General features: G+C 42.3%; 6 protein-coding genes across 9 annotated transcripts; 4 read left to right on the top strand and 2 right to left on the bottom strand.

Moving 5' to 3' along the window:
- The first annotated feature begins 16,154 nt into the window (after positions 1 to 16,154).
- On the top strand, positions 16,155 to 20,491 carry LOC107385606 (translocon-associated protein subunit alpha). The gene is made up of 9 exons (XM_015959598.3): positions 16,155 to 16,308; positions 17,105 to 17,223; positions 17,310 to 17,397; positions 17,502 to 17,629; positions 17,825 to 17,959; positions 19,292 to 19,368; positions 19,701 to 19,779; positions 19,868 to 19,961; positions 20,048 to 20,491. The coding sequence occupies exons 1-9, from the start codon at positions 16,239 to 16,241 to the stop codon at positions 20,110 to 20,112; spliced, it is 855 nt and encodes a 284-aa protein (XP_015815084.3). The 5' UTR covers positions 16,155 to 16,238; the 3' UTR covers positions 20,113 to 20,491.
- A 479-nt stretch (positions 20,492 to 20,970) lies between these two features.
- On the top strand, positions 20,971 to 25,431 carry LOC107385607 (neuritin). Its single transcript, XM_015959599.3, has 3 exons — positions 20,971 to 21,236; positions 24,340 to 24,493; positions 25,105 to 25,431. The coding sequence occupies exons 1-3, from the start codon at positions 21,185 to 21,187 to the stop codon at positions 25,322 to 25,324; spliced, it is 426 nt and encodes a 141-aa protein (XP_015815085.1). The 5' UTR covers positions 20,971 to 21,184; the 3' UTR covers positions 25,325 to 25,431.
- Positions 25,432 to 32,037: 6,606 nt separating this feature from the next.
- On the bottom strand, positions 32,038 to 37,889 carry sys1 (SYS1 golgi trafficking protein). Its single transcript, XM_015959600.3, has 4 exons — positions 37,721 to 37,889; positions 32,884 to 33,137; positions 32,743 to 32,810; positions 32,038 to 32,483 (listed from the first exon to the last, which is right to left on the bottom strand). The coding sequence occupies exons 2-4, from the start codon at positions 33,043 to 33,045 to the stop codon at positions 32,243 to 32,245; spliced, it is 471 nt and encodes a 156-aa protein (XP_015815086.3). The 5' UTR covers positions 33,046 to 33,137; positions 37,721 to 37,889; the 3' UTR covers positions 32,038 to 32,242.
- A 739-nt stretch (positions 37,890 to 38,628) lies between these two features.
- Positions 38,629 to 54,611, top strand: LOC107385610 (bile acid-CoA:amino acid N-acyltransferase). Of its 3 annotated transcripts, none has more exons than XM_015959601.3 (12): positions 38,629 to 38,907; positions 39,765 to 39,892; positions 40,058 to 40,261; positions 46,237 to 46,336; positions 46,888 to 47,078; positions 50,428 to 50,603; positions 51,613 to 51,729; positions 51,887 to 51,972; positions 52,524 to 52,617; positions 53,332 to 53,412; positions 53,526 to 53,661; positions 53,745 to 54,611. In XM_015959601.3, the coding sequence occupies exons 2-12, from the start codon at positions 39,784 to 39,786 to the stop codon at positions 53,843 to 53,845; spliced, it is 1,395 nt and encodes a 464-aa protein (XP_015815087.1). In that variant the 5' UTR covers positions 38,629 to 38,907; positions 39,765 to 39,783; the 3' UTR covers positions 53,846 to 54,611. The 3 variants fall into 3 exon arrangements, with proteins under 3 accessions (XP_015815087.1, XP_015815088.1, XP_070405980.1); XM_015959602.3 differs by having other exon boundaries at positions 38,629 to 38,929; XM_070549879.1 differs by having other exon boundaries at positions 38,734 to 38,770.
- A 705-nt stretch (positions 54,612 to 55,316) lies between these two features.
- LOC107385952 (protein S100-B) lies at positions 55,317 to 56,239 on the bottom strand. Its single transcript, XM_015960097.3, has 3 exons — positions 56,105 to 56,239; positions 55,848 to 55,991; positions 55,317 to 55,699 (listed from the first exon to the last, which is right to left on the bottom strand). The coding sequence occupies exons 1-3, from the start codon at positions 56,237 to 56,239 to the stop codon at positions 55,547 to 55,549; spliced, it is 432 nt and encodes a 143-aa protein (XP_015815583.1). The 3' UTR covers positions 55,317 to 55,546.
- An 8,029-nt stretch (positions 56,240 to 64,268) lies between these two features.
- inpp1 (inositol polyphosphate-1-phosphatase) lies at positions 64,269 to 67,522 on the top strand. Of its 2 annotated transcripts, none has more exons than XM_015959603.3 (6): positions 64,269 to 64,458; positions 64,927 to 65,171; positions 65,820 to 65,880; positions 66,027 to 66,227; positions 66,308 to 66,482; positions 66,801 to 67,522. In XM_015959603.3, exons 2-6 carry the CDS (start codon positions 64,968 to 64,970, stop codon positions 67,309 to 67,311), a joined length of 1,152 nt encoding a protein of 383 aa, XP_015815089.1. In that variant the 5' UTR covers positions 64,269 to 64,458; positions 64,927 to 64,967; the 3' UTR covers positions 67,312 to 67,522. The 2 variants fall into 2 exon arrangements, with proteins under 2 accessions (XP_015815089.1, XP_015815091.1); XM_015959605.3 differs by having other exon boundaries at positions 64,324 to 64,458; positions 64,966 to 65,171.
- The last annotated feature ends 2,125 nt before the right edge of the window (positions 67,523 to 69,647 follow it).

The following is a 69,647-nucleotide window of genomic DNA, read 5'->3' as shown; positions in this document are numbered from 1 at the left end:
GACCGAAACATCAAGCTTATAGAAGCGTGCAAATGCAAGTGGAGAAGCCCAACTTGCTGCAGCACAAATCTCCTGGATTGACAGCCCCCGAAAAAGGGCCCAAGAGGCAGACAGGCCCCTAGTAGAATGGGCCCTGAGCCCAACAGGTGCCTGAATGCCCTGACAGGAGTAAGCCATAGAAATAGCCTCCACAATCCAGTGGGAAAGCCGCTGCTTTGTGACGGGTTTCCCCTTACGAGGCCCACCCCATGACACAAAAAGCTGGTCCCCCCTGCGAAGGTTCTCCGTCCGATTCACATACTCCTTGAGCGCGCAAATCGGACACAGCTTGTGCCACCGCTCCTCCTCAGGAGAGGAGAAGGGTGGCGGGTAGAAAGCTGTGAGGATAATAGGAGAAAAGGAGCCCACCACCTTAGGCACAAAGACAGGGTTGGGCTTCAGGGACACCTTCATGTCACCTGGTGCAAACTGGGTGCAGGATGGGTGCACAGAGAGAGCCTGTAAGTCACTAACTCGCTTTGCAGATACCAAAGCCAGGAGTAGCACCGCCTTAAGAGACAGGATCTTAAGGTCCAGGCCGTCCATAGGTTCAAATGGAGGCCCGGAGAGGGCCGACAGCACCAAGGACAGATCCCATGAGGGCACCAGGGGTCGAGACACAGGGAGAAGCCTGCGCGCGCCCCTCATGAAGCTACACACCAGGGGGTGTTGACCTGCCAATTTCTTCCCAAAACCCAAGTGTCGGGCGGAAATGGCTGCTAGGTACACTTTAATGGTGGAGAAAGCCTTCTTCCCATCCAACAAGTCTTGCAGGAAAGACAGAATGATGTTCACCGGGCATTGGAAGGGTGAGACCTCCCTACCCTGACACCAGGCTTCAAACACCCTCCATTTACAGTCATATAGGGACCTAGTGGAGGGGGCCCTAGCATTCTGAATGGTTCGAATGACTGCCTGGGACAGCTCTGCTGACACTAGCCCGCACCCCTCAGGGGCCAGGCCCACAGGGCCAGCCGTTCTGGATGAGGGTGGAAGATCGAGCCTCCCGCTTGGGACACCAGGTCCCTGCGAAGCGGCAGTTTCCAAGGTTGGCCCTCCAGGAGTTGGAAAATGTCCGCCACCCAATGCATGGCTGGCCAGTATGGGGCCACCAGAATGAGAGTGTGGCGCTGGGTTCGTACCCTCAGCAAGGTGGGTGGTATCAGGGCCACTGGGGGGAAAAGCGTAAAGCAGTCTCCGTGGCCAGTCGTGCGCCAGCGCGTCCACGCCGAGTGGAGCGTCTCGGTCGCGCAGGGAGAAAAACAGTGGACACTGAGCATTCTCCTTGGAGGCAAAAAGATCCACTACGGCTGTGCCGAACCGGATCCAAATCTGTTCCAACACTGCTGGATGCAGGCTCCAATCCCCGTACAGGGGTGTCCCTCTGGACAACAGATCCGCCCCCCGATTCAGAACACCTGGGACATGGGTGGCTCTGATTGAGAGGAGATGCCTGCTGCACCATAGGATCAGTCTGCGTGCCAGCGTGTGTAACCGCATGGAGCGCAGCCCCCCCTGGCGGTTTATATAAGCCACAGTCGTGGTGTTGTCTGTTCTCACTAGGACATGATGGCCGGAGAGAAAAGGCAGGAAGCGCCTCAGGGCCAGAAAGACCGCGAGGAGTTCCAGATAATTTATGTGTGTCCCCCAGAGCTCTCTGCTCCACACACCCCTGACAGAGCGACCATCCAGGAGCCCCCCCCCCCCCCCCCCCCAACCTGACAGGCTCGCATCTGTCGTGACCACTTTCCTCACGAGAACCAACCCCAAAGGCACCCCCTGTGCCAAGAGGGAGGGGTGACGCCAACAGCGGAGCGCCGCGACGCACGCTGCAGAGACCGTCACCCTGCGCGCTCTGTGGCGCACTGGAGAGAGACCCAGAGAAGCCACCCAGCGTTGAAAATCTCTCATGTGTAGACGGCCGAGTGGTACCACTGAAATAGCCGACGCCATGAGACCCACAAGCCTGAGGCATAATGCAAACCGCACCAAACTGTGTAGGCGGAAGCGCGCCAGGCAGAGCGAGAGCGCGTTCACGCGCGGTGTCGAGAGACGGGCCGTGAACGCCCCTGAGTCCAGATTCAGACCTAGAAAGGTTATTTTCTGGGAGGGGAGTAAAGCGCTTTTCTGCCAGTTTATTCTGAAACCCAGACCACACAAGTGATGGATCACAACGAGCGTGTTTGACGCTGCCTCCTCTCTGGATCGTGCCAGCAGGAGCCAGTCGTCTAAATACGTGGCCAGCCGAATGCCCCTCCCTCTCAGAGGGGCGATCGCTGCCTCCGTACACCTGACAAACACCCTCGGGCTCAGCGAGAGGCCGAATGGGAGCACGGTGTATTCATAACACACTCCCTGAAAGGCAAACCTCAGAAATTTCCTGTGTGGAGGGTACACGGGAATATGAAAGTATGCGTCCCTCAGGTCGATTGAGGTGAACCAGTCGTTCTGGTGAATCAGACGCAAAAGGGATGAGAGCGTGAGCATTTTGAATCTGTACTTTCTGAGGCATCGGTTCAGGGCCCTCAGATCCAGGATCGGGCGAATCCCGGTCCCTCCCCGTTTCGGGACCAGGAAGTACCTGGAGTAGAAACCGCTCTGAGACCGATCGGGAGGCACAATGCATATCGCTCCCTTCTCCAGCAGGGAGATTTCTCCCTGAAGGATGTGAGCTGACGTCCCCTGGGCGTGGGAGAACACTACGCCGGAGAATCGAGGAGGAACTGAGGCGAATTGGAGCCTGTAACCCCTCGAAATAGTTCTCAGCACCCAACGTGAAGCAGAAACCGCTGTCCATTCCTCCATGTGAGTGGAGAGCGGTGACACAGCCGTGACACACGGAGCAGCAGCTTTCTCCAGAGGTTGTGGGGCAGCGGTGCTCGTGGCAACCACTGCGCATGCGCGGGGGCTTTGTGCTTTGACGGCCCAGGCGTACGGGGACGACCCGTGGCTGGCGGGTAAGTCCGCCAGGGGCCGCCCCCGCCTGGTTCCGCTCATGGGTAACATTTTTAATGATTTTTGCTGCGCCCTTGACATTTCGTCTGGATGCGTCAGCGAACGTTTTAATGCTCCTTGAGCGTGACATGTTTGTGAAAAACAATGTGAGTGCTTGTGACGTGTTTTGAGCCGGCACAGCCGGCTGCACGTCCTGACCCCACCCTGAACCGCTCGGGGACTCTGCCGGAGGGGTTCCGTGAGGGGGGGAGAAGGCACCATGGCAACATCGAACAGGAGGAGCTGGCGAACGGGGAACTGCCAGCTGCAGTGTCGGGAGGGAAAGAACTCCGTCAGGGGTCGGGTGGGTTGTCCCGACGGCGGAGCGGCTTGGTTGCCGGATCTCTGAGGCCAAACTGGTCGAAGCGCTGAGCCCGAAGGAGCTGGTTGGACAGCTTGAGGCTTCGGGCGCTTTGGGATCCGGAACTGAGGCTGGGCTCTGGCAGCTGCCTGAGGAAGGTTCGGCCGAGCCGGCAGCACCGGTGAGGGCTTACGGGGAAGGCAGAGATGAAGGGCTTCATCCTCTTTCTTTTTGGCCTCACACCGTTGCTGCATTGATGCCAGGGCAGAGCCAAAAATGCCTTCAGGCACGATTGGCATGTCCAAAATGTCCTCCTTCTCTCTATCAGAGAGGTTGGTGAGGTTCAGCCATCGTGCACGTTCTTGAAGCACCATCATGCCCATAGCTTTAGCCGTAGCCTGGACCGCGCAGCGCTGCACACGCAGGCAGATGTCGGTCAGTACGGTGATTTCCTCCCACACCTCCGGGTCCGGCTTCGTATCCATGTCCTCACAGAGCTCGGCTTGGTACGCCGAGAGCATGGAGGAGACGTTCAAAGCTCGGACCGAGATGGCGGGTGCCTTGTACGCCCTCTCGTTCAGCGCCGACTGGAAGCGGTCCGCCTTCACAGGGAGAGCGGGAGGCCTGGAGGAAGTTGCCGAGAGCCGTGGGTGCAGGTGTGCTGCAACCAGCGGTTCCATCGGCGGCATGCGAAGCATGCCAGCCTTCTCCATCCCCTCAAAGTCCAGCGAGGAGGCTCCTTGGACAGGAGACCTGGAGCTGAAAGGGTGTTTGTCCCAGGAGGACCTCACTTCTTGGAGAAGCTCCGGGAAGGCGGGAAGGAGAGGCTTTGCCGCCCTTGTGGCATGAGGCAGCTTCTTTCCCTCGTAGCGGGATCTGACAGCCTCAGTGACCACGGTGGGCCAAGGGATGTTGAGCCTGGTCGCAGCGCGTCGGCAGACTGACTGCATGTCCAGGTGGGCGGCCGGAGAAGCCGCTCCATCCCTGGGAGAGGACGGAAAGCTAGGCATGGAGGCCTGAGCGATGGGGAGAAAAACGTCGTCATCCTCGTCCTCCTCTGAAATGAGGAGTTCCGAGGTGTCCTCGTCGTCTCCGTAGTCCAACTCCAACACGTCCTCGACGGGGTGGCTCGGACCGGCCGGTTCGAGCTGTGAGCCCCAGCTGAGTTCGGCACACGGTTCCGGCTCCGGGAGGACATGTTCGCTGGCGTCCCCAGGCGGTGGCCCAGGGGCCGGCAGGCAAGGGTCCTTCCCCGACAGGCTAGCTTGGCGCGCTAGCCGCCGGCGAAGGGTCTTCAGGCTGAAGCAAGCGCAGCTCTCACATGACCCGGGGACTTCCAATGCCAGCTGGGCGTGTTCCAGCCCGAGGCAGCTCGAGCAGACCTTGTGCGGGTCTGTGCTTGAGATTTTGTTCCCACAGGTACAGAGGCGAGCTCCTGCGCCGTCGACTCCTCTGGTGGGAGGAGCGGCTTCCATGCTGGCTAACTGGTGTGTTAGCAAGAGAACGAACAGATGCACTGGAGTGTGAAGCTGCTCGTTATGCCCCGAACCTATGGTGAAGGTCAGGACAGGACGGTAAGTTAACGTTCGGCGACGGAGAGAATATTAGCTGGCTCCGTCTGTGAACAGTTGAGTTAACTTACCTTTAGAGAAAAGCGACCACCGAAGCGAGAAGAGGTGATTGAATGGTGCGTGCGTTGGGACGCTTGCTACTTATAGTAGCAGGTGACGCGTACGTCACGGTCACTGGCCAATCAGGATTGGCGTATTGAGATAAGTGCTTCTGAGGAATCCGCGGAGTGGCGTATCCCATAGTGAGACATCGAAACGAATGTTAAGAAAGAGAACAATCGTTTATACAAAGCCTCTCAAGGTCATAATCCCCAGGCGCTTCAAGAACTAAAATTTAAAAAGTTAAAAAGATTTTAAATAATTATTTTTAAAATTTATAAAAATGAGAAAAATACAAAGTTGTGATTTAAAAAAATGTAAGAAAAGGGGAAAAGAATAAGAAAGGTATCAGTGGAAATCTGTGGATCATAAAATGTGTGAACTGATAAAAAAAATGTGTCTAATATCTGAAATTAGTTGAGAACTGATCACGACGTCACCATCAGGTTGTAACGTATGAGAGTTAACAGAGTTCACCTTAGTAAAGACAGGAAGCGTCTGCTCTGTCGTCTGGCTGTCACAACTTTATCTAATATATAAGAGAATGATTATACACAAGAATGAAAAAATATGATCTGATATCCTTTATTCTCACTTGAATGGATGATTGTGTAAAACTGTGCATCTTAAAATCAGTAGATTTATTTTACTTTTACAAATTAAACTATACAACTAATAAGAAATGATCTGGATGCATACATACTTCTGATGTTTATGTCAGTATGAATTTTTAATATCAGTTTTAACAGAAATATCTAAAAACGTTCATGTAACTTTAAAGTTTAAATTATCCAACCAAACTTCAAAAGTTTGAAGAAAAATCCATACAAATAAAAAAGTTTGAGGATATTGCTTATATATTTTATCAGGACTTTTAATTTGAGACTTCATAAAACAATAATTACACATTATTATTCTTTTGTCTCTATGACCAAAGTGAAATTTCTGGGAATTATTTTCTTTCCAAGCTTTTTAAAAATCTATATCTTTCTCTCTCAAACGTTTTAGGCCTCAGAGCCTGTAAATAATTAGTATGTTAGTGAAGGTAGTTATTTTGTTTACTTTGCAAATGACAATAAAAACACTTGAATAAAGAAAAAATAAACAAAAGGAAGCTCTTTACATTTATTCAAGAATTTTGCTGTGTTTTTTTATTCTTCTTGAATAGATTAATTCAGTTAAATACCAAACTTCCTTAGGCCAAATTTTTACACACTGCATCCATTTACGTAATTCATAAAAAGTGGAACATTTTAAAACCCTATTTACATGATTAACATGACAAACACCGCCACCTTGTGGTGACAGAGTGTCACTTCAGAGAACCAGCAGTTCTGCATGTCTTAGAGATGGTTTGCGTACTCCTTTGCACCGTCTACAGTGTCGATGGTTTTGCTCTTCTGGGTTTGTACTGAAGCATAGACATCTGTCATGGTGGTCACTGCATCTCTGTTACCGCCATCTTCACTTTCAGCCTCTGCTGGCTCCTCTGAAGGAGCCTCCTCCGAGTGGACATGTGGAACGCTGTGGCTCGACACCGGCCTAGGGACCTTCAGGGTCAGGTTGGCATAGCAATCCTGTCTTGTAGACTAGGAAATTAAACATAAACATCTATCTGTTTGGTTTGTTGATGAGCTAAAATAAAGTCTTGAATTGGTAAATGTTCTACCTGTGAGTCCTGGGGATTCCTCAGCGATGAAGAGCAGACTGGAGGATAAAGGTCAGCAGCTTCTGTGTACAACGCCACATCTGCAAAAGATAAAGCGAATAATGATGGAAATGTTCTTGTGAAAACACACACAAACACACACACACATGTATGTGCGTGCACACACACACGCATGTACACACGCGCGCGCACACACACACGCACACGCATGCATGTATGCACACACAGGCGCATGCACGCAGGCATACACAGACGTAAATGCACAAGCATGTACTCATGCACTCACACACACACATGCACACACACACAAATATACGTGTACACACACACATTCACATCCACCCATGCATGCATATACACACACGCACGTACATGCACAAGCATCATGCACTCAAACACACATGTACACACAAATGTACACACACATGCACACACACACAAATACACATGTGTACACACACACACACACACACACACACACACACACACACACACACACACTTACTTGTCTCAGTGTAACTTAGGTTTCCATAAATTGGGTTTTCTTCCATCTGCCTTGAACTTTGTCTTGAATTTCACAAAGGAGACACAACAAAGAAATTTTTAATAAAATGAGATAAAATAAAAAGTGTGGCTTGAACATGAATACACACCTTTGGTTTTTCTTCAGCTGAATTCTCCTTTTCCTTGTTATGACTTTAAAAGGGATCAATTCACATTTAGACACTGAAAATGGGCTTGCCTTAATATTAGACAGAACATAATGTGATTACCTGTGCAGAATTTTACCAAACAGAAAAAAAGGTTCTGCAGTAGAGAGCAGATCAGCAACAAGCAAAATCCATAGAAAAGCAGTGGATTTTTCCTGGCCAGACACTGAATGGACATTTCTGCAGAAAAAGAGAGAAAAAACCCTTAATTTACCAACTGGAATGTCAAATTTGTATAAAAGATCCATCCATGCAGATTTATCATGTACATGTGCATGCATTTAATGTTCTTGACGTGCTAATGAGCCTCAGCTCTTTGAACTGGGAGGAAATTTATGAGCGGTTCACTAAAATTAGAACACAGAAACTTCACAGAGAAGTGCGGGATCTCACCACAACTGCACCACCCTCACCCATCACAGGTGAACCCAAGTTTATATCTGTTCAGAGAGGAAGCACATGCTTAAAGGTGTTAGATCTAACACAATGCTCCAACAGAAACTGGCCAAAACATTGCCCTTTTGTAATTTTCATTTAAAATTTAAAATTTTGTATTACATGTTGAAGGAGAGAACTTTAGGGCTCCTAGTCTGTAAATAGGTCACTAGATGCTGGAGGGGGAACATGAGAAGTTATATAGACGCAACCATAGCGTTTGTATCCTTACGCACAAGATTGACATCAGTGCTCTGCTCTAGCAGATCATGATGTGGTTTCACAGAGACCTTTGCAAGTATGGATGTATACAGCATTTGTCTGCTTTGTACTTTGAGCTGTTGCTGCAGGATTACAAAGTCAGCATAAGAAGTTTGAAGCGTTTCCTTCGCGTGTTTCCTTCCTTGCTGCAATAGATGCTGAAGAACTTTTAGAACTGCATCAACCAGGTAAATGCACTTTCTGCCTGCTGATAGGTTACAGCCACACTGGGTGACTGGTTTTTAGAAAACAGATTTAACCCTCAGGATACACTTTAAATACACTTGAGTCTTTAGAGGACAAAAACGCCCGCTGGTACAAATGGCTATAAAAATGTATACAGTCTTTTTTTTTTTTTTTGCTCTTTTTTTCATAGATCTGTTAAACAACTTCAGTCCTGCTCAAACATAAAAACTCCCAGGATTTTAACCCTTCAAATGCCAGTTGGATTACTCAAAGTTAAAAGTTTGTTATTTTACAAAAAAAAAATGTTTTATTCCTGGGGCATTCATTATAAATCAGTCTTGGTTAATTTATGAAATATATGAAATATTAAAATGTTTGCATCAATAGTTTTTGTGTAGCTACCAAGCCCCCACAATGCGGCTCAAAAATTGAAGCAATCCCGGAAGTACCATAAAATTGCAGTTCCACCCTCATCCGCTGGGGGCTGGTGTCAGAAGCGAGCAAATCCTCATTGACTCCCATGTTAAAAATACCTATTTCACAGCAGAAATAAACATGTTTACAGCCTGGTACCAAAACATGTTTTTGGTTTAAATTATCTAGTTTACACTTATGACAACTCTGAGGGGGGTGAATTTTTTTTCTCACTCTTCTGTTTAAGTGTATTAAAAACCTGCAATTCTGTATAATTAATGAACATCAGACCCACGTGACCGCCGCCTCAGACCCACGTGACCACAGAGCTAGCTCCGTGGAAAGGCCTCAGTAGAGCCTCGGTCTGGCTTGGAAACTGCTCCGGGATTTGAGTCTCTGTGTTTGTGTATTCTTTTTTGGAAATTTTTTGTGCAATTGTTGGACAAAATGACTTGCTGTGGCATTAATTGCACTAACAGAGCGTCCAAGGAGTCTCCACTTCATTTTTTTCAATAAGTAAAATTATATTTATGTATTTTAGGTCACTGCCGAGCTGAGCTTAGATTTTAACATGTACTGTTTATCCATGAAATTTAAATGTAAAAGGGTAAAACCCAGTGCATTTAACATAATGCTGCACTTTAGAAAATGGGTTGAAATATAACATGTTGGTGGAGCTGGGTTCTGACTATCAGCTTGTGGAGCTCTCGGGAGACCTCTGTTTTCCACCCGGTTCTCCCCTCCCCGCAGCTCGGCGCATCTCTGTCAGATCGCGGCTTCTGTGTGCTGCGCGGGCTGATGGCTTGTGGAGCTCTGGGATGGAAACCTTTCCACCCGGTTCTCCCCAGCAGCAGCTCTGCGCATCTCTGATCGCAGCGGCGCTTGTCTGCTGTACGGCTGTCGGCTTGTGGAGGTCTCGGAGACCTGTGTGTTCCACCCGGTTTTACCCAGCGGTCAGCCCGGCGTATCTCTGACTCAGAAGCACTGGTGTTGTGCACAGTTAACTCCGGTTGTAGCTAGGTTGCTATGTCTGTTAGCTTAGCTCCCACCTCCGCGTTAGGTTAGCTTCAGGTTAGCTTGTAGCTAGTTCGACCGGGTGTCGTCAGGTGATCCCAGCCTTACAGCCCCACCCTCAGCTCCACCTCTCTTCCCTTTTGTGGAATTGTCTGGGCTTGACGGAACCTGTGACACGGTCAAAATGGCGGTGGTGTCCACCTCCCATTTCTCCTCAAAAACGTGTTATTGGAGTCTATGGAAACCCATTGTAGCGTTATGGTTTATGCTCTTTTATGAAAGAGGAACCATTCTACATATTAATTTGTGATATTAATTTTATTAAATTAATAACCAAATTGTATAGTTTTAAGAAGACTCAAAGGTTGTTTTCATCGATAAACTGACGATAATATCCGTGTGTCTGTGTTTCAGTTCAATGAAGAAACAAGTTTGAAAGTTAAAAGATTTAATTCTTCAAATTAACTAATGATTTTGAAATGACAAGCATAGGAACAACAATCAACATTGGCAACTTTGTTGGACAATCTTTAACAGTTGATATTGTAAACTTGCTCAAATAGACCTTGTGATGAGTGTGTGAAGATTGAACATGAGGTGAGCTGAGTGCGTGTGTGCATCTGATTTTGCTTCAGGAAGAAACAGGTGTCTGAGTGAAAAGTGATGGTTTGAATAAACTTAGGTTTTGTTGGAAAAGATGCATCAAAACGCTATCTGTCGTGGAATGCCTCACTGTATTCGGACCCTCTGTTGGACCCGGGACGTCACCTTAGGATGATGTTTCATCCAGGGCACCTTGGCTGGCAAAGAAGACAAAGATGCGCCACGAACCGGTCCAGAGTTGTCCTCGGTACACGTTGATGGTAAAGCGTTTGCAGATGCGCTTTCTTAAGTTTAGTTTACTCAGAAATCAAAAGACTCTGGGCGAGTCTGCGTTAGCGATTGTAATTAAGCTATTCCTGTCTGTCTTGGCAGGAATAACGGAAGGGGGGGGGGAGAAATGAGCCGATAGGCTCCGTCCCCCCTTTAGCGTTTATTCAGGTCTTCTCTCTTTCATTGTCAAGCACGAACTGACTCATGAACTGAAACTTACCAAACCCAGTTCTCTTCTCAAAGCAAAACGTGTGCATCAGCAAATGTGTTTTGGAGTTTACTGTGAGAGCAGATGTGTGTGTGTGAGTGTGTGAAGGTCACCACTAAAACATCCTCAGACATTATTTAATTAAGCAGTGATTCATTGGTTATTATGATTACCCAAAGCATAATAATCATTCATTTGATTAAAACACATTTATAATGAGCAAAGTGATAATAATGATCATTTAACAACTTAAAATAACGGAAAGGAAGTTTAAGACTTTATGTTATGTTATGACTAGCTTCTCCATGGGAACACATCTTCTGGCGCTGCAGGTGTTCAGATGTTATGGTTTCCAGCAGACTCTTGCAGACTTCATGTCTGCAAAGGTCTCAATCTGTGGGTGAAAGTTCTCAGCGACCCAGCACTTGACCCAGCCGAGTCAAATGACCTTTGTGACAGAAAACCCATATTTCCTCACGTTACACCATTGTCCAATATTTATATGTCGATGGTAGCAACAGATTTAAAAGTTCACATCCTCTTGTGACTACTGAGGACTAGAACGTCCCATTGACTTCCATTCAAACCACAGTTATTAATCCTGTAACATCTGCAACAAATAATCATGCTTTTGATGATATTAGGGTTTCATTTTGGAGAAAATTAGTGAAATTTATGATTTTTATTGATTTAGTCATTTCTTCATATGTGGCCCGGGCGAGAAACTCTACACATTTCTTTAGATCTTCTGCTATTTGTATTGAAATCAAAAGGTCAACCTGACCTCTGAAATGTTACTTAAACACAGTTTGATTCTCTTGATGAATTTCAAATAGTAGAAAACAAGCACAATTAGTATGTTTAGGCACCTGGCTGGAGCCCAGGCACCAAGCGGACGATTTTGTCCTCTAAGGTCACAATATGTTTTTTCCATGGTGTTCCCTTGGTCTATTTTCAAAATTCCAAATAGAATTTCTAAAATTGTCTAGAGAAGTTTTGGCACAAAATGTTGTACAATGTGCACAAACAATGGTGAAATGGCATCCAAAAGAAAAACAAAAAACTGCCCAAATGGACAAAAATGTCCCTAATGATGCCTGACGGTCAAGCTAAGCTTTCTTTTGACTGACCTGTGAATTTTGACTTTGGCCACTTGTGGTCACAAATAATTATCATTGAAAAAGATGCTGTTTTAACTTGTATGGTCTTACAAAAAGAATTGAGTAGTTTAACATCTCTTTTATGCAGCTCTGCATCAGTGATGTATGAGAAAAAACTAGACGGCAAAACTTTGGAGAGAAGAGTCAAAACACAACAAATCATCAGCTCTTCTCATGCAGCTGCAGGAAACACGGGAATTTTGAAAGAATATGCAGAAAAGCTTCACTCGGGTCACTTTCTGACTTTGCTGAAAATAAATGTAAAGTTTAAATAAATGAATCAATATTCATCTTTTTCTCCATTTATCTGAAAAATCCCATCTTTCACTTTGCTCTCTGCAGGGTTTTGATTGTAAATTATGATCATTTTTTCATTTTCATGTTTTTTCTGTATTTAATGTAAGAAAATGAGATGCATAAAAATGTTTAAAAATGCACTGTAACAATGAATGATTTGCAGTAATAATATATCCCACTGAACATCTTAGGTGTTTAAAAAAGAACGAAAGCATGAATATATCCCACTGTTATCATGGTGTTAAAGCTTAACTAATGTGTTGTTTTCTCTAATGCACGCTTTTGCAATTAATTATAGACACGATTAGTGGAGGACTGGCCATCTGTGAAATCTGGAGAATCCCAGAATGATGCTTCTAAGGGGAACACCACTTATTTATTTCTTACAAAAACAGTTCATGAGAGATCCACCAACACAGTTTTTTACAAACAGATCTACTGATTACATTCATCTTACTTTATGTTTTCTATCTCATATAAATAATTGTTTATACTATAAGGAACATTAGTGTTTAATTTATGATTTTTTTTTCTGAAAGAGTGGATCATTGGAAAAAAAAGATGACAGCCGTTCATTTTCCCTGTTCATTATTCTGGTGAAATCATTTTAGAGCTTCAGAGCAAGTTTTAGACAATCTGCGTAAAGTACACACAAACACACACACACACACACACACACACAGCATCTATTGCATGTTTGTTGAGAGAGAACATCCATTAGCAACTTTGCAAAGACATAACATCTTTCATACTTAGATCAAGATCTTTAAAACCCAAATGTCACAATCACCATTTCACAATCACTCTTTTGCTTCATCAACCTTAAAAACATTGAGTTTTACTGAAAGATTTAGCTTCTTTACCTGTCGTGTTGCATTTGCAATCCATGATTCACAGGCGGTTCACAAAACAAAATGTGAGTTTATTTAAAATAGAGCTCTGACTGTGTTTCTGAGGAACACGAGCATGGAGCCTGCATCGTGTCTCCTCTCACACGGTGTGAAGCTGCTCAGGAGGAATGTCTGCTTGTTTCAAAGGGCTGTAACAGGATGTGTGCTTCTGCAAAAAGCCACAACCATTTTTTTAGACTGGAGAAACATGAAGGGAACATGCAGCAAGACTGACGATCAGGTCTGACAATTTCAGGGATCTAGTTCATGGAACTTTTATTTTTAACTTGAAGAAAATGTGTAATTTTAGGGAAGTCGTGTCATACGTTGCATCAGATGCATCAAATTCATTATTCCATAAATGCAACAACTCCATGAAGTTGGATCTATTCTCTGCTGGCTGTGTGTGTGTGTGTGTGTGTGTGTGTGTGTGTGTGTGTGTGTGTGTGTGTGTGTGTGTGTGTGTGTGTGTGTGTGTGTGTGTGTGTGTGTGTGTGTGTGTTATTTTAGATCTTATTTCACATCTCCTTGCTCATTATGCTGCATTATGCCACAGTTATAGCTGTTTGACTTGTCTGCTCATTGTCTCCTTCTCTCTTCAATATAGGAAATGGGTTATTGATAAACATATTGATCAAATCCATGACACAGCACGACACTGGGTTTATGTTTACATCCACCGGCCAATAAAGGACAACATTGTGGGTTGTAAAACTAAAATGGCAGCAAGTCAAGCAGCTGCTTCTGAACCCAGAAGATGTTGTCATCCTTCTCAGAAGAGAAGTGAGTCACTTCAAGTGACCATTAAAGATCTAAAACCAGAGTGAGTTTAGGTGAAGCCTAAGTCAGATGGACCCAAATAATAAATTTCATGTATTGGCAGTGAACCTGGTATCCTGGCAGCTGCATGGAAGTGTTGTTCTATTGTTGCAACTATAACCTCCACACACTAGATGTCACTCTGCCCTGCAAACAGCCAACGTCCCACAGACATGCAGATCATGTCTAGACTACATCTGTAGGACGTCCAAACTAGGTCTTTGCACAGTGGGTGGTGTTTTATGTTCCATATTCCACCTCTAAGAAGCAATCTTCAGAAAAGTAACATATCTTTAAAAATAAATTTATAGTAAGGCCAGTTTGTTATGGTCGGCAGTTTTATCAGAAAGTGGCACGAGTAGGCAAGAATTCCTATTTCAAGCTTTATTTGAACCTGCATCACACGTAGCAATATCAAGCATCCATCTTAACTCCTCTAAGCACTTCTCTCTTTTAGCTCCTTCTCCTATCCATTATTGCCCCCAAGTGATAGTGGTGGTGGTGAACAAGGATGTCCAAAAGACAAATACCAAAATATCCTGGTTGAAAGTACATTTTTTTAAAATTCAACAATTATTGATTTTGTTTTTATTTGATACAGTGTATATATGCTACATTATACTGAACTGAAAAAGTTTTAGTATTTTTAGGAATTGATTTGTAAATTGTTGTAAATATGAGACAGTAAAGGGTCTATTGTGTTTTCTGTAATAAAATAAAATAATCTAATTCGTTGGGTTCCCTGGGTCGAATGTTTTCTAGTTTGTTGTTCTTGAAAGTAGAAGTGAAACCTGTATCAGCAATAAAAATGAGACGCTTGGGTTTTAATCACTGGATTAATTCTGCTCAATGGTGCCACGTTGCTCCAAAGTGTTACTGCTTCTTAAACAGCATGGTGAGAAGAGACAAGGCAGAAGTGTAGGCTTTACAACTCTGGAGGTTTTTTTTCCAGCCGTTGTTAGTGCTGCAGTATTAGCTCGCAGGAGACACGACACCCCATACTCACTGATGGTAAACAGTAGTTACGTCCCTCCTTCTTTTGTTTTAAGAGGAGAAAAACTGACAATCCCCACAACCAGCTGGATATGAAATATGTTTCAGTATAACCTTCCTTCCAAAATGACTGAAAAATTAGACTCTTTTGGGGTTTTCTCACTGTAAAACTCACTAAATTCTTACACACTGCACCTTTAATAGCTTATTTCACTTAGAGGTGAAACTCAAAATTTTGCAGTCATCCATAGCTGCTGCAGCTCAACATCATAGAAGACAAGAAGGAAGAACGTTTTATTCAAAATGGTCTTTTAGATCTACCCATTAACCAACAATGTCTCATCTGTAAGTGGCATGATAACATTATTGCTGATCACATGAAACAAAGTCTGTTTCTGTCACTTTAGTTTTAGATTGTCTGCAAAACGAAATCTAGAATTGGTTGAATTACGCATATTGACTAGCTTCACCCACTTCCATTTATGTATGTTCAAGTTAGGGTTAGGCAACACAGCATGTTTAGATGAACAACAGAGAACCATTGAAACTACAAACTGAAGTAAAACATAAATTAGGTTATATTTTTTCAAGCTTCATTCTTATTGCATCTAGCTCAGAAATGTTCAAACTTTTCAAGACAAGGACCAAAAAAAGTCAAGTTAAAAGTTCTCGTGGACCACACAATCATGATTATTTTTTAAATAAAAAGATTCTTTTATTGTATTTTTCTATTTAAGCTGCTCAAAATAGTACAAATCTCGATATAAACACGTTTATCTACATCCACCATTTAAGAAATGCAACTGGGGTCTGCATAAAAATCATCCCGAGGACCGTAATGGACCCCTGGGGCCATTACGGACATGCAAAATTATACTTGGACGTCTAGCAGATTTGGACACTTAGTAAATGTAACTTAAAATGCAACATTGAAATTATTATTTTATTTGTTTGTTTATTTTAAGTAAAAATCTATATAAACATTTAAACCAAAACAGTGAGCCTCATCAAAAAACATCATTGGTAGAAGTTGAAATTGTTAAATATAAAAGTTAATGATTTTGTGTAACAAAATTAGTCATGTGCATTGACAGCTTTAAAAAGGCAGTGAGCAGTCGTTGAAAAAAAAAAGGCTCTTTCTTTTAGGTGAAAACTTCGTAGTTTCCGGATGTCAGTGAATGCAGCGCGACCATAATGGGCGTGGTAGCTAACGTCCTGTAACCCCGCCCCCTGCTCTTACGCTGCCCTCTCTCTTCTCCTGAACGCTGATGTGTTACTAGCGTCAAGCTTCCACAGCCTGGAAAAATGTTCAAAATCGTCTCTAAATTGTTGCTTGTTTTCCTTCTGGCCTTCCCATGCGGGCTCATATCAGTCGGTAAGTGTACTTCCGCTTCAGGGCAGATACTTTTGGTTCTTTCCTCGTGTAAAATAACGTTTTGAGCTAATCTTTGTAGATATTGACGTGGCATACTACTTACCAGTCCCCTCGCTATGTACGGGCTACGCGAGCTGCTCTTCCTGCCATATTGCTGTTTAATTCTCAATAAACCTTCATTAATTCAACGATAGTTTCTAACTCGGGTTATTTGTAAGGAGGTGGTCAGCACGTAGCTGGTGGCATCTGGCCATTTAAAACTAAGACAACCAGCTCGGAGGAGGTTTTGATTTAATATTTTAGGTTATTAAGATGAATCTGTCCAAACTTTTGAAGTCGTTTAGGTTTAATTAACAATCAGCAGCAGCCCCCCCCCCCCCCCCCCCCCCCCCCCATCCGCGGGACACGTCACCATAAGGTGGAAACTCCTGTTTGGGTTTGTAATGGCTCACATTTAAGATGAGCAGTAAAATCCTCTGTGGGTTATTTTAACCCTGTTTCAAGCATGGATTATTTTCACTTAAATTGGATTATTTATTAAAGATCAAATTCAGATGAAGTGAGAAAAATGTATGAGTAAAACTATTTATTATGTGATCATCCTCAGCCTTGTGGTGGATTTTCACCTTTACTACTTCCAGGAGTTTGGAGAATGAATTAAACAGGCCCTATGACTGAAAACTTATTCAATATTTCATTAATTGTGACTTTTTTCCATTTAGGATCCACAAACATTTTTATTCCAGTCCAGATCCAACCTCTCATTCCAACTCACTGCTGACTTCTGTCTGTGCAGGCCACGTTCACGCAGATTCAGACCCAGCCGAGGACTCTTCGGAAGACACAGATGCTGCTGTTGATGAGGAGGACGATGAGGAAGAGGTGGTTGTTGAAGAAGATCAATTACAGAATGCGGTGTGTTGAGTATCTCTAAGAACTAGTAGCAGATATTACATGCTGGGTGTGTTCATGTGATATATTTGCTTTTTTGTCCTCAACAGGAAGGAGATGAAAATGACAATGAAGAACCTTCTGATATAACTTCTCACACTGATGCCGACACCACCATCCTCTTCATCACTGGCGAAGGTTTGTGAAGAGATCAATTATTTCTTTATTATTTGAAACAAGATTTGCTGAACATGATAAGTTAGTTTAGGAGTTTAATTACACGATTGTTTTTATGCATTTAGAGTTTCCTGCTAATGAGATTGTGAGGTTCCTGGTGGGATTCACCAATAAGGGAAGTGAAGCTTTCACCATCCAGTCTCTGGAGGCCTCGTTCCGTTACCCCCAAGATTTCCAGTTCTTCATTCAAAATGTAAGTTTTGTCAGAAAAAAACTAAACATGTTTAAATGGGTCTATTAGTTTTATTTTCTCGTGTGTGTGTGTGTGTGTGTGTGTGTGTGCGCGCGCGCGTGTGTGTGAGATGTGATATTTAGTCATTTAAAACCACTACTGATGCCACTAATGTCTTAATGAACCAAGTACATAATTAGTGAGTTGTGATTGTAGTTCACAGCGTTGCCCCTGAACACCGTGGTCCAGCCGCAGGCTCAGGCCTCTTTCGAGTACTCCTTCATCCCAGCTCAGCCCATGGCGGGACGGCCCTTCGGTCTCGTTATCCTCCTCAACTACCAGGATGCTGAGGTAAAGGGAAAAAAATAGTTTTGCTTCACTTGGATTCTTAAACCTATGCCTGTTGCACAGAATGCAGCTTTCATCACTTTGATCTCTCATGAGATTCACAATTAGAAGTCTCCTACAGTGATACTAAAGGGACTACAACTCTGGAGTTGGTTATTTTTACGGTTTCTTAACATTTAATATTAGTGATGTACCGATATGAAATTTTTGGGTCGATACCAATATCTGACATTAATGCTACTAAAGTCAGCAGATTTTGTATAGAGTGAAAATTATTAGAGCAGATCTTACATTATTATGCACACACACATTTACGCATCTGAGATGATTACAACCACTGTCACATGACTAAACAAATACTCCCCAAAACAGATAAACAAATGGAAACAAGATGGAAGAAATATCGGTTGTTAATATCTGCCCAGTTTTATTTATCGGACCGATATCGATATGTTAAAAAATGCCAAACATCTACCAATATTGGTGCCGATATATTGTGCATCCCTATTTAATCTTGTTTTATTTCTCCACACAGAAAAGATGGGTAGATTTGGCTGTAATCTGAGTTTTCACCACTCGATGTCACTAAATCATCTGCTGTGGTAGTGATCTTTAGATGTCTTAAACTTTTGCTTCCAAATTTCACATAAAATCTTTATGTGAGCAGAACTTAAGACCAGAGAAAATCATTTTTAGCAAACTACAGTTTTAGAAGCTTTATTTTTCTGTTTTCTTTCTTGAACTTTTAAAATGTTGGCATTATTTTGTTGGTATTCTCTCTTTCTTTAATTTTAAACATTTTTTGCTCAGCCTAACTTACAGAAAACTTGCCTCACATCATAAACGTTCAAGCTGCTTTATAATTTACTTTAACTGTCCGTTTATTTTGGGATGAGTGAGCTCAGGAGTCTGAGGCGTCCAAGGATGTCCTTAAGCATAAAAAAGCAATATTATATCCATACTGTCATTTAAATGACCCAATACTGCCTAGTGAGGTCATTATTCTGGATTTATTTATTTTTCTGTTTATACACAAGCAATAACAGATTTTTGTTTTCCGCCCACTTACAGTTCTTTGTGTTATTGATTTTTTTTATTCCTCTGCTTTTTTATTTTATTTAATTTAAAATCTCAAGTTGTGTAATAAACGTGAGAAGAAAAACACTGAGCCAGTATTTGTTCCACAGAAAACATTTATAACATCTTTATTTCAGACTATTGTAGGTTTTCACACGGGATGGATTCCTTTCTGCTGTTTCTGAAAGAATTAGTTTGACCTAAAATCATTCTGTGAGCGTTTTGGTTTGAATTAGCTTTTTCTTCTAAAACCACCAGGGCTCCATGTTCCAGACTGCTGTTTACAACCAGACTGTCACCATCACGGAGAAAGAAGACGGGTTGGATGGAGAAACGTAAGCTCAGCCGAATCGTTCGTAACCTGTTATTCACTCACGAGACTCAAAATGCTGCTGCTGCAAAACCAGGAGACCACAAGCATCACGGTAGTCAGTAGGTGGAGGAGTTGAAGTGATTTCAGCTCTGCTGCACAGGCTCTCAGACTAATAAACCAGAGGAGAAGTTCTGAAAATAGAGGTGAGAAACTGGCACAAAGAAATGTGTTTCTGTATTGTGTTGCTGGCGCAAGAAGCACAAAGTGTCACAGACAAACTGGTCGAGTAAAGATTTCTCTTCTCTTTCACTTCTGTACTTTCAGTGGTGCTAAAAAGAAATGATGTGTTTGCAGAATGTTCATGTACGTGTTCCTGGCTGGTCTGGTGGCCCTCATGCTGTTTGGGATGTACCAGCTTCTGGAGACCAGAACGGTATTCTGCATCTGAACCTGGCTGAGCTCTGATTATTACGGGATCGTTTGATTTTTAACATAATTGTCTTTCATCTTATTTTCTGCAGAGAAAAAGGATTCCTGTGAAAATAGAGAAAGGCACTGTTGGAATTAACGATGTGGACATCAGCTGGATTCCTCAGGAGACACTTAATGCCATGAGTATGTTCCTTTTTTCTGTTTAGTCTCTAATGTTAGCCGGAAAGTCTCAAGCAATTATCTGTGTCTTATATTTCCCCGTCTTACAGACAAGGCTTCTCCTAAGACGTCCCCACGGAAACGAACCAAAAGGGCGGCTGGAGTCGACCAGTAAGCTCCACTCTGCTTCCGGGCCTTCACGCTGCTCTACAGTGCAGCATCCCACTTCCTGTTCATCTGGGAATGCTGGTTTTGGAATTCAGAAATGGTTTTAATTTGACTTTCTGACCGACGAGCATGATGGACTGGATCTCCACACCACTGTGACTTGTATTAGCCTGGAAAGGCTTTGTCAGAGATCGTGTGTCCTGGTGGTGGCAGCTGCAAGAACAATCAACATAACAGTGTTCTCGCCCTGTTTTGTGGCCTTTTCCAACATTTTTCCAATCCATTTGAGGAAAAAGCAGAAAACTTCAGCCTTACATCAAAGGTGCAAGCTCCCAGGCTGATTAACAATGTTTTTTTTTAATAAAACAACATTTTAAACAGTACAAGGATTTTTTGTCTGGTTTTCCTGGCGCTTCTGTCTTGATGTTAATGTTTTTTTTTTTTTTTTACTAACAGCTTGTTGGAAGCACATGACTGTAAATCAGACACTTTAGCCTGACATTAGGGGATGGCGTCAGTCAGTGCTAAGTGGTGCACAGCAAATCACGCTGCAGATGGGAAAATATCTCCGAACAAATATTAGGTTGTCAAATAGAATTTTTATTTTGAGACTTCGGCTAAATATTGAGTTTATTTTTTGTAGTGCCCAAATTTATGCATCTGCCTAATTTTATTGAAACAATGATTGCACATCTTCTGTAAATCCTTATCATAACAACAAACAATTTATACATTTATAAAGGAAAATCTATTTCTTCAAACTGAAGCTGAAAGAGCTACTAGATAGATAGATGGATGGATGGATAGATATGGGGAGCTGTCCGGTGCTGAAGAGTACAGGAGGATGGAGATGAGCTCACGCGCACGGGGTGGGGTGGTGGGTGTGTAACGTCAGCTCTCGGTCGGTGCAGGAAACAGACGGAGCCTCACCGAGTGTTTGTTGCTGTTCCGTGGCTGATACGACTCCGGTTCCGCGGATGCACTCCGGGTCGGGACCGCTAATCTGAGACCGAGCCCCGCGGTGCGTCCTCTCCTCCGCCAGCACCCAGCATCATCCGCCCGGCCTGAAATGGGATGATATGGGATTGTTCATGTCGACCAAGATCGGAGCGATTCTGGCTGTTAGCTTTGGTAAGAGCGACTCTACTGAACAGACCGCTGTCTTTATTTATTTTAATGTAATTCTATTATCGACGCGGAGCACATCGAGATGTCGTCTTAGACCTGCCAGTGAGTAGCTCACACCCGCTCCGGAACAATCAGCTTCACTCATACATGCATTCATTTGTTTAAGCAGATTCAAATATCCCAGAGCAGAACCCACTCCCCTCTCAGGAAAGTCGCCAACAAACCATGCTTAACGGTATTTTGACTACAAAGATGAGGTTCTAAAGCACATATAATCCTTGAAATATTCCTTTGCTTTTTATATCTGCTATAAAAAATGTAGTTTGACATTTTTTTTACGTTATGTTGAAAATCACATCAGTGTCTCTGCACAAATAGTTGTTGATGTTGATTTTAAAGGTGCAGTTGACATTTTTTGGAAGTGTGTTTTGTGGAAATGTTAGAAATAAATAGCATTTTAGCTTTGAACAACCACAGTTGGGAGAAACACAGATTATGTCAGGATGGATGAGCCAACTGCTAGTCCAAACTGAGCTGGGATCAATAAATAGATGTCAGCATATCCGATATTAAAGCTGAAGTTGTTAGTTAACTTTCACGTTGCTGCTGGTCATATGTCAGTGTCACACTCTTCCCATAATGCCTCGCAAGGTTGTACACTATGGCCCGATCCCAGTATTTGCAATCCCGGCCAGGGGTGCAAGTAGTGTGGAAGTTGACCACCCCCCTTTTGCACCCTTTATCCACACTTCACACAGTCTGCATCGACATTACCCACAATCCATTGCTGTGGAAAAAAGGCTCAAGTGCCTTTTATAAAAATATGTATTTTCAAATGAAAGTAGTTCATTTTAGGACAATTAATTGATGCTTTTAATGTTTTAGAAAAAGCAGCAATGAATGTAAATTTATATCAAATGATTATTTGGTTGAAAGTTGTTAATAAAGATTTTTTTAAACGTAGCACAACAACCAGGATCCTGGCATGCATTACAGTCAACGACACAATGCCTCCTCTCCCAATTTGGCAGTTATTTGCAAACTTGTGTACTACGCACTTGAAGCCTTGCTGCGCCCTTCCACCAAGTGCACTTCACAGAAGACCGTAGGAAGCAGTGCAAGTATTGGGATTGAGCCCATGTCACTTCAAATAGCATGTAGAGGAATATCTGATCAACTGACTATTAGCATTGTTTGATTGTGTATTATTTTATGTCTCTAATAGATCCTAATTTAACTATTAAATTAGTTTGATGGTTTTCAGTTCTAAACACATCTAATAATTGTATTTTTTTATTTCTTATTAAATTTTTTATCAGCTCGATATCCTGACTATAAACTAAATCAGCGTGTTTGGTTGAGTGCTTAGACCATTTTAAACAAACTCTATTGGTGAATTTAAGACATTTTCAAAGAGCTCAATATTCTAAATGCTGACTGTTTGCTGATGTTTGTCGTGTTCTGTGTCCTTGTAGCCCCCAGCCCTTTTTGTCCCCAGCTCCCTCCAGGTTTTCCTCATGTTCTCTTAGTCTTCCCACTGTAACTTCTATAGGTCTATTATGGCAGTTCCTTAGTCTCCTTTAGTGTGTGTGTGTTCCCTTCCCCAGATATGGCTGGTTTCCTCCCCTGCTCCGTTCTGCTCCTCCTCTCTGTTATTTGTTTCCCCTGTGCCCAGTTCCCCACGCACCTGCTCCTCGTCTCCTATCACCCCAGCCCCGTGTATATAACCCTGTCTGTGTCTCCGGTGTTTGTCGGTTCATTGTCTTTCGTCAGCGTTGCCTTGTCCCCCTCTCCAGTAACTATAGATTCTGGCTCATGAGTGAGCTTTTTTTGTTTGTTTGTTTGTTTGTTTTTTTTGTTTGTTTTTTTGTTTTTTACTTTTTGAACTTTAGAATTCTGGCTTTAGAGTCCAGCAGTTTTTGTTAATCATCCTAATAAAAGGATTTTTTTAAAATTTATACAACCTCTCCAGCCTTGAGTTGTGTGGTGTTCTGCGTTTTGGGTCCAACCCTCCTGCGCTCACATCGTGACAATGTTATTGCAGTTTACCCCTATTGATTACATCTGGTGTCTTTATACCAACCAGCTTTGATCTGGTCACTTGTGATTCTGCAGTTCCACCACACAAAGCACCCAGAGGCATTTAATGATTAATTCTATTTTATACAGTTATTCTGGAGGAAATAATCTTATTATTCCTTGTGAAAGTGCCTCAGCTCATCCGGGAAGATTTACATCTTGGAGTCGCTAAATGCGTTGAAGGTTCAATGGAGAAAAAAGTTTGATGTTTGAGTTGTTTTAAGATTCAGTCAGAATTAATCTCCAGACTGCGTGGCCTTAGAGTGGTTATAATACCTTTATAATCATTATAATCATCTGAACAATCTTATTAAAAGGTCTTTAAAGGAAGACTAAAAACTCATCTGTTCTCGCTGGCGTTTGGACTTTAAGTTGGGGGAAGTAGGCCGGATATTGGACTGTGAACTTGCACTCAGGTTTTCGTATTGTATTTTAAACGGATTTCTTATTGTATTTTAAATGGATTTCTTATTGTATTTTAATGGTCATTTCTCTGTCCTATTGTGGTGCTTTTTATTGGTGTACAGTGCTTTGTTTGTCCATTTTGGCCATGTGAAAGCGCTCTATAAATAAAGTTGATTTGATTTGATGATGGAGGATGTTTCTGAATTTCAGGACATTACCGCCCTCTCCACATTTAGAAAAATCCTCATGCACGCTCTTTTTACAAGTATCTGCCAATCTTGCAGCTAACTTCTTTTAGCAGTAATCTGAACTTCGTTCCTCTAAATAGCATGCTGAACTTTAGCTCACCTGCCGAGCAGAAAAAGGCAACAGAGGCATCTGTGGGGAGTCCAACCTTTGCTTTGCTCATGCACAGGAAGTGAAAGCCACCCAGCAAGGAGCACGTACGACGACGGCCTTGCGTGAACAGTTCACCAGAATGAATGACAGTTATACGGACCAATGGTTTCAATGATCCACCCAGAAGAAAAATATCCTCCTTATCCTATCTTTAAATTGTAGTTCATAAATGAGTTATTTTAATTGTGCCGTGTCGTCTTTTTTATCTTTATCTTTTGTGCAGTGTTCCTGTTTCTGGCAGCGCCCGGATTCTGCGTGGATGTGAAGTGTGAGAGCGTTTATCGAGACTTTTCTGAATGTGTCCTGGAGCTGGGAGACAGCATGGACAACTACCAGGAGAACGTGACCAGTGAGAGGGGAGTGGCAGCCGTGTGCAGGTGAACAGCCGGCATGCTATCATTCACTTCAGTTTATTAACACGGATCCAAATCACAAAAGAGTCGTCTCGAGGCATTTTACAGAGTAAACATTCTAACTGAATCAGTGGACTGAGTTCAGCTCATTTTCCCATTTAGTTAAACGTTCCCTGTGAGGGGAAGCCCAGCAGATAGCATGGAGTCTGTAGTGCCGGGGTAAATAGTAAAAAGATAAATGTGTTTCTTTGAGAAATGAAGAGCAGAAGCTATTAAGTCAGAGGGAGACCAGAGACACCGTGTAAGCCATCGTCTTTAATAATTTATGAGTTCTCTGCAGCAGTAATGAAAATCTGGGGGAGATTTTATGTCACTGTTTCAGCACCAGCTCCACCCCAGCACCGTATCAAAGACAAAGATTTGCACTCACAAGCCTTGTGTTGAAATTTGCCCACTTGTGATATTATGTGTGACGTTGCCATGGCAAATAAAGCTCAGCTTGACTTACTGGAGGCCAGTTGAGACATCTGAGCGATAGATTATTGGAAAACAAATTAATCCGAGACAGCCCATTCGTGTGTGACGGGCTGCTGTCGGTGTGAATTCTGATAGATGTTCTTTTTGTTCGCCCACAGCCACTGGGAAGCTTTCCACACGTGTGCTCTCACGGCGCTATCCGACTGTCAGGAGGAGGTCAGCTCCATCTGGGAGACTCTGAGGCAGGACTCCAGGAACATCCGCTTCCAGGGAAGTCTGTTCGACCTGTGCAGCCCCAGCTCCTCCCACAGCATAGGCTTGCCTTTCGCTGCTCTCATCCTGCCACTGGTGCTGGTGGGGCCCAGCTGGTGGCTGTAGGTGGAGATGACGGTGGGTCCTCTGGTCCTTAGATCTCAGCCCTGCTGAGCTCAAACTTGAAGCCAAGGATTCAAAAGAAATAAACATGATTTTACCACAGATCTGCACATGTTGGTGGCAGGACAATCAGTGTTTGTGTTGATAAATCATTTATGAAATCTTCAGAAAATACTAAAGCGGTTTCTTTCATTTGAAATGAATTAATGAGCTGAACAAACACTAACCCTTCAGTTCAGTGTGAACCAAATTAATGATAATTCAGTTTGTAGATTAAACCCTGAGTTTAAAGCAGCTGATGGTTAAAAAAACACAAATACTACCTGTGATTTCATCATGATCATCAAAAGAATAACTTAACTATTTAGCATAGATGCCTGACAAATGATTGCAATTTATTTATATGCAGTGATGACAAGAAGCTAGAAAACCTGACACACACACACACACACACACACACACACACACACACACACACACACACACACACAGTTGCATGCCATCCCTTTTTATATATTTGTACAACTGAAACTGAAGCTAATGTCATTAAAGGTGCTGGAGGAGATTCTGTTACTTAAGCAGCTTTCCCGTTTGTCCCGTTTCAAGTGTTTGTGCAGTCGAGCCTTTCTTGTGTGTTTCTGCTCAGCCTTGAGGAGAAAGCATGAAATGTGTCATCATAAAATGAAAAGTGTATTATTTAAGGAGGTGAGACTATAATGTGTGGTAAACGTAAATCATGGATATATTTAAAGCCAAGTCAGTTTTTTCCCTTAAACTTGAACGACCCAAGGTATCACACACACACACACACACACACACACACACACACACACACACACACACACACACACACACACACACACACGCCCACTGAGCATGCTGAATTTTTAACAAACACGAGTGACAGGCTTCAAAATGTCAGACTACTTCCTCAGACCTAGATGGCATCTGCATGTTATTTCTTGTGTTAGTGATGCATTATGGGTAATTAAGACAGAGAAGCATTTTGCCAAGAATTACAGCAATATTCCAGCTTCCACTCAAAAAGCAGATAAATAAGCAAAAAATAAAAGTCCAAGGAAACTGGAAAAAAGGATTAAAATAAGATGGAAAGAGAAACGTCTCACAATGCCTTTGGTATAATGTTGCTGTCCAATGACAATCAAGGAACTTTAATATGATTTTTCTTCTATTTTATTTTACTTTAAAACATTTCAGCCTTCGGTGACTACAGCTGCTAAAAAACACCAAAACCACACATCTGGACCCATGACACTCTTCAGATTAATCAGCTGTTAATATGTACATTTAAAATACCTGTTTTAATGTTCTAGTTTTATTTCATTAAGATAACTCAACACAAACACCCGCTCTCCAGATTAAAGATCTTCTGCCTTTTTTAAGCTTTCCACTTCAGCAGATAAAATATTTTTAATACATTGTTGTTGGTTTTTTCCCTATTTTATTAAAATGTTCTACTTTTATTTATATTTTCTTGTTTCATAATCAAATTTATTGGCTAATTTAAAGCATCTGTGTGAAATTGGGTTGATGATTTTTGAACATTCAACTGGCAGAATTAACACCTTTGGATGTAGGGATGTGTATTGGTGAAATTCTGGCGATACGATACGTATCACGTTATTGTGATACATTCAGCCAGATCATATTAGCTTTTTATTTTCAATTAAATTATTGTAGGAAAATTCAATAAACAGTCCAAACATCAGTTTAACATGAGGTATCTGAACCATAATAGAGGGATTTACATTTCAGTGGTGGAAACAAAACCCACTGAACACTGCTGCCAGCCAGCGGTCAGTGTTTGAATTGTACCAAAAGAACAGAAAATACACAAATGTTTGCTTGTAAATTCTTCCAAAAAGTCGATACACGGCTTTTGAATATCGATATATCGTAGGAAAAAATATAGATATTTTCTTACATCCCTATTTGGAAGTCATTATTGTATCATTTAGCATTAAAATATTATTTATGCTCTTAAAAGTAAACACATTTCCTGAACATTTTGCATTTTTCACTCTCCCTAACAAATGGTTCCAAAAATATTTCCTCACACATGCATGAAAACAAAAAATAGACGGTGTTGAATTTAACCTTGGACAATGTGTGAGGTGCATGACGTCAGGCGTTGTTCGCATACACGCACACTCCACCTCACTTAGCACCAGGAGCATGTTTGTTCTGGTTGTTTCTGTTTATTTACCATGTCAGTGTCATGTCGCCCATTGTGTGCCTGGTGGTGGAAACATAAAAATCAGTGTTGTTCTCAAAGCATGAGCAATATGTTCCTCTTCAGAGGGCAGCCTCCTCTCTTCGTATTCTGTTGATGGAAGCATGAAAGTGATGCTGATCAGTCTAAACGCAGAGCAACTCCTGAATGTAAACTATCTTCTGTTTGGTTTTTAACACAAATATTACAACACATGTAAAGCAATATATGGAAGAGTAACGTAATTGTAACAATAAAAGCACAAATGCTAGAAACAAAGATGGTGTGTGAGCTTCTTGCTGCAGATCGTTGCGTTTATCCCTTTGCTGGACGCCCCGTGTCTTTTCCCTGAAGCGGAGAGCTGGTAATGAGGATCCCAACCAGCCTTTTCCGACTCGTTAGTGCACTCCCATCTGCAGCTTCCACCTGGATCCTTCCTCCAGAGGCTGAAGAGGGAGAAAATTAAAGATCACTGCCTGGGGAGGAACAGCACAAGGTCCTGATTAGCACGTTCTTAGAGAGACTACCTTACTCTAAAGCATAATGGATTAGATTTCCTATTCAAAACAAGCTGGTAGTTTTTTTAATTAAACAGCGATCAAGCAACATCTGGTGCCCTAAATGTGTTAAAGTCACTGAATGTTTCTGAAACTCTGAAATCAAGAGATTAAATCCGCAGTTAAACATTTTAGTTAGTTCTGTAAATGTTAAAGATCAAGTTCACTGAGAATCCCTTTTGTACTTGTTATTTTTTAAATATGGAGGCTGAACATGAAAATAGCCTTCTACCCCTATTTCCTGCATTTGCCACTGATATAAAAGAGATGGGAAAACGCTCAGGTCAGAAAAGCCACTCAGACTTACGTCACACTGAAGATTAACATTCGTGGACTCGCCCATGTTGGCTCACAGTGAGGAAGGCTGTTGTTGGTTTAGCGTCCAGGAGAGAGCAGAGAACGTCTCGGATGGTAGAAGAAGAAGAAGAAACAATCTTTAATATAATGTATCTCACAATAAAAATCACGAAGTGCTTCAGGACATAAATAAATACAAATGATTCTGAATATAAAAATTGGGAAAAGTAAAAATTGTGATTTAAAAAATGTAAGGAAAGGGGAAAAGAAAGTGAATGAGAAAAAGGTAATTAGTTGATCCTTGGAAAGGCAGAACTTGTAGAAAAAGCTGAATTAAGCTGTAGCTAACTGTTAGCATTAGCAACTTCACAACACAGCAGAAATCGTCCAGGCTTGTGTTATTTGTGGAGATAAAACATCAACGTTGCAGAGCAGACAGTCAGTGGTAGAGTTGCGTTGCTGTAAGCCAATCAGAGGCGAGATGTCCGAACATCAGAAAGTAGGACTCTCACTCCGCTCTCCTCTGGCTAGCTTCTAGTACCTGAAACATGACCAGAGCTTTAGTCCCACAGAGAGATCGACTTACAAGACATTCATTTATATTAGCGACCACTGAAAATTTCAGCATGATACAAGTATTCAATTAATGACAAACACAACACAAACAGCAAGATCTGGATTTTATACTGTTTTCCTATTTTGACCTAATGATGGCGCTGTGGTATTAAAGTTAACATTATTTGTAGGTTTTCTAAATATTTTTTCTTTTCTATAATTCCATCTAAATTACTCTTTTACATATTACAGTCCTGGGGCCTCATTTATCAAGCTTGCTTACGCACAAAACGGGGTCAGAAAACTGCGTTAGCAACTTTCCACGCAAACTTTGGGATTTATCAAAGAAAACTTAGTGGGAAAATGTGCGCAACTTTAAGTTGACTAAGGACCTGGCTTACGCACATTTTGGACATGGAGAGCACCTGCAGTGCTGCTGCTGAGAAGGATAAAATTATGAAATCGTGCAGCATTATCACTTGTACTGCTTTGTTTTCACACAGAACAAGACCCCCACACGCACACACACTTGCGCGTACACACACACATGCGCGCACACTCACACACACACACACACAGCCTGAAGCGCAGCATACGGAATGCAGAATATCAGCAGGGGGACAGATTGAGACAGAATGGCATTCTGTGACAGTGTGTGTCCTGTCACTGTGACCTGATTGATCATGCGCCCTGGCTACTTGTACAGGGGAGATCTCGGTTTGGCTGACAGGTTAGCGCATGACTTCCACCTGGGAGCCTGGGGATCAGATCCCAATTGGACCTGTTTTTTTATATCCGCCACAGATCTCTCTAAATAACTCAACATTGACGGCTTCAACAACGCTGTGCCACTCCGTGGATTTTCTCTTATTTGTTTTGCAAAAGCACTTCCTTTCATGTCTCCACCTCACCCACAAGTACCTCAGTTTCTGCTTGTGAAATTGCGCTTCCTTGATCTGCCTTGATCTACGGTCGCCATCGTCATTGGCGGAGCACTGCAACAGCCGGCTTATGTATATGCATGAGATCCACAAGGCACTCTGCATTGACTGTTTATGGCTGTAAGTGGGTGTGGTGAGAGCGGGATGTGACTAAAATGCAGCTGAGAAACATTCTTGTTAGTCTCCGATTTATGAAGCGGGGATTGCGTGCAGCTGTGCGTCCTCCATGTTTGATAGATCACAAACCTGCTTGGCGTAAGTACTTTTTTTATTTTTGCTGAGTTTAAGTACGGTTTTAGTAAGGATTCTACGCAATGTTTGATACATGAGACCCCAGATCTTTATGTGACAAAATCTAATAAATTACATGAAAATCAACTCATTTCTGGTTTCCCGTGGTGCAAACAAGAGCTGAGCATCAGAAAATTGTTTACTGGATCTTTCAGTTTATTTTCAAAGAGCAAAATGATGTAAAATAATAAACCTCCTAATAAAATATCTCATATGTCCCAGAAGCCAACTGCAGGATTTCTTAATTCTTGTGCTAATTGACCAACAGAACAGATTATTAACTGTAATGTTTGTCTGAAATATTTAAATTTAAACAGAACATGCAGCCAAAAACATGGCAGAGGTGTGATCATGCTGTGAAGCTGCTTTTCTGAAATAAAGCAAAAACAAACCATTCCAGGGCAGAACAGGGTTTGACTTTTGGTCTTTTAGCAAAAGGTTGATCAAACCTTCTAAGAGCTATCTAAGAGCTCCAGAAAATAACTAGAAAAGGGGAACAACTATTTTGTATCAGTTAGTCTGAGCTGGATGTCAATAATTTCTCTGAATACAAAGGTCTGGAAAAATGTCTAATTTAATGCAGTGATTGAATTAAAGCAGAAAGTTTAGGATTTAGTGTTAGCAGCAGCAAAAATAAAACACTCATTACATTTTTCCATGATTAAAAAAGAACTTGCAGCACGCAATAACAAAACTCATTAAATGCAAAAACATTTCTCCTTATTTGTCTTGGTTACCCTTCTAAAGAAAATCTCATGAGCAAGAATGTAATGGAGGACCATCAGAGGGTGAGGTGAGACGGTCTGTCTTACTGCTTCCATCCTGGAGGACCACTGTATCACTGCATCACCAGATACGCACGACACATCCACCATTACTGAGCATCTAGAGATCATCAGGCAGGCTCTCTACATCAGGATTCGGCTCAATCAAAACTCTAAACAGTATCAGCATTTGTAGTACTGGTAAACTTTATCCCTTACTTAATATTTACACATATTAAATGTATTAAATACAGATGTAAAATGCATTTTGTCATATGTAGCATGTTCAGGGAACATGCTACTTCCGGTTGGAAGTAGAAGACACTATAGCTAGGAGTTAAATAACAAGTTTCCATTTGTTTCACCAGACTGAAAGAGCCACTTTCCTACAGTTAAAATACTTCTCAAATGTTTCCAGACACATAATGTTCATTTTACCCTTAAAAATGTGAAGTTACAAAATACCTGCACTTGTTATTTCATATTTCCCTAATCAGGAGTGAGAAATGCACTGCTAACGAAAACCCTGCTGCTGATTTTCCCCTGCAGAGCAACCATGCATCACCAATATTCCTCCTCAATGCCAAGAATGGAGAACATCTGCTATTTGGGTGTTCTGACACTTGAATGAAATCAGTTCATTTCAATGGATGTAAAAGCATGAGAAGAGACACAGTTTGACCAATAAGTGAGTTCTGCATGGCTGACAAGGTGTCTGCATTACCCAAAAATAAAACACACAACTAAATAAAGCTAGCTGAGCAGAAGGCTGAACAAGTTCAACTAAAGGAAACAAAATTCACACCAAGTCTGTTACAAGAATGAACACACAAACGTTATCCTGACTAACATCATGCTGTTTATGACGCAGGAAACATGATTGTATCTGGTGAAGATGATTGAATAGTGTGAGAAGATTACAATAAACACACCTACACACAAACACACAATAATGTGCATGTTTAGAGTATAGAGAACCTGATAGCTCAGACATGGAGCTTAACAGGTAGGAATGTATGAACTCTGTTTGAATGAAACTTTAAGCTGATGTTTACTTTAAAAACAATAAAGCAAACAGTTTTACACCTTACAGATAATACTGTTCGACATTTAATGAGCAGCTGTGAATAAATATCAAGTCACTTGATGATATGATGCAGAATAATCCAAATTGTGTTTAGATTTTTGTTCCTTTCTTTGTTAAATCAACGTTGACAAAAAAAAAATGTCACCATCAAGTTCCTTGGAGATTAAAAATCAGCGTGGTACCCAAAAACTAAGGATCACAGGTTGGATTTGGGTCCACTGTTGACAGGAATTGCCCTGAGCTCAGTCCGCATACACAGGTACTCTCCGATTACGGCCATCAGCGCCATGCAGGCTACGTTGACGAGCCACCAGGACAGGGCAGAGGGAAGATGGGAATTATAGATCCAGCAGCCGATCATGTGGAAAAAGTGAACTGTGACCGTAAAGTCCAGGCACTGTTTCCCTCGGCGGATGAAGAACCACAGACCGACGGCACTGCCAAAATAAACATCAGCCAGGGTTGGAGGTTTCAGAGAAAAGTGTTCTTAATAAAACATAACCAGCAACAACAGGAAGAAAATAGAATTTATACTTGATGAATGATAAATATGATATTGGTAATTCCTGACTTTGGCTTTTATCATCTCTGCTTCAGATTCTAAAATCACATTTTCCTAATTTTTATTCTCTCTAATTGTACAAATCGCTCATTTTTCTTCCATAATAAGAGTTCTAGAGTCTCATCATTTCTTACCAGGTAAGGGAGTTCAAGATGAATGCCATCATTGAGAGTCTCCCCTGCATGGTTGCAAACCCAAGGACCTGACAAAGAAAATCAAGTGGTATAAGAGTACAGAAAAGTACAAACAATATATTTTTCATTTAGCAAACTTACTTCATAGCTGAAAATCTGATCCAGTGATTTGCTACTTTGCACAAGGCTGTCCACCCCAGCCATCCACAGGCCCAAGAAGCTGTAGTAGATGCACTGCATCAACACAATCTGACAGACGATGAGAAGTGGGTCCCAAATGTAGCTGCGGAAGTTGCTGGCCATTGCTGACTGACGTTGCACATGCAGACCCAAATGATGTTAGCAGCTGGCACCAGGTGTCACCATACGGCCTCTTCAGTGTAAAACCTCACAATCTGACAAGCACAGTAGAAGGTGTTGCATTACTTCACATCCAGGCTTTTATTTCCATATATATAGATTTGACAGAAAACTTTTGGGTATTATGAGCAACAACTTCTATTACCGTAACTTAACTTTTAAACAAATGTAATAACATTAAAATATATTTGATCTAATTATCTTATTGGTCTTCTTCCGGCTCTTGGAGAGTACAGATGCTTTTTTCCTCCTCTCCTCCCTATCTTATCCCCAAGGCTCTTTGTCTGTCTTTGGGTGTACGGAGCTTCTACATTTTTTCTGGAAACTGGAAAATGATTAAAAATGGATCTGGTCAGCTGGTCTCAACGCGACTGACAAATTTTTCTCAACGATGAGAATGGGAGATGGGGCTCCTGGGTGCCCCTCTGGGACAGATACAGTTGGGCACATCATGGTCTCCTGGAAACAGTGGAACCTGATTTGCCTATCTCAGCTGTCTGTAGAGGATTCTGAAGACGTCTGGATATTCGTGGTGTTGGTGTCAGGTTTCCTGCTCTTTGGCCTTAGAGGTTACCTGACTTACCGGAAAATTAACGAGCTGTCGAGGAATATTGGCTCACTCTAGGGCTGCACGATATTAGGAAAACCTGCGATATTCGATAACAATGCTTAATATTGCGATATCGATATTACTTGCGATAAATGAACAAATACTAAAGTATGCAGTGTTGATGTTGTCTGGCGTGTGATGTCTGCTCTGGGTTCAAAGCAAACAAAAACTAATGCATGAATTCCACTACAACATGACGTTTTTATTGAAAAAATATGCAGCTGCACCTGCTACTGTATTAGCAGCAAAACAACAAACTGCTAGCATGCAGTTTCTCAGTGACTTTAAAACATCATCTCCACCATAAAACTTTTTCTGATGCTCCAAATACAGAAAAACATCCCTTACCAGGGTTTTCTGAATAAATTAAAATATCAGAAAATAAGTTTAAATGTTAAATAATAGTTAACATCACTTAAATGCAACAGCAAATTCCCTCATTGCTACTGAACATTTTCTCCACTTATGTGGTTATGATATAAGGCTGTTGCTGCTATTGGGAAGTGAACTGTGCTGGGCCAAACTAGGAGAATATTAAGATTTTCTGAGGGAAAGAGAAAAACAATTGTCTACCTTTCAGAAGAGGAACTGGCAAAAAAATTACATGGAAAATACGTGAAAACGTTTGTTTTTAACCCCAAATTGAACAAGTTTACCTAGATCTTAAAAAGCAGCTCAGATGATGAAACTGCAACTATGATTCTGATAACAAGCTAACAAATTGAACTAGCTCCTCTAAGATAACCGGCTAGCAGAGCTTCTGACTGACAGTTTTTGTGCAGCAGCAAATCAACTATCCTGATTAACAAGGTTATAAAAGCTCATAAATGAAAAATCACGTTGATATGTGGGGGAACTTTTCCAGGCCCTCTTTAGCAGAGTGGGACTGGGAGGAGAGTACTGTAGCCTTTTAGCTGGAAGCTAACCGGAGCCTGGGGTACATATGGAGTGAGCAGGTCAGAGAGATAGGAAGGTGCCAGGTCGTTGAGTGCTTTAAATACAAAAGTCAATAACTTAAACTGTACTCTCAAAATGACAGGGAGCCAGTGAAGATGTTCCAGCACAGGGGTAATATGGCTACGTCGGTGTGTATTTGTCAAGAACCTGGCAGCAGTGTTCTGGACGACCTGCAGCCAATTCAGGGCAGAGACCGGAACACAAACGAGGAGGGCGTTTGCGTAGTCAAGGCGAGAGGTAATGAAGGCATGGATGACTGACTCCAAATGCTCCGTTTCAGGATTTGTCTGAGGCGAGTCAGGCGGCGAAGCTGATAAAAGCAAGACCTCACAACGGAGTTTATCTGTGGGGCCATTGTGAGTCCAGCATCCAGCTTTACACCGAGACTTGACACACACTGTTTGGGGTTGAGGGTTAAAAGGTCACAAACAGGGTGAGAGCCATGGAGGTTGCGGGGGTCAAAAACAATATACTCAGACTTCTTTTCATTTAACTTTAAGAAGCTGGATGCCAGCCAGCCCTTCACGTCATCCATACATGCAGCCACTCGCGAGCCTGCATTCTTCTCATCCATTTCTACATATAGTTGACAGTCATCAGCGTAAATGTGATAGCGCAGGCCATGCTGATTCAGGATATTGCCCAGAGGCAGAAGGTAGATAGAAAACAGCAATGGCCCAAGAACGGAACCTTGTGGCACCCCCCAAGGCAGTGGAAGACAGGAGGATGCACAGTCACTAATCTGTACAGAGATGGATTGGTTTGATAGGTAGGAGTGGAACCATTTATGTGCCACCCCCGTTACCCCAACCCAGCAGTTCCAGTAAAATATGGCGGTCGACCGTATCAAAAGCCGCTGAAAGGTCCAGCTGGAGCAGCCGTACCCTAGACCCAGAGTCAGATGCCACCAGAATGTCATTTAGCACCCTAATCAAAGCAGACTCAGTGCTATGGTTTGGTCTAAAGGCGGACTGAAACACATCCAACAATGAGTTGCTGTTCATATGAGCAGAGATCTGACCATGAACAATTTTCTCAAGGACCTTCGAGAGAAACGGGACTTTCGATATAGGGCGGAAGTTCTCATAAGAGGAGAGATCCAGACCAGGTTTTTTTCAATATCGGCTGAACAACTGCACCTTTAAAAACCTTAGGGAACACTCCAGTGCTGAGGCCAATGTTAAAAATGTTCATAAGTGCCGGGCTCAGTGAAGACACTGAGTCGCGCACCAATTTAGCCGGGAGGCAGTGTACCGAAGAGCCAGCTGGCTTCATGGAGCTAATCAGTTTCATCAAGTCAGCAAGCTGAACTGGAGCAAAGTCCGAGAAGGCAGGTGGGTCAGGCGGTTCCACATGGATAGTGTGTATTTGAGGCTGCAATATCATATCAGAAGGGCTACATTTGATTGGTCAAATAATACTTCCGCATAAAAAACAGAGCTGGTTTACAAAAAGTTGATGTATGACACGGATGGAAATGTTTGAACCAAACATTTATCACCGTTTTTGACGTGCTTTGCAATGGGCCTATCGCACATCCTGTTATCCAGATGACGATAATTTTTCGATATATGGTGCAGCCCTAGCTCACTCCCGGAGGTCAGAGATGGATTGCACCAGGCTGTGAATTCACAGACTCATATAACTGTCGAGGTGAGTCGTAAGCTTGGAACTTTGGCAGAGATTCATGCATTGGCACAAAAGATAGATGCGATCAAGGAGCGAGTGGACGAATCAGCACAGATTGGGATAGATTAATCTACGCCATTATTGGATTTTGAGAGGTTGAGGACCAGCGGAACTCTAAGACAGAGAAGAAATTATCTCTGTCTGGCCCCAAAACAATTTCTTATCTGAATCTGGTGCCCTTGAGCCTGTGAGGCTGAAACAAATACCCCCCTCAGAAGAAATGTGGAATGCTGCTGTCACCATGGCCACTGTGTCTCCCTATCCCGGCCTGGGCGGGACTGCGAGTTGTGAAGGCCGCTGAATCGTTCCAGGAGTCACTGTGCTCTGTAAACCCAAAGACCTCCCACTCCTTTCCAGACTGAGGTGAAGAGAGCTGCTTATCGCGGCTGATGCTGCTGACGTGTGGAGTCCCAAAACCCTACCACCCCACCTAGTGGACACGTACGTTGTGTAATGTCTGAAGTCTGTTGCATTGCTGTCTGAGGTGTTTTTTGCATAGCAAAGCTACCCTCCCTGTGGAGGGTAACTCTGAAGTGCCTTTTTTTCCCTCCACCTGATCCAGTCCTCATGTAACCCTTCTGTTCTCCATTAAGGTAGTGCGACTCGGGTTGCGAATGACCACAGTCACCAGTTCTAGTCATGTGTCTTTGCCTATGTATGTCTGATCTCAGAATTGTGTGTACTGAAACTCTAATTTCCCTCTGGGATTAATAAAGTATCTTTGAATTGAATTAATAAACTGTTGAAAAATAATCTAACAATCAGTAAGTGAAAACAGATTTTGCTGATGAAACAAATTCCAGTAGAAACTCGTTCCATAATCATTGGTTCATTATTTAAAATGGAAAGTTTACAATCATTATCCTTTGATCTCATCTCTGAGAACTAATTCAAGCGTACACTGAGTAATGTATGTTTATTTTTTAAGGAATTTCATTAATGCTGGTAGTACAATTAATGTGACTCTTATAATGTATGTTACCTTATTAATATAAAATATATCCCCCCATTTACACCTATAGTTATATTTTTATAGTTAAAATATGTTGTAAAGCTGCTAACTTAATTTGTCAGTAAATTTGAAATTCAGTAAAACGTCAAGCTGTTAACGCGTTAACTGAAAAATACACTATGAGACAGTTAACGGTACAAACCCGGTCTACTATTTTATTTATTTCCCTGCAGAAGAACCTGTCCTGATGTTCAGCTCTGATTAAAAAAAAAAACTAAACAAAGTGTCTCAGGCGTGTGAATGTCGACGCTAAAGCTGTGTTTAGCTAATACTAAAAGGCGAAATGACGAGCCTGTTAGCATGTTTTCAGCGTCCACTACATGTAAACATTAAGGGAGAACGACACTCACCTGGATAACTGGAGCGCAGATGCTTTGGACCGCTTTGTTTTCGTTTTTATGACTTCTGGCTTCATTTGAATTTTTTAAAATAGGAATAAATTAATACTGAACTACCTAAACCTTGTCCACGAAACACCAAAACGCGTCATATTTAAGAACCGGAAACAAAACTTCATCTTCTTCGTGAGTTTAATGATGGATGGCTAAATCATGGAGGTACTCTACCGCCACCAACTGGTATAACTGGTATTAGCCTGGCAAGCCATCATGTATGTGAATAATAATAATAATAATAATAATAATAATAATAATAATAATAATAATAATAATAATAACACATATCATTATTATCATTATTATATTATTATTTGTATGCAATATATTATATGTTTTAAAGGGCAAAATTGAAGGTAAGTAAAATGTAATAACCACATTTTAAAATACAAGTGAAATCACTTAAAAAATACTTTAGTAACATTCCATAACCATAATGTATTTATGTTAGAGCAGTCCAACATAATAATTAAGTTTTTAATCCTGAATGTATTTTTAGCTAAATATATTTTCTGTAAGAACGGACTACATGTTTAAGCTTACTAATTTAAAATACATAATATGACTGTTCTGCAGTGAAAATAAATATAAACAGTAAGTACATTCATTTATTTCCCACATTTTATCAATTTCTTTATATGTTTATCTCATAATTGTGTTTATTTTTACACAGCGTCTACCAGACTAATGTGCCATTTTGTCCAACCCCCCCCCCCCCACACACACACACACACACACACACACACACACACACACACACACAAATTAAATTTCAAATAAAGAAAATCTCAGTCCAAGACTGTTGTAAAAGTTGGCAGTAATGTATTACTGAACATGAGATCTTTAAACACCATGCTGCTGAAACTGTTCCAGCGTATAAAAACACAAAGTAATAAATTACAAAACAAAACAAGGCAGGTGATTGTAAATAATCTGCTCCAGGCCACTGGGTGGCAGTACTGAGTCTAAACGCGGCTTCGTTGAACTTTAAACATTAAATTACATGTAAGTGTAAGTTTAACATTGACGGAATTATTGACGAAGTAGCGCACACGTCAGGCGACCCCCTCTTCCTTTAAAGTTGTTTCTTCATCTCTGCATCCTCCTGTACAACCCCAGCCTGCTTTACTGCTCACATATCCGTAAGAAGACTTTTAAACTTTGGTGTGTTTTGCCCGACAGCAAAGCTTAAGTTTGTTTCTGTGCAGCCTGTAAAATCTCCCGAGTGTTTACGTAAACTTTCTGTAGAATTTTCCGCTCGCTGTTAAACTTTCACCTGGTTGACTCACCGCTCTTTGCACTCTCTGCCCTCTCAACAGAGACTATGGTTTTATTTCAAGAGATAATCGCAATTCCGACTGAAATGTAAATAAATTTAGCCAGTTGTTAAAGTCTGTTTAACATTTAAGCAACACCAGGATAATAAAAATGTTAAATAATCGTGTTTTTACATCTAATGTTCAAGTTTAATGCATGACTTAGCCCCAAGCGACAAGTAGTTTCATTATAATGTTGATAATTCATTTAAATTAATAATGGACCTATAATTCATTTAAATTAATAATGGACCTTCCACAAGTGTTTGCTTTTTATGATAAATGACCTTCACCTTTGAGAGTCTGAGGACGCTTTACACAACAACTGTCTGATATAAAGAATGATGAAAGGTTTGGGTCAGATCTGTGTGAAAACTTAATTGTAAGAAAATATGTGAAGTAACTTGAGATGCAAATAGTAAAACAACAAAAAAAAACGGCATGCATGTTTTCCCTCTGCGTTGAACTTTTTAACTTCTTTGATTACTGTGTGGAGGTGTTTTGCAGCACAAAGTTCAAAGGTTAATTTCTAACACATGAGCTGCACTCAACCCAGCCTGGTTAGAGTTTTGTGACTTTAGATTTCCAGTTACTGGAGCAGAACTGCCTTGTTTTACTAAATTGTCACCAAAGAAGAATTTTACATGTTCAGTGTTTGATTTTATTGTTTGTTGTTTACACAGGGCGGCGAAAGACGCTGCAATGTTCAGAGCACGTGTGAGTGTGACAGCGATCCAGCTGCTCATCAACATGGAGATGAAACCATGTTTGAGTTTTTACAGCAAACTGCCAAGTCTGCAGCAGCTTTCAGGTGACAGTATTATTTATTTGCATAGAAAATAAGTATTAAATTATTTTTCTCAAATTAAATGTTTTATCTGCAGCTTTTGCACAAAGTTCTCAGAAATGAGCTAGTTTGGTTGTGTATTTTAAATTTTCATGCACAGAAATCAGCTCTTTGATTGTGTGTTTTCAGTTCGGTGGAAGAGCGGCGTCAGACCAGCCCCTTTCCTTACAGCTACCCCTGTTCGAGCTCTCATAGACGAACAGATCAGCATCCGAGGGAGTTTCCTGCCCCCCCACAGTCCTATCACGCTGTCTGCACGGATGCACAGTGACGAGGGAGACCTGTGGGAGTCATTTGCTCATTTTAACACAAGTGCAAGCGGCACTTTTAGCTGTGAGTATGACTGATGAAATGCATGTAATTTAAATAAGGAACTGGTCTCCAAAAATTGTTAGAAAATTATTTTTTGTGTGTGTTTTTACATGTACAATAAGTAAGAATTCTACAGTGAAATAATCTAGTCTAATCTCTCAGTCATGGTGGAAGTAAGGTTCCATTAAAACAGATTTTCTTCCCAGTTGGCTGTGTCCAGTTTTACTTTTTTTTTAAAAAGCCATAGAGGAACGTAGTCATTGTTTACACTCTGTCGTGCCTCCATATTTCTTGGTTCCAGAGCCAATCATAAGTGAGCCTGCGGGGTTGTCAAGCCTGAGCTGGCAAACACTACTGCACCAGCAATAGTTATTCAGTTCAATTCAGTTTATTTAAATAGTGCCAAATCAAGGCACCTCACAAAAAAACATCCCAATACAGTTCAGTTCACTATGTCAATTAGTTAAGTTTCCTATATAAGGAACCCAGCAGATTGCATCTAGTCACTGACTTGTGGTGTCAGACACTTTACAGCAGGCGTGGGGAACCCTGGTCCTCGAGGGCCGGTATCCTGCAGGTCTTTGCTCCAACACTTCTGATTCAGTGGTTGATTCACCTGTTCAGCAGCTTTTCAGGCTCTGCAGAAGCCTGTTAATCATCTGCTGATTGAAATCAAGTGTGTTGAAGCAGGGTTGAAACTAAAACATGCTGGATACCGGCCCTCGTTGGACCAGGGTTCCCCCACCCCTGCTTTACAACAACCTCAAGCAAGCATGTAGCGACAGTGGAGAGGAAAACTTCTGTTTAACAGGAACAAACCTCCAGAGGATCCTGGTTCAGTGTAAGCAGCCATCTGCCTTGACTTACTGGGTTTGAGAAGACAGAGCAGACACACACACACTAAGTAGTGTTTCAATGGCTATGTCTAATTTGACACCGGATGGGCAAATGCAACAAAGTAGTAGAAAGTGTGTTAAGCCGGGCGTACACTGTGCGACTTTTTCACTTTTTTGAGCCGATTTTCCAGTCGTGCGAGAATCCACGACATTGGGGCGAGTTTTGCACCGAGCGGTCGTGTAGTGTACAGGGGGTTACGAGAGGCGATTAACACCACGTGACCAGCTGCCAATCAGCAGTCGTGAGCTCGCACAGACTTCTGGCGTGTTTAAAATTTTCGCTCGTCCCTCGTGAGGTTATCGCACTGTTGAAGCGGCGCTGCGAGCAGCTGCGACCCAAAAAGTATCAGAACCGCTCACGGCACATGCGCAATCATGCATCAACGCCGCTCGCTATTTCCCTAATAACACACGCTGTTCATTTTTGTTTCTACACGTTTTTTTTTACTCACAAAGACTGTCAAGAAAGTGTGTTTGTCGTGTTCATGTCAAATTAAACTGATCACAAAACACAGATTTACTTTCTTTATTTCGTTTTTCTCATCCAACCCCCATAAATCCCTGTGTGTCCTCCTGCAGCACTCCCGAAGGACAACAGGCAAAACAAGACAAAAAAAAAGTCTGACGTGTTGAGTAAAAACTGCTATTTTTAGCATATTTTTAGGGCCGATGTGTTGCTACCAGACGTACAGTGTGAGCAGTCAGGTCGCATCCGAGAACTGGGTCGTACAGTGTGAGCACATGACTCGTGAGATCTGCCCTGCGAGGAAGTCGTACAGTTTGAGCTGAAGCTGAGTGCTACGAGTGAAAAAGTCGCACAGTGTACGCCCGGCTTTAGCCAGTCAAAGGAGTGACCCAAAAGATATTTTTGTATTTCAAAAAAGTCACAGCATCTTTTTGTTTTTTACTATAATACCAGCTAAAGAAAGCTAGAGGCTAACGTTGAGCTAACAATGCTAACAGTGAATTAGCAACAATAAGCTCTAGAAAAATCTCAAGATACTTTTTAAATCACCAACAACTCAACATTACAGTGAAATGTATTTATCTACATATGAACTTACTATGTGAGACAAAGAACGGTTCAGAAGATCTTTCATGGACGTAAAAGCAAAGAGTCTGAGTACCCGGCCCGGAGGGTTACCGGGGTCCCATCCTGGAGCCAGGCCTGGGGTTGGAGCCTGTGAGCGTGCGCCTAGTGGCTGGGCTTTCGCCCATGGGGCCCGGCCGCGCCCAGCCCGAACCGGATACATGGGCTCATCCAACTGTGGACCCACCACCTGCAGGTGGAACATGTGAGTCGTGGAGGATGGCTGCTTATACTGAGCCAGGATTCTCTGGAGGTTTCTTCCTGTTAAAAGAGAGTTTTCCTCTCCACTATCGCTGCATGCTTGCTTAGTATGAGGATTGCTGTATAGTCACTGACACTCGTCAGTGACTTGATGCAATTTGCTGGGTTCCTTATATAGGAAACATTATTTCTGATTGGCTTAATGAACTGTGAATTGGAATGTTTATTATGTGAAGTGCCTTGAGACGACTCTTGTCGTGATTTGGCGCTATATAAATAAACTTGAATTGAATTGAATTGAAGGGTCCGGTACAATGTGGATCGGGTGGCAGACCGAGGCGGGAGCCTTGGCGGTCCGATCCCCGGACAAGGTAACTGGTTATTGGGACATGGAATGTCACCTCGCTGGCGGGGAAGGAGCAGGAGCTTTTGGCAGAGTTTGAGCAGTACCGGCTAGATATAGTCGGACTCACCTCGACACATAGCATTGGCTCTGGAACCCAAGTCCTTGAGAGGGGTTGGACACTCTCCTTTGCTGGAGTTGCTCCGGGTGAGAGGCGGAGGGCTGGGGTTGGCTTTTTGTTAGCCCCAAGACTCTCTGCCTTTGTGTTAGGGTTTACCCCGGGGGACAAGAGGGTATGCGCCAAATATCAGGTCAGATTACTCACCCCTTTTGGAGTCCCTGGGACGAGTGCTAGGTAGTGCGCCATCAGGGGACTCCATTGTCCTGCTGGGGGACTTCAATGCTCACGTGGGCAATGACAGCATGACCTGGAGGGGTGTGATTGGGAGGAACGGCCCACCTGATCTGAACTCGAGTGGTGTTTCATTATTGGACTTCTGTGCAAGCCGCAGTTTGGCCATAACGAACACCATGTTTGAACATAAGGATGCCCATTGGTACACTTGGTAGCAGGGCAGCCTAGGTTGCAGGTCGATGATAGACTTTGGAGTCGTATCATCTGACCTGCGGGCGTATGTTTTGGACACCCGAGTGAAGAGAGGAGCGGAGCTGTCAACTGATCACCACCTGGTGGTGAGTTGGATCAGATGGCAGGGGAAGATGCCGCGTAGACCTGGCAGACCCAAACGCATAGTGAGGGTCTGCTGGGAACGCTTGAATGAAGAACCTGTTAAGACGGTCTTCAACTCCCACCTCCGGCAGAGCTTTCACCGCGTCCCGAGAGCAGTGGGGGACATCGACTCTGAATGGGCCTTGTTCCACTCTGCGATTAATGAAGAGGCTGTTGCTAGCTGTGGTCGCAAGGTGGCCGGTGCCAGTCATGGTGGCAACCCCCGTACCCGCTGGTGGACACCAGAGTAGAGGGCTGCATTGGTATTGGGTCCCGCCGGGTCCCGCGGGACCCAACACAAATCTCGCGGGAGCGGGCGGTGTGAATTTTGCTGCGGGCGGGAACGGTCGGCTAAAAAAACAGTGGGGGGTCGGGATGAGCATGATGGAGTCGGCAACTGACGTTGAAAAGAAGCTGAAACAAGGTCTTTATGACACAAAAATCAAGCAAGGCAAGTCAGACATTTGGAGGAGTTTCTCAATTGTTTGTGACAAAGCTGGAAACGAATTGGACTTCGTCAGTTGCGACAAATGTGCAAAAATACTCGTCTACAATGGACACAAATCCGGCACCTCTGGGTTGAGGCGGCACTCCTGCTCTGTTCTCCCCGGTCAAAGTAAGCTGCTTTTCAAGGATAAACCACTTCTCCCTGCACAAATTAAACAAGAAACTACTGAGAAATGTGTGGAAGTGTGCTGCGCAGACATACGGCCATATGATTTCGTTGCCGGGAAAGGCTTTGTTGACATAGCACAACACTTTGTTAATGTTGCCGCTAAATATGGCAAATTTGATGTAAAAGATATTTTACCTCATCCAACCACTGTATCCAGACATGTCGAGGGGCGAGCAAAAGCGCTGCAGGCGTCAGTGGCAGCGGAGATAAGGCCCATCATTGAAACATACGGATGCGCCATCACAACAGATATCTGGACGGAGGATTATCATAAAACGTCATTTATATCCGGCACCATCCATTATGCAAACAACGACTTCAACCTAGTTTCCAGGGTGTTATTTGCGGCTCCTTTCGAGAGTGGTGTGTCAAAAACGGGAGAATATCAGGAACCTGCTCTTCCAGAAACTCCGTGATTTTGGAATAGATGTGACACTTCTGTCTGGCCGTGTTGTGTTTGTCACAGCTGAGCCAGAAAGCCAGGCTCTCGATTTACCAGTCGATCTACGTCCCAACCCTCACCTATGGTCATGAGCTTTGGGTAATGACCGAAAGAACGAGATGGCGAATACAAGCGGCCGAAATGAGTTTCCTCCGTAGGGTGGCCGGGCTCAGCCTTAGAGATAGGGTGACGAGTTCGGACATTCGGGAGGGACTCGGAGTAGAACCGCTGCTCCTCCGGATCGAAAGGAGTCAGTTGAGGTGGTTTGGGCATCTGGTCAGGATGCCTCCTGGACGCCTCCCTGGGGAGGTGTTTCAGGCATGTCCTGCCGGCAGGAGGCCTCCGGGTCGACCCAGGACACGTTGGAAAGGTTGCATCTCCAATCTGGTCCGGGAATCCCTTGGGGTCTTGCCGTAGGAACTGGTGGAGGTGGCTGGGGAGAGGACGGTGTGGAGCTCCCTAGTTGGGATGATGCCCCCACGACCCAGACCCGGATAAGTGGAGGAAGACGACGACAACGTCAACTTACTATGTGGTATACGGAAGCATTGAGCTGCCACCAACGCCACATAAAATTAGAGTGATATCACGTTATAACATCATAACTTTATTGTTCCAACAATTTGACGTTCACGTTTGTACAATATGTTATCACATTCTTACAATATGCTATCATGTTTTTACAACAAAAAAAATTTATACAATATGCATATTTATCACATTTGTACAATATAATATCATATTTGCACAATATAAATATTATATTGTGGGAACATAATACTATATTGTACTAGCCTGGCAAGCCAGACTAAATAAATGTATTATTTAGTCTGGCCATGCTCCATTGACGGCTCTCGGTTGTGGGGCGGGTTCTACCGTTGTCTTTCAAATGATCTCCGCATTCCACTGGACAATCAATGTGACATACTCTTGTTTCACTCTGTTGCATCATCCCACCCACCAGGCATATAGAGTGCCCTGATTGGCCCACAAAGCGGATAAAGCTCTGTGATTTGTTCACTAAGCAGATAGAGCACTATGATTGGCCCACCATTATGGACCAATCACAGCTCTTTATGTGTTTGAAACCCCTCTAGAGAGTTGTGATTGGCTAGCCAGAGTCCTGGTAGGAGCTGCTGAGGTTCCAATGGAGCATGCCTAGACCATTCTTTGCAAAGCAAGAATTTGGTCTAGTTCACTAGGCTAATATTGTACGAATGTGAAAATTATATTGTTAGAACAATAAAGTTATGACGTTATAAAAGGATATCACTAATTTTAATTTGCATGGGTGGCAGCTCTATGCTTCCATACCATTACTCGTCCTCGCTCATCATCTAGTCATCAGGCAGTACCCAAATTTGACCACAGAATGTCAGTCTTACATCATTCACCTGTAATGTTTTAATAGTTGCAAGGATAAAAAATTATGTTATTATTTAACTTATTTTAGCGATTTATTTTCACTAAACAAATATTGACCAATTAAATGATCCACATAAAATTATAAACCAAGAAATATTTGTGGATATTATTTGCTAGTTAGTCAGCATGTGTACTGCGGGGTTGATGAACATTGTTTTTGGCTAGCATATTTGTAATTTTGTCCTGTCCACAGCAACTAACGATCACTCAGTCGGAGGCTCTTATTTGGGCTGTGAGCCAATGGGACTCTTCTGGGGGATGGAGCCGGCTCCCGGATCAAGAGAAGGTTTGAGGCAGGTGAAGAAAGCGAACTTGAAATCTTTATAGAATGAAATCCAAGTATGTGTCACGTCACGCTCGTGAAAAACCCAAGAAATCTAAATGTAAGTCATGTTTCTTATGCAGTGATGAGCCTGTTCATTATCAACAAGAAGGTCATTTAAGGTCATGTTTCCCTCACATGCAAATGATTAAATCTGATACGGTTATCGTTCTGCAACCACAAATTAGAAAAGGTTTAAACAAACAGAGCAAACAGGAAGTAAAATAATGAATGTTTACTTTTACTTTGGTTTCTACTTCCTGCTAATGAAAATGTCAGCATGTGCAGAAAAGATTAAAGTATCTCTCGATAGCGTCAGATTGCACCCGAGCCCTGGGGAAATGCCAAACCGTGACGGTGCTCATTGACTTCAAAGCAAAAAGTTGAGAAATATCTTTGGTTACTTTGTCACAAATAAAATGCATGTCACCTCATAAGTTTTGTTGGATTTACGCTCAGATATGGAAGAAATAAAACGTATTTTACATGATTTCCTCCCTGAAATGTTACCATCTTCTACAGACTGAGGAAGAGGAATGTGGAGGCGCCCTACGTGGTCCGTATCTCCTTACTGGAGGGCCACGTTTCCCCCAGTGAAGACCAGACCACCGAGCTGGCTGCTGTCAACGCAGAGCGCTGGTACCTTTCACCAGGAGTAAAGAGAATAGACACTCTTCAAAATGGCATTGTAGGAGCATTATTCTTACCTCCTGGTGAGTTTTTATGTGCTTTTTTGTCTCTACAAACCTGAGTTGGTGTATTTACACACCCAGATGCTGTGTGATGTTTTAAATTAATGAACAGAAATGTAATTAAAGCTGCAAGCAGCGTCGTTCGGCCCTCGCAGCTCCGCGCCGCTCCGGCCTGGCCGGCAGTCTGATGCACCCGGTCACGTCTGCTGAACATAAACATCGGCCACCCCGACACCAGAAACCACGAACGGTCTCCTCCTCTGCACCTTACCCTGACTCAGCATCTTCTCTGAGCCCACCATTAAATTACACATCCAACCACTAGGGGATACTCTATCTTTACCACATTGGTGGTGTGATGACACAGACCAAGTTTAATGCTATTTTGACCACGTTTTTTTAAAGTCATTTAAGGTTAAAGTTATCTAGGGGGCGCAGTGACCAACTACAAAAAAATCCCATGGAGGTCAGCTTTGGTTGACAAAAGATGGTTTTCCGTTATTTCACATCAATGTGTTTGGTGCAGTCACGTGATGACACAAGCCAAGTATAATGCCATTCTGACCTTGTCTTTAGAAGTTAATAAAGTTTGAACCCATCTAGAGGGCGCTGTGACATTTACAACTAAATCCCATAGAGATCATCTTTGGTCATCAAAGATGGTTTTCTGTTAATTTGGCATCAATCAAATGTTGCATGGGTCATCTAGAGCCAAAAGGCTGTAAGTGGGCGGAGTTAAAGTGATTTGAATGAGTGAGCACAAACATGTGTTGATTGCAGTTGTGTGATGACTCCCACCATGTTTGATATAGTTTGGAGCTTTTTTGCAGAAGTTACAAAGGTTTTATTGTATCTAGGGGGCGCTGTCCCAATTTTAGGAAATATTCCATGAAGAAGTTTGTAGGTTGATAACAGTCATTTGTGTGCAGTTTGGTGTGAATTGCATCATGCATGTGTTATTCAGGGCCTAATATCTGTCAGGGGGCGGAGCTAAAGCGATATCAACCATTGACCACAGGATTGTGTTGGGTGCCTTTGTGTGATGACATATAGCAAGTTTGGTGCAGTTGTGACCTCGTCTGTACAAGTTATTACAGTTTTAAAGGTATGTAGGGGGCGCTGTGGACATATTATACAACGTTCACCAACCGTTTGTGCCTCATTGGCTAAAGGGCATGATTGTTGATTGCCATGTTCACTCTCATGCAGATCGGAGGCTGTTTGCGGAAGTTACAGTCAAACGTAAGGTCACGGCATCACGCCAGAATTCGCCATGGCATCAAAGCTCCTCCCTTTCTGGAAAGCTATCAGAACTGAATGGTCATTACAGCATCTTGAAGTCAGTGCATGACCTTAGTGTCATGTTGACTAAATTAAAGGGGACAAATATGGGCATTTGACCATTAAACAATCAACTTCCTGTTGTCAGGGGGCGGGGCTTACGTGAGGTTGAATTTTTCCCCCATGTCTTAAGAGTATATAGCAGAAGTGTGAAGGTGATTGGTGAAAAGGGCGATGGGGCATCACTCTCCAAACAATGTGTGTGAAAACCACTAAATTGAGTACTTGGACCAAAATGGCCAACCTCCTGTGCGACTTTGCGCTTGGCTCCAAGAGACGTTTTTGTAGGTCTTGAGACACCACATTAGTGTACCAAATTTCGTAATCCTCAGTCAAAGCATGGCTTGGGGCTGACAGTTTTAATAGTCCTAGGGGGAGCTATTTAAGAAAATAGGCCACGCCCACCAACCTATCACGTTCATTTCTATTGGGGATCAGATTAGGATCACTCACCAGAGATTTCGGGGCGATATCATGATAACTGAGGAAATGAGAGGCAAACCTATTTCATGACGTGATGGCGAATTTTGCCATGATCCCAAAGCCCCGCCTTTTTTTAAATACCTGCCAATATTGGACACCCAGTGACCCCAACTTGTCTACTGCTATTTGCCAGAGGTTGCTGGTGATTGGGTGAAAGGAGTCCAATAGGGAGCTGTGAAAAACAGTGGCGTGTCGACAGGTCAAAGTTTGAGGCTTAGCCACGTCCACACCTTTCAACTTTTGAAAAATCCAATGGTTGGAATTTTTCCCCTATAGCTTAAGAGTATATAGCAGAAGTTTGAAGGTGATTGGTGAAAAGGGTGACGGGGCATCATTCTCCAAACGACGTGTGCAAAAACCACTAAGTCGAGTACTTGGACCAAAATGGTTGACCTCCTGTGCGACTTTGCGCTTGGCTCCAAGAGACTTTTTTGTAGGTCCTGAGACACCACATTAGTGTACCAAATTTCGTAATCCTCAGTCAAAGCATGGCTTGGGGCTGACAGTTTTAATGGTCCTAGGGGGCGCTATTTAAGAAAATAGGCCACGCCCACCAGATTTTCACATCAGATTTTTTGGAGGGCTGGACTAGGATCACTCACCAGAAGTTTCGTGGCGATATCTTTAGAAATGACGAAATGGGAGGCAAACGTATGGCCACAGCGGTACGCCTGACTTCACCGTGCCGCCACAGCCCCACCCTCTTTTGAAAACTCCCATAAAGTGACGCCAAGAAACACCCACTTGTCTTGAGTTACCAGCTACAAATTTGTGGTGATTAAGTGAAATGGGGCGATTTGGGACTTATCACAGTAAAACTTGACCTTTTTGGTCCTGAGGGGGCAGGGCATGTGTGATGTCATCATCCGACCATTCAATTTAGTTTGTGGCTGGATGTCAAATGACCACAGAAATTTTTGTAACTCTACTCTATTCGAGTATGAAGTTATAGCCATTTATAGTTTTTTTGGCGAGTAGTCGAACTTCGAGGCCTGGCCTCGCCCCCTCACCATATATGAAAAGTCAGTTTTATTTTTTATTTTTGATTGCCCATCCCTTCTGAGCAATTTCACACAACTTTCGAGACGATTGTGCGAAAAATGATCGAGTAAATCAATCAGAAGCGGACCCTAGGAATGGCCAAGGTGGAGTCGAAATCATCATTTCAACCCAAAATGGCTGACTTCCTGTTTGATGTTGACCATGGTTGCAAGAGGCTTTTCTGTGTGGACTGTTGAGTACTACAAGTGTACAAAATTTCATTACTGTACGACAAACTAAGGTTTGTGGAGGGGGTATTTTTCACATTGTAGGGGCGCTGTGGAGCTAGTTTTATTGCGTTTATTTTTTTGGGGACCTTTAAAATATAAAATTTTACACCACGCCTGACATGTGTGCAAAAATTCCTGAATTTTCGGGTATGTTAAGGCCTCTAAAAAGCCAATTTACTTGGCGGAAGAAAAATAAACAGAGCAGATACAATAGGCCTTCGCAGCGCTTTCGCTGCTCGGGCCTAACTAGTAAGTGTTTCTGTGGTTTCCTGAAGGCCCAGGCCCGTTCCCTGCCATGCTGGATCTGTGGGGAATGGGTGGAGGACTACAAGAGTACCGCGCCTCGCTGCTGGCATCCAAAGGCTTTGCTAGTCTTTCTCTCGCCTACATAGGACACAAAGATCTACCTGGTCCACCGAACCGTGTCAATGTTGGTGATTCATACTTTAAGGTAGGATAAAATGTTGCGTTTTTGCCTAAATGTACAGTCCCAATCAAAAGTTTAAGATCACTTAAAAAAATTATATTTTGAATGGTTGGATCTAAGCAAGGTTCCATTATAGCTTCAATTTACAACAAGAAATGGGAGTGAGACAAAACATTTTCTGAGCACCAATTTTTTGAAAACAAACTCAAACAGGCTGTTTTGCAGCTGATCGGAAGTTTAAGATCACATCTAGAGATAAAACGTAACACACACCCCCAAACAGAAATCAAACCTCCGGGCATGAACTCAGGAATGAGTCGCTCCACCTTTATTAGCAATCACTTCGAAATGTTGTTGCAACATGTTTGATGCTGGCGTTTTTACTAGGTGAGTGAGTGGGAACGTTCCTCCAAGTGAGGAAGATGGCCGCACAAATGGCATCTGCTGTCTGAAACTGTTGATCGTTTTTGTAAACTTCCAGCGCCATTCATCCCCAAATGTTCTCAATTGGATTTAAATCAGGGGAGTGCCCAGGATTGTCCAAAAGAAGTCCCTTGTCCTGCAGGCATTGTGTCCTGTAGAAGAACCCAGTGGTTACCACACAGATGGGGGCCCTCAGTCATGAGGGATGCTCTCTGCCACATCTGGACTGCTTGAACCTCTGTTCCTCCTGAAGCTCCTTTGTTCCAGTGAGGGAAAAAGCACCACATACCATTATGTAAATATTTGACAATGAATCTATATTTTTACACAGAGTTGACCTTTGAAAGATATAGTCTTAAACATTTGATCATCTGCAAAACAGTCTGTTTCGGTTTAGTGTTGTTTTCAATGAACTGCTCCTGTTTCTTTTAGTTACATGCTAAAGCTTTACTTGGAACCTCGTTGAGATTCAATCATGCAAAAAATGATTTCTGGCTATTTTTTAAGCGGTCTTAACTTTTTGATCAGGACTGTATTTATCTCATAGTCCCATTTTTTATTGATTGTTTTAATGCTTTTTGAAAATATTCCAATTCCATTCTCCGGACAGGCAGCATTCCAGCTGCTCCAGGATCACCCTCAGGTCATTTCAGACAGAGTCGGGATCATCGGCCTCTCCTTTGGATGCTACGTGACGCTCCGTATTGCGACCCGAACCGGAGTTAAAGTTGGTCCCAGAGCTTACTGTCTGCTTTTATAGCTGGTTTAACAGTAATAAAACAGGTTTATAACACGTGATCAACACACTCTGTTTCTATTCTGGTAAATTGGACTGTTTGTGAGCTTTAAAAATGATGTTTTAATGGTTTCATTCTCCTCTCCAGCCTGCCTGTTTGGTTTGCATCAACGGCCCGGTTGGAAGTACGGTGACTCTCTCAGATTCAGAGGGTAGGACTGAAATATTTGACAGGTAAACAAAAGGTTATGTCTGGGAACTTTATCCATTTGTTCCTAGGAAACAGTTATGAGTTATTGATGTCTTGATGTATCACATTTACTGCTGCTGTCTCCAACTTCAGTTACACCCTAACTTCTGAATCGCTTCTACGTTTAAAAGAGAAATAAGCCAGTTAATAAAGCTTTTTGGCACACGATGCTGCCGTATGATTAATGTGTCATTAATCCAGTGGGGCCCTTTTAAAACGTCCCAAACAGCAGCAGTGATTGCACTGATAAAACGGATTAAACAGCCTAGTTTATGGCTAGAATGGCGTTTAATTAATTTTCCTTTTCTCATTCACACCAGAATGGTCTGATGTTTACTTTTCATTTATTTGAGAATCCTAGAATAACTGTTTACTATTCAGGTTTCAGTTTTATCACTTTCCTCTCACACACGGCTATAAATATCTCCAGTTCTCTGGAAGTGTTTTTCACATTTTGGGAATTCCTAACGTTCCCACCAACTGTTTCATCACTAATGTATGATCCACATCTGATCAGATTCAACTTTCTTTTTAGCTACCAGAAATACTGGACGTATGATGATCAAGGCTATGTCATTTTCAAAGAGGTCTCCTTACCTGCCAATCTTCCCCCTGACAGCATTGTGGAGGTAATGCACCTGCTTTTAATGCTGCAATGGCAAATGAGCCTAAAACATTTTTTCATGCCTCTTAAACAACATTCTAACAAATAGCTACAAATAAATTATGGAGATTAAAAAAATTGTGGTTCTCTCTTATCTGAATATAAACCTCCCAACAATAACACGTTTCGGACCAAAAGTTACTATTGGACCAGCCAGTTGTCAGCCTCGCTTTGTCGTCCACTCATAACACACACACGCATATTTAGCAATATTTAGCAACAGAACACGTCTGGTGTGAGAGGTTCTCCGCTCAATAATATCAGAGAAGCAGAAACAGCCAGCTGCTACCACTCCAACTTTAGGACAAACTACCAGAGTCCCAAAAAGAAAAACACCATTTGAAGTCACGGACAACAAAAGGCGTTTGGACCTAGAAAACTGCGACTGGTGTTAAGCGCCATCTCGTTTCCGCCATCATCGCGGGTTTCCGGTTCCAGCAGAAGCGTCTCAGGGAAGATACCCGAGGGGAGGGGTGAGTGTTCCTTGCCCGGGTTTGCATTCAAGGCCTAGCTTGTTCTGTAGGTTCGTTATAACAGCTTTAATACAAAAACACATTCAGATCTGATGTGAAGCATGAAAACCACCCTCTTTTTTTAAATTCTGGATTATTATCCTGCTTCTTTCCAACCACAGTGATCTCAGTGACACATTTTGGGTTTCTCTGCTTTGCTTCTGCAGCTGGAGAAGCTCGATTGTCCTTTGATGTACATAGTGGGTGAAGACGACCTGAGTGCCTCAAGCATTGAGAACGCCGATATGGTAAAATGATAAAATTCCTTTAACTTCAGTTCTGTAAGAAAATATCAGTGTGATGTATGCTAAGAATCAGACCAAAGAGACAGTAAATGATCATGTGATTTACTGATAATCAGATAGAGGAAACTCTGAGGTCTGCTGGGAAACCCCACCTGTTCACCCGCCTGTCGTACCCCGGCGCCGGTCACCTGATCGAGCCACCTTACTCACCAAATGCTCGAGCATCCTTGTGGTCCGTCAAACCCAAGAAATGTGAGCTTTAACCTCATTTGTGTTGTAAAGACAAACGGTCCTGTTTTATGTGATCGTGTGAATTATTTGGTTTCTTCCTGCAGTGATCACTCTGTGGGGGGGGCACCCTGCTCCTCACGCCGCTGCACAGGAAGATGCCTGGGAGAAGGTCCTGAACTTTTTGAATGCCAACCTGAGGCGTTGAACTTCTGCAGAGTCAGCAGAGAGAAGCTGAACATGACATAGAAACGGATAGTTTTGAATACACAGAAATGAAGAAGAATCATTTGCACACGAAGAACGTTCTAGAACTGATGGTGATGTGTTTAAAAACTCTGATTCTATTCGTTGGTGTTCATCAGCTTCTCCACAGTGGAAGGTCCATGTCGCCGTGTGCTCCCATCGATCAGGGAGGACAGATTCTACCGGAGAAGTTTACATCAGTGTGAAAATGTCTGTTTCATATTTTCCTGGACGGTATTATCCATAAACGACTGTTATTCTGCTCTGCTTTCTACAGATCAGGCTGCACACAGGAGGAATGGAGCTGAAGCTGCATTCAGACGCAGCTTTTCTAGTCTTACTGGTCGTTTAGGATTCGTGGTCATGGTTAGGTGTGTGTCATTGCTAGGTGTGTGTCATGTTCCGCAGACCACACACTGAATGACAGCTCACACATGCAAGAGCAGTGCACAGATGCTCCATATGATCATTTCTATTCTTGGTCCCGGTAGAGCGAATATTATTGTGCTTTAACCTGTATTAGTTGCACTTTCAACCAATAAAATAAAAGTTCCAGTACTTTAAAACCCCTGAGAAGGACACATTAATATCTGAACATTTTTAAGAATGCCTAGCACCTGTCAGCACAGAATAAGACATGTATGTAAGTGACTTTTGTATTATCTTACTGTTTAAAAAAATGTAATTGCAGATTATGATGATGATTAATAAAAATCTTGTGTTTTGTTTTTGGATTGTTTCAGTACTAAAAATAACCAAATATTCAGCCATAAATTATAAACTTGTGTTTTTGTTCAAACCCTCTTGGATTTCACAATACTTACTCAACATAGCACCTCCTAAAACAGTGGTTCCCAACCATTTTTTATGAGGGCCCCCATTCCTGTGCCCAAGACAAGCCAGCCCCCCCCCCCCCAACTCGCACCCGTATGCAATGTATTACAAACCTTATACAGTGTAGCGTAATGGTTGTTGGCTCTTTTATGAAAGATGAACCATTCTACGTAATAATCTGGAATATTAATTTTAACAAATCAATACTTGCTGGCGGCTTAGGTCTTAATCTGTGGGTGAAGGTGCTGCGTGACCCAGCTTTGACCCAGCCGGGCAAATACGACCTTTGGCACAGAAACCCATACTTCCTCACGTTACAACAGACATAGGCTCATGCCTCTTAAATAAAGATTTGATTGTACTATTGGGTGTGTTGTCTGGATTGTATAAATTAATTTTTTTCAACTATAATCTTGGTAATCTCACAACTTCACAAAAGTGTGTGGGGGGCCTCAGACCCCAGTTAGGAACCACTGGCCTAAAAGATCTAAAAAAGTATTTTCTGTCACAAAACAGTCCTCTTCTACCAACACACACTGAATTGTACTTAAACTGCACAATATTTCTTCAGTGTCTCATTAACAGAAACTACACCACAGTTTGCAACCCTCAGATCTAATTATTTAATTTTGTTCAGTAATCTAACATTGTGATCATCAGGCGATGCGTTCAGGGTCTCCTGGAACTCTCAGTGGCAGCCGGGAGCCCTCCAGTCTCAACACAAATAAATAAGATACAACATAAAACAAGAATCCAGCTGCCAATTGTTTTAAACAATAATCATCATACATTCTGTTTTCTTTAAATAGTGAACGGGCCAAGCAGCTGATTAATCATCGTGATGCTTCGGGCTGAAGAACTCGTGGCACGCTGATGTGACCATAGCGATGAGGGCTATGAACTCCTGGAAGTCGATCTCCAGGTCCCTGTTCTGATCCAGATCAGCGAACAGCTCATCCAGGACATCATTCTCCTGAATTTTCTGATGGGCAGCAGAATCATTTCAAAGAGATGAAACGAAACATTGGAGAGAAATAAAATTCTGCACCAGAACCTAAAGCTGATGAGCAGGTTAAGGTTTTTCTGACATAAGATTAAAATACGTGTCGTACTTTAGATCCATGACTCACCATTATGAAATGACTCATTTCATTGTTGATGAGCGCTTTAAGCTGTGCTTTCTTCAGTTTACAGCTGTGACCCGAGTACTTGTGGAAGACCCGGACAATCGTAACCATGCCATCCTCCAGGTCTGACATATCGTCCTTTGAGGCCTGCAACAGAAAATAACAATTCCCATTAACATGTACCACTATTCTGTTATCACATGCATGCTTCATTTGGTTAAAAAATGGTTATAAAATCAGAAATCTGGAACACTTCTCACCTCCATTGACAGCAGCTTCTTCGTCCTGTTAGGATCCTGAGTGCAACTGCAGACTAAATAGTCGTGTGTTGTCGACCTCGCCCACAACACTGTGGACAAGGAGCTGTATTGATCGACCACATGAAGTCCTTTCATCTGCCACTTACTACATAATGCATGTCTAATGGATGTCAGCAGTCGGAGCTTCAGCTTAAAGCAATTAGCTCATTGAATGTGTCATTTCCCCCCCCCCCCCCCCCCCCCCCGTGTGTGTACGTACAATGCGTGGGTTTTCATTGGTTTCATTTTTTCCGTTATCTTTGTTTGGATGCATGTAAGTCAAAAAGGAATGGTTTGGTTCTTTTGAAGTTGTGTAAAAAGTGATCCTTGTTGATCAACCTTTGTTTGGAGAAACAGAGATTAGATTTGAATAAACTTGGAAGCTAACTAGAAGCTAACTAGAAAAACTACTCAATAGATGATTAGGTGGATAGGTTGCATCAGTTTTATATAAAACTAGAAATAACATTATTTGGAAGCTTGATGAGCTGAATTAGCAGCTAATAGCACTTCTGGTGCAGCCTGGGGAATATGCACTGTAGGTTTTATTTAACAAATCTGCTTAAATATTTATGGGTTGCAAAACAAAATATTAAATAGTCAGCATTAATGTCCATAATTTTGCTTACGTTTAATATTTTTTAAACTTCCTGAAACTTAAAGTTTTAACTTACTGTATTAATTTTTTTTTCAATTGTATGACTGAAGATGAATGTGATATTAAATGGTAAGTGGCTTGTATTTGATATAGCAACCTCTTGAGTCCTGGAACCCCCAAGGAACTTTACAACACAATCAGTCATTCACACATTCATGATGAGCAACATTGTAGCCACAGCTGCTCTGGGGCACACTGACAGAAGCAAGTCTGCCGAGCACAGGCGCCACCGGTCCCTCCGACCACCACCAGCTGGCAAGGCGGGTTAAGTGTCTTGCTCAAGGACAGTGACAGACTGAGCGGGGCTCGAACCTGCAACCTCCCGATTTTAATTAATCCAAAACAATTCTCCTTTATATATAAATGATGTCTTACTAAATGCAAAGAGTTTGGGAATATTAAAATGTTTTTGAAATAAAATTACAGATTTTAAAACCTCAGGAATTCACTCTGGTTTTAGCACCCGGTCAGACTAGCCGTTATCCTGTCAATCCAGTCAGAGTTAAACTCTGTTTCACTAAACTGAGGTTGTTCTGAGAGCTATGGCAAGTAAAACTGTAAATTATTCATAACCTTTTTAGAATCCTACTTCACTGGATCTGAAAGTTTGCTTAACACCTGCAGGTCAACCACAAAACATGCACTGACATAAACCAAATGTTTTTATCACACATAAAACTGTGTCAAATGATTTTAAAAAGCAAAACAAGTTTTACTTTTATCTTTTAGACAATACATAGTAAAGTAAAACATTACATCCAGTAATTCCTGACATATTTTCTGTGCAGCAGTTTGTTTAGGACATAAAAGATGATGCAAATAAAATTTTATTTCATTTTATTTTTAATTCACCGATGTCATAACCATTATACTCCTTAAACAATAAATCTTTATGACTGTTAAAATCCTGACCACTTTTATCGCACAATGCCTTAGCCAGGATAGAAATGTCATCTCTGTGTGAGAAAACAACACAGCAGCACATCATTTAGCAAATGCAAATTGCCTATTTGCAAAGAATTTGATTACAAAACAACTGTGAAATGCTGAGTCAAATAACAGCAAGAGAACTATTGTTAAAAGTTAGCCTTTCTGTAATATTCATCAGATTTGCTCTCAGCTTCATATTTGTGGTCTGTGAGCCTCAAAAGCGAAACACATGAAGGATGTTGTGGCGTTGCTTTCAAAGACCTCAGATGAGGTCAAAGACTTTGATCAGAGCAGTGGCTTAAGATTGTTGGTGTAGCAAAACTTAAATGAGGATGTTCTTCAGCCTCTTTCTTCTAATAAATCTACCATCAGATGTAATTATTGTGGCTCAGCTGCTTTGTTATATTTCCTGAGCAGAGCCTGTAGGACAGGGCGTTATCCTGTCTGTAATTATCCACTCAGTTGGTTCCTAACACTAACTTACTGGCTTTTGCAACTCAGATGATCTCATTTTCAGCATTTGAATTAAGAACTACAATCCTACAGGAAAGCTCTGTTTTGCAGCCGAGCAGTTTAAAGTGCTTTGATTGTTACGTTCTAAACGCCATAAAGTAATACAGAGTCTGACACTCGCATGATGATAGATGGTGCTTTCGGGAAGTAACGTGAACACAAGAGATTTATAGAAGTTTAGACATTTTAGTTTTACACACAATGGGCTGATGTGTCCAAATCTCATGAATGATGATGAATGGTTTAAAGAAGTGGGTTTGTACATTTTCAAAATAATGAAGTATTTTATTTCTGTTTAGTGTTCCATCTTTGTTGAATAGCTGCTGTATGTGTCATGTAATACACAAAGCACATCTGTCTTTGAATTGCTGCAAAAGAGAAATGCTTAAAATTTAAAAATTTGTATTTTGCTTAAACAAAAATAAATGCATTTTTCGAGTAGTCTTGTTGCGTGGCATTGATATATTATCACAATTCTGTTGTGCCTGTTAATTGTCAGAGATTTAAATTTTTATCTGCACGATTATAATTCAAGGGTTCATGCATCATTGTTACAGGCTGCACTGCAAGTTTAACTTCAACTTTTTAGTTTATTTTATTTTGGTGTATTTTTGACAAAGTTGCTGCATAAACAATCAAACGTTTTCTATAATATAATAATAATAATAGTATTTTCTTTGATCTGACGGTGGGGCGACGGTGGCACAGGAGTTAAGTGCTCGCCCCGTAATCGGAAGGTTGCAGGTTCAAGCCCCGCTCAGTCTGTCGCTGTCGTTGTGTCCTTGGGCAAGACACTTAACCCACATTGCCTGCTGGTGGTGGTCGGAGGGACCGGTGGCGCCAGTACTCGGCAGCCTCGCCTCTGTCAGTGCGCCCCAGGGCAGCTGTGGCTACATTGTAGCTCATTCCCACCAGTGTGTGAATGTGTGTGTGAATGGGTGAATGACTGATTGTGTTGTAAAGCGCCTTGGGGGGTTCCAGGACTCTAGAAGGCGCTATATCAAATACAGGCCATTTACCATAATAATAATATAATATTAAAACATTTTCATCTTAACTGGCATTTAATTCTTCTATAAATCAATGTCACAATTGCTTTTGGTCAAGTAGGCCTTCTTAAACAAGTTAGTAAAATAATACTCCTTTTGAACAATGATTAGACTCTTTTTGTTCAATCAAATCTGTATAAGGCCAACAAGACAACATCCCAGGCCATGTGCTCAGCGACTGTGCTGGTCAAATGGCTGATGTCTTCACCAGCATCTTTAACACATCACGTAGCCAAAGATGTCCCACCATCTGACAAGGACAGAGGTCCCTCAGGGCTGTATTCTCAGTCCATTGTTGTTCACACTGCTGAATAATGGTTGCATTGCAACACACAGCTTGAACCAGAGTCAAACACACACAGACATTAATGTTTTTCTTGCAGACTTCTCTTGTCTAGGGAGTAGGGGTGTGGATCTTACAACAACTCACGATTCAGTTTGATTCCGACTCTGGGGTGAAAATTCGTTTCAGGATCGATTCTTGATTCAAATTGATTCACAATCAGTACTCTTAGTATCTAAAGTCTCTTTTGGAAAACAATGCAGCCAATTTGCTGCAACGCTGGGCCGGCATCAGGGAGCTTTAGGTCGTTTATAAGTTGTCAGACTGTGGCGGAAATGTGGAACAATCGTGTCCTTTTTACAAAAGGCGATGGCAGCATGCTCATTGCGTTTTCTTTAACATCCTAAATGTGTCTGTTCTCCACAGTCCCAGTGCAGCATGGCGATCGGAGCTTCAGCTCTAACGGAGAGAAGCTCTTGGAGCTCTGCTCTGCTCCATTTTATCATCTCAGCTGGTTCTGTTTACAAAAAGGAAACTCACTGCCCGTGTTTACTTTGAACCTTAATATAGTTGAAGGCCAGAGCTCAACAGTAATTCCCAACATGATCACTACACCTCCCTCTGTTGTACCAAGGCATAAAATTCATTCCCAAGTCTGGCGTTGCAGCAATTTTACTACCAAGCATGGCTGCATGAATGCCGCAACATTCCCGCAACACCATGCCATCACAGCGCGTTTATAAGACACACCATTTTGCTGATTTTTTCGCCATGGTGTATCTTATAAAAAGGACTAAACAATGTCAGTTCCAGGATCAACTACTTTCTTCCGTAAGTTAGAAATTGGCCAGGTGTTTGTGATGTAGTAAGCTGTAAATGTGATGAAGGAGTAGGTTGCTCTGGAAGTCCACGCATCACTCGCTAGAATGATGCAGTATGGAAGGTGTTGACTGGTAAACAGTACAAGCAGCGAATAAGCTAGCAAATGTTTGGAAAATGCCTTCTCAAGTGACAAAACTTGGACATTTTGCATAAATTCAGAATCTTTAAAAACTTTATAAATAAGATTCTCAATTTGGACGTAAATCTATTTTTCCAGCACCTCTACTAGGGACTGTTGCAAACAAATCCCCGTCAGGACAACAGCGGGTGTAATGCTTTTCTGGGGGGTCTCGGTGGTGTATTTACGATTGTGTGTTAACGTTGTGGTTATGTTTTTCAGAGACTTTGTAACTCCTCCACCTCTTCTTGCAGTCGCCACCTCCAAACCCACATTTCATGAAATTTCCTTTCATGAATAAAAATTTTGTTGCACATCTTTGAACTCTTTCAGTCACAAGTGTATAAATGTTCAAATAGTCAGATTTTTTCCGTGCAATTTTCTTCTATCTGCTCCATGTCTGCCACTGGATATCTTCTGTACCCTTTTTAGTAATTTTAGGGGAGAATTGGGGTTCTGTTGATGAATTTTAAGGAAGTGGCCTTCAGACCAATCACAGGCTTGCAGTCTCTGTCACTTTTGTCGGGAAGTTAAAAAAGCTGGACATGACTCTGTCAAATTCTGTGGACCTGCCACAGAGTCCTTGAGTTGACGCATCATGGCATTGCATGTCTCCGTGCTGTTGCAGACAGAAAAGTAGAAATCAGGCTTTAGCAAAAAGAGGGAGGGGGAGAACTCTGTTAGGGATAAGATGGCCAAAAGCAGTGGTACTGACTCCTGGTAAGGGCTGCAGCATCATGGATCATCAATGAATCGGATGGGCTCTCAACTTGATTAATCGATTAATTAAATGGAAAAATTAAAAACCTGCTATGGAAACATTTTTTCTCTCCTTCCTTTACTTTAACAACAGAACATGATTAGAAAACATCTCGATAGGTAAATATAACCATAATTCAACTATGATCAGTGTATTTCATAAACATGTTCAGTAGTAAGCTACCGGAAATGCTAATTTCTACTGCTAAAAATGTAATGGTGCCATATCTATCATGTACGGGTTAGCTATGACCCAATTCAAAATATGTTTAAAGATGGATGTTTCTGAATTACTGAATTACATGCTACAATAGCCTGCCATAATCCTGCAGCAATGTTGAGCAGAGCAGACTCGAAGCAGCAATCGGACTGCAGCGGTTCTGCTCCATATAGCGCTGTAGACAGCTAATTAACAGGATGACGGGCACTTTTCTTACGCTTGTAGAGTTTAGATGTGCTTAATTTCATGATCATCATGTTTTTTCGGAACACACTAGATCGTGTGCCTGCTACCGGCTAACATTACCGAATCTGCCTGTAGTTCAACTTAAGATTCCAAACCTTGGATGGTTTCTGCCTTATGTCTTTGCTGGTTTCTCTGTTTTCTGCCACAGCACCTAGATTAGCACGTTGTGCGTCAGTAAAAAGCATCTTCCTTACACAATAACAAGCAACTTACCTTTGTTTAGTAAAGTTCTGGGGAAAAAAGTAACTTGAAAAGATGTTGCACTTGATTCTAGGGTTGTCACGGTATGAAAATTTAACCTCATGGTTATTGTGACCAAAATTATCACGGTTTTCGGTATTATCGCGGTATTTTTTAAACGGTGTTGCATATGTTCAGAAAGCATTGATAGTCCTGTTCTACACAAACTGAAATAGTTTTGAAAAGGTTTAACAGTGTTTATTAAACCTAAAATAACACAAAGCCTTAGCAAAAGTGCAACTTTTCACAAGTAAAGGAACAAATAGCTTCTTTTTCTGGAACATGTTACAGTAGTCAGTGCAGGTTTAAATTATACAAATCCAAACATTCAAAACATAAACAATATGTAAACAAATCAAAGAAACACCACTTGTTTTCTCATATACTTGTTTTCTTCATTATCAAAATGAAAATCTAAAACTCCAGTCCACACTTGACTTGAGCGCTGTACAAGTCAACCTTAAAAAATATGTATTGAAAATAAATAGCCACTTTAAACAAATTACTAAAATAACTACTACACTATGTAATCAAATCCAAATGTTCAAGTATAAATGGCATTGAATAAGTAAACAAATCAATGACAAGGAACTAATTGTATATTTCTCTTCATCATCAACAAATAAGATGCTTCATCCAGCAACAGGGTGTCCGTGACACGGTTTAAATGCTGGCAGAGGACGCTGCAGCTGCAGTATATAGTGACTCGTTGCATTCTCCCTCAACCAAAAGTCCTCACGTCATGCATTTAAGCTAAAATGCTAATGTTAACTTACCTTGCACTGGCTGTAGAGACGTGGGTGATCGTCACGCAGATGTGCCATTAGATTCGAAGTGTTGCTGCCTTTTGCAGACACTTGTTTCCTGCACGTTCTGCAAACGGGATAGCAGTCTTCTATTAACTGTCCCTCAGCATTTTTCAGAAATCCAAAATATGCCCATACTTCCGATTTAGTCTTCTTTGAGGGCTGATGGATGTCCTGGGCGCTGCCGTCTCCTCCTTCGGCCATTATTTCAGCTTCAAAGTTTTGGTGCCGTTGCAAACTAAAAGTGCGTGTGCGCGCCGCGGGAACTTCAGCTGAAGCGACGGTGGCTGGTAAGGGTCACCGCGCCGAAACCGCGGCCACGGTAAACCCACCGAGATAATTTAGTTTTTTAAAAACTGGACGGTTATTTTTATTGTCAACCTTTTTACCGGGGTTTACCGCTATACCGGTTACCGTGACAACCCTACTTGATTCAGTGGTTGAATCACATGTGCAGCACGATGGAGCAGCAGCTCATCAAGCTTTTCAGAAGCTTGTTAATCACCTGATGCCCTTGAGGCATGGGCCCCCCAAGCAATTGCCTGCCCTGCCACTCGGCATGTGGTGCCTCTATAATAGTTATTTAGTAAAAACTGGTGAATAAGTTATCATTCCTTTAGTTATAATTGCAGAATGAACAGCTGTGTTAAATAGATTTTTAAAAAGCTGTTATAAAAAGAAAAGAACACACAATATAAAATCACTATCACCACCATCCCTGAGATGTAGAACAGATCAAACAACTTTCTCTATCCGGTCACTAGTGGGTGTAGACATTTTAAACTTAAACAAGAAGTACTCAACATGTATGAACAGTTAGTGAAAATCTGACACTTTTCCCAAATTATGTATATATATTTATTATATTTCACATGGCTTTTGAAACTCATGAAGTGATGTAAACTGTGCTTATTCTTTTTACTATTTTATAGTGGTTTTTAAAAAAATATTTACATTGATTTAATTTGTATTACTTTTAAATTTGTTTTAAATAGTTTTAAACTGGCTCAGATAATTTGCTTGTTTGCTGTGGTTTTTAATTTTTTTGTTTTGTTGTTTTTTCCCATATTTAATGTAAAGCAGTTTGATCTCCCTCTGGGTTGTGTAAAGCGCCATATAAATAAACATTAGTTCATTCATTCATTCATTCACTCATATTATATTATATTATATTATATTATATTATATTATATTATATTATATTATATTAAATTATATTATATTATATTATATTATATTATATTATATTATATTATATTATATTATATTAAGGACACGTTTAAACTCTACAGTTATAGTTTCCAAAGTGTACCTTGAACGCACCACGCGTTTCCCGTTGTCTGTACCTTCTTCACCATCTCTCCGTGCTCGTGCTGCTCTCTGCTGTGTGTTTGTCTACGCCTTGTGTTTCACAGCCCAGACGTGAGAAGGGCGTCTGCTAATACCGCTGTAGGAAAATTAGCGGAAATAAACCAGCGCAGGAAGACCTCATATTATAAACGCAGCGAAACTCCACACCGTCTTTGCTCACAGTCGCCCAGAGGAGTCTGTCTGCGGTAGCTATCTGACAGGACAGCAGCCACCGAGAGGAAGGGTATACGCCAGAAACTGGTGAGGGGTTTTGGGGTCGTTCGTGGTAGTTTTGGTCTTCTTACGTTTAATTTTCTGTTTTAAATGTTGTCTGGTAAATGCTAAGCTAACCGTTAACTTGCTATGCAGACGAGTGGAGGGACTTTGTCATTATCCGGTCAAAATTAACAAAAAATAAGATTAAGTATTTAACTTTCATGGAAGTTAGGTTTATGTTTCCTTTTCAAATACTATATAGGCTAGGCTATGTTTTAAAACGACTCTGGAACAAAAAGTATTAAATAATCACTCGTGTGTGTGTGTGTGTGTGTGTGTGTGTGTGTGTGTGTGTGTGTGTGTGTGTGTGTGTGTGTGTGTGTGTGTTTCCGATGCAAAGCTCTGAAGCCACATCCCTCCCTCCTATCACTCAGATATGCCCTGTTTTCATTTTGAGGCTAAAATTAGCGCTGCCTGTGCAAATCTGTCTTTGTTCTTCCTTCTCGTCCACAGAAGAGTTTCCACCACCCTCACGGCCTCTCTTCTGTCCAGACATGGCTGATCTGCTGAGGCTGCTGCTCAAGCTGTCAGAGAAAGCTGCAAATGTGGCTCGGGTCTGCAGGCAGGAGGCTCATCTCTTCCAGCTCCTGGTCCAGGAGAAGACCGGAGATGACAAAAACAAGAAGTTTGTGCAGGACTTCAAGACACTGGCCGATGTGGTGATCCAGGAGATGATCCGGCATGATGTGGTAGCTGAGGTGAGAGAAGTTAAAAGCATGATCCAAGCACGGTCAAGCTAGGGTGACCAGATCAACTCGCTAAATGGGAGAGAGATTACTCCATGTGGAACAGCGTGAAATTCCAGAGCAACGAGATCAAGTAAAAAAAAAAATGCTGTTGTCTTTTAGGTAAATAAAATAATATCTTCATAAATGTCATGTACTATAGGGTTTATTTGAATTTATCTTGAACAAGCAAACAGCAAATATTTACTATTTCAGTTAGGGTTTCACAGCTTCATTCTGGCTCTTTGGACCTTCTACAGTAGCTCTGAATACTTTTAGCTGAAATTATTTTAATCCATCAGCTTTTTTGATACCATAGACAGACCGCTGGCGTGTATTGGAAACAATCCAACCCCAGAACCTTGTCAGTGTTAGGGTTTTAGCATGAGCCTGTCTAATTGCTGGGAAATGCGCTCCGGACCTGCATTAAAGTCCCACCTCCTAGTTTGAAAGCAACGGGCAGCTTCATGCAAGATTTAAATTTGAAATGGGACTGTCAATAATGCGGGACAGAGTCTCGTTTTGCAGAACGTGCGAAGAGTAAAGAAAAAGCAAGACATTTGGTCACCCTAGGTGAAACAGAGTTGGGTTTAATTTTGGTTTTGTTTGGTTTTGGTGCAGTTTCCAGAAATGGGCAGCTTCATTCGTGGAGAGGAGTCGAACACGTTTGTAAATGGACTTGGTAATTACTTCCACCTGTAGGGCTCTAACATACGGATTGGCATATGACACGCCAACACTTCAGTGTGTCACTGTTCAAATATTGAAACAAGCCGCTCCTCGTGCTATTTAAACATGCGAGGTTGTCCGTGTTTGCTGTGTAACCAGGGGAGACTGTGACGGTCACGGTGTGTCACAAGGAGAAGGATACTGCTGACCTGTTGGCCAAGGTGTTGGATAAAGACCACAAGGCCGCGTCCCTGCTGGCTCAAGCCATCCACCAAGACCCAGAGGCCATCAAAGCTGACACGGAACACGTGTTTATTCCCGTCGAGCCATCTGAGCTTGGCATCTGGATCGACCCTATAGGTAGAGGTGTTTCTCTGGAATCTCCTTTAAAATAACACCTGATAAAAGCCGAACAACGTTGTTTCTTTTTGTTGACCAAGATGCCACCAGTCAGTACATAGAGGGCCGTGAGGAGGTGCTGGAGGAGGGGTGCTTGTCTCCTTCGGGTTTGCACTGCGCGCTGGTTCTGATTGGTGTTTACTTCCGGAGTACGGGCGAGCCCGTCATGGGTATCATCAACCAGCCCTTTTATCATAAAGATCCACAAAGCAGAAGGTGAGTTCAGACAGGGAAACCCTGTTAAAGAAACAATCTCAACCAAGATAGTTTTTAAATCAAATCTTGTTAGGAGGCTTAGAACATCCTCCTGATTTTGTCCAAAAATACTCAAAATCTGACTTTTGTGCATTTTTTCTACAATTAAAAACACAAAGAAGTCTACCTGTTTTCTAATTTCTTAAACTGTCATAGTTCTAACTCTTATACGATTTGCAATATTTTCATAAATTGTGAAAGATTTGTTAGAAATATTTCCACAAAACAAGAAAATATGGCCTGAATGACTCAGACTCTGAGACTTTTCTACTTTCCCAGGTGGAGAGGGAAGCTGTACTGGGGTGTGACCTGCTACGGCCATAATGTCTGTTCGTTGCCGAAGCCCAAAGCCGGGGCCGAGTGGTGCCCGTCTGTAGTGCTGAGCTCCAGTGAGAAGAAGGAGGTGAAGAAGGCTCTGTGCTCCCTGTGCGGCTCTGAGAAGCTGATGTACGCCTCTGGAGCTGGGTACAAGATGCTGTGCGTCATCCTGGGCCTGGCTGATGCTTACGTCCTGTCAGAGGGAAGCACCTTTAAGTGGGATTCTTGCGCTCCACACGTCTTGCTCCGGACCTTCGGAGGGGGGGTGGTAAACCTGAATAAGTGTCTTCAGGCTGATTGTGGAACAGAGAGTAAAAATACAGAACTGACTTATCACCAGCCCAGCGATGAGCACATAGGAGCAGAGCGCTGGGCTAATCACGGCGGCCTGGTGGCGTATCGAGACCGCACTCAGCTCTGCAGCATCATCAGTGCTCTGAAAGTCCAACTGAATGGGAAACAGAAGTGGTAAACACAAACCGAAGCAGTTCCATATACGATTTTATTCTTGTTTTTTTATTAGTGTAAGGTAACCCAGGTCCTCCAGTGCCCCTATCAAGCCTGTTTGAGTGTTCTGTGTTCCAGCGTGCCTGATTTTTATCTGAGAGCTCAACCAGCTGAACAGGCAAATCAACCACTGAGCCGTGTGTGTTGGAGCTGGAAAACGACTAAATCATGATGGATAGGGGGCCCAGGAACCACTGGTAAAAGGAGGTATGTGGGCTTTAATGCAAAACGTCATAAATTCTACTTTTAAAGTAGATGTATGTAAATATGCCACAAAATAAATGTAAAAATGCTAAATTAATATTTAAATACACACAGTAAGTTTTATTTTTTACAGGAGAAACAAGTGCTCAACCTTCAAGTTTGCATATTTATTCCAAAACTAGAATAGAAGAAGCTATTTTTAAAAGAAGCCTGTCTTGTGACGAGTTGTGTTCTTAAATGCAGGGAAAAGCCAGCATTTAAAATGACTGGCCTATCGAAAGCTCAAAAATCAGATTTTTGTGTGGTCGAGGAACGCACCATTGGCAAGCAGCAATAAAAACAAGTTTTCAAATTTTTGTTAACTCACCAAGTCTTCTTTCACTTTCAGATTAATCACTTTGAATGTAACTTTTTACTGACAAAATGTGTATTTGTGGTTGAAGATTAGAAATCAGACAACCCAACTTAAACACTGAATGTAAACATGAAAGCACTGCGGGTGGGAACGTTGCATTTTTAGATTTTGTCCTGAATCTGACAGCAAAGGCTGGATAAAGTCGGCGGTGAACTCCGGTTGTCTGAATCAGCTCCTTGTACGGAGCAGATTTACCGGTGGCCTGGCCCCGTTAGCAGTCGGGTAAAGGTCAGCGAGTGGAAAAGCTGAGTTAAGACAGAGAGTCGAGGGTGTTTACATTCAAATGAAGAATTAGACGAGACTCGAACTTCTGGAGATAACTTGTAATGTGCATGAACATCCTCCCTTGGGTAACTTCAGGCTGCTCACTGATGTCATTAATGGTATGTTTGTTTCTCTCCTCCCATATATGGTTTTTTTCAAAAGGCTTGGATTTGTGTGATTTTCACCAAACGTTCGTGATGGTAACACATTTTACGGGTAGATTTTAGTGATGCGGGAAGACTGCCTTCACCAGATGAGGCTCACATGTCTCCGGAATGTGTGGAAGAACAAGTTCCCAGCTCATTATTATTTCTGTGGAGGCCTCTCAAATCTCTGGTGCTGAGGCCACTGAGGTGGTTAAAAAGCTCCTCTGTGGCAAGGCTCCAGGGGTGGATGAGATCCGCCCGGAGTTCCTTAAGGCTCTGGATGTGGTGGGGCTGTGTTGGCTGACGCGGCTCTGCAATATCGCGTGGACATCGGGGGCAGTCCCACTGGACTGGCAGACCGGGGTGGTGGTTCCCTTATTTAAAAAGGGGGACCGCAGGGTGTGTTCCAGCTGCAGGGGGATCACACTCCTGAGCCTTCCTGGTAAGGTCTATTCAGGGGTTCTGGAGAGGAGGGTCCGTCGGATTGCTGAACCTCAGATTCAGGAGAAACAATGTGGTTTCTGATTCTGTTCATAACCTTTATGGACAGGATTTGTAGGTGCAGCCAAGGTGTGGAGGGCATCCGTTTTGGTGGCCTGAGGATCAGGTCTCTGCTTTTTGCAGATGATGTGGTCCTGTTGGCTTCATCAGAACGTGATCTTCAGCTTTCGCTGGAGTGGTTCGCAGCCGAGTGTGAAGCAGCTGGGATGAGAATCAGCTCCTCTAAATCTGAGACCATGGTCTTGATTCGAAAAAGGGTAGAATGCCTTCTTCGGGTCAGGGATGAAGTCCTGCCCCAAGTGGAGCAGTTTAAGTATCTCGGGGTCTTGTTCACGAGTGAGGGAACTGGAGCATGAGATTGATAGGCGGATTGGTGCTGCATCTGCAGTGATGCGGGCGTTGTACCGGTCTGTCGTGGTGAAGAGAGAGCTCCTGGATGCCTCCCTGGTGAGGTTTTCCGGGCACGTCCAACCGGGAGGAGACCTAAAGGTAGACCCAGGACACGGTGGAGGGACTACGTCTCTCACCTGGCCAGGGAACGCCTTGGGATTCCCCCAGAGGAGCTGGCCCAAGTGGCTGGGGAGAGGGAAGTCTGGGCCTCTCGCCTTAGCCCCCGCGACCCGACTCCGGATAAGCGGATGAAAATGGATGGATTTTTGGGGAGGTTTGGAAGTTTTTCATCAAGAATTACCAGATTTTTAAAATAATTTTGCTGCCTTTTTAAATGGTCCCTGTGATACCTTATTATTGTATGTGTTATTGTATAAAGAG

The sequence above is a fragment of the Nothobranchius furzeri genome, chromosome 3 (assembly GCF_043380555.1).
Source record: "Nothobranchius furzeri strain GRZ-AD chromosome 3, NfurGRZ-RIMD1, whole genome shotgun sequence".
Taxonomy (NCBI): domain Eukaryota; kingdom Metazoa; phylum Chordata; class Actinopteri; order Cyprinodontiformes; family Nothobranchiidae; genus Nothobranchius; species Nothobranchius furzeri.
Note: the sequence above shows the minus strand (reverse complement) of the source record. Positions and strands in the feature narration are given on the sequence as shown.

Coding starts and splice junctions, on each gene's coding strand:
- sys1 (XM_015959600.3), bottom strand. CDS start 33,045: ATGGCCAGCAACTTCCGCAGCTACATTTGGGACCCACTTCTCATCGTC. Junction 32,811..32,883: donor ATCAGATTTTCAGCTATGAA/GTAAGTTTGCTA, acceptor TTTCTTTGTCAG/GTCCTTGGGTTTGCAACCAT. Junction 32,484..32,742: donor ATCTTGAACTCCCTTACCTG/GTAAGAAATGAT, acceptor TTATTTTGGCAG/TGCCGTCGGTCTGTGGTTCT.
- inpp1 (XM_015959603.3), top strand. CDS start 64,968: ATGGCTGATCTGCTGAGGCTGCTGCTCAAGCTGTCAGAGAAAGCTGCA. Junction 65,881..66,026: donor CACGTTTGTAAATGGACTTG/GTAATTACTTCC, acceptor CTGTGTAACCAG/GGGAGACTGTGACGGTCACG. Junction 66,483..66,800: donor AAAGATCCACAAAGCAGAAG/GTGAGTTCAGAC, acceptor CTACTTTCCCAG/GTGGAGAGGGAAGCTGTACT.
- LOC107385607 (XM_015959599.3), top strand. CDS start 21,185: ATGGGATTGTTCATGTCGACCAAGATCGGAGCGATTCTGGCTGTTAGC. Junction 21,237..24,339: donor GATTCTGGCTGTTAGCTTTG/GTAAGAGCGACT, acceptor TCTTTTGTGCAG/TGTTCCTGTTTCTGGCAGCG. Junction 24,494..25,104: donor GGAGTGGCAGCCGTGTGCAG/GTGAACAGCCGG, acceptor GTTCGCCCACAG/CCACTGGGAAGCTTTCCACA.
- LOC107385606 (XM_015959598.3), top strand. CDS start 16,239: ATGTTCAAAATCGTCTCTAAATTGTTGCTTGTTTTCCTTCTGGCCTTC. Junction 17,960..19,291: donor TCAACTACCAGGATGCTGAG/GTAAAGGGAAAA, acceptor TAAAACCACCAG/GGCTCCATGTTCCAGACTGC. Junction 19,369..19,700: donor GACGGGTTGGATGGAGAAAC/GTAAGCTCAGCC, acceptor ATGTGTTTGCAG/AATGTTCATGTACGTGTTCC.
- LOC107385952 (XM_015960097.3), bottom strand. CDS start 56,239: ATGAAAGGACTTCATGTGGTCGATCAATACAGCTCCTTGTCCACAGTG. Junction 55,992..56,104: donor AGAAGCTGCTGTCAATGGAG/GTGAGAAGTGTT, acceptor TTTCTGTTGCAG/GCCTCAAAGGACGATATGTC. Junction 55,700..55,847: donor AAATGAGTCATTTCATAATG/GTGAGTCATGGA, acceptor GCTGCCCATCAG/AAAATTCAGGAGAATGATGT.
- LOC107385610 (XM_070549879.1), top strand. Junction 53,413..53,525: donor GCATTGAGAACGCCGATATG/GTAAAATGATAA, acceptor ACTGATAATCAG/ATAGAGGAAACTCTGAGGTC. Junction 53,662..53,744: donor GTCCGTCAAACCCAAGAAAT/GTGAGCTTTAAC, acceptor TTCTTCCTGCAG/TGATCACTCTGTGGGGGGGG.